This window comes from Eucalyptus grandis, chromosome 4 (assembly GCF_016545825.1).
Source record: "Eucalyptus grandis isolate ANBG69807.140 chromosome 4, ASM1654582v1, whole genome shotgun sequence".
Lineage (NCBI taxonomy): Eukaryota > Viridiplantae > Streptophyta > Magnoliopsida > Myrtales > Myrtaceae > Eucalyptus > Eucalyptus grandis.
The window spans coordinates 34,170,418-34,231,365 of NC_052615.1; the positions used below are offsets into that span (position 1 = coordinate 34,170,418).

The window sequence follows — 60,948 nt, forward strand, 5'->3', positions numbered from 1 at the left end:
TGACTCGCCGAATTGTTCAATTGAACCAAGACACTCAAAAATCAAGAGTAGAAAAGTAAAAAATCAAAAGAGTTCAATCGAAAAGTGTAAAATCAAAAGAGTAGAAAAGTGTATCTTTTTTGGAATCGAGTCGGAAAAACTAAAAACCATAAGACTTTATAAAGTTCTATACTTTCATCTATTTATAGAGATTTTTAGTTCATGTATAGAAGAGATACATGAATTAAATAGACGCATGTATCCACGAAATTCATGAATCAAGAGATACATGACATGAATTTAAGAGATTCATGAATCCAGAGATACATGAATTCAAAGAGATTCAAACTCAATAAATACATGAACTAAAAGATATATGAATCTAAGAAATTCATGAATTCAATAAAATATGAACATAAAATTTTAGGAAATTTATGAATCCAAAAAAGATACGTGAATAGAAAATACGTATCTTAATTTATTGGCATTCGTTGATCCATTAACCATAATTATAACCATAATTACAACAAACATTTCGATATCCCATCCTCGCCCTTACCGGAAGATGAAGAAGAGGTGCGCAGGGAGAACCCGTGGGCATTCGAATGAAGAAGCCTCAGAGAATTCCTGGCTCTCGTCTTATGCTGATAATAAAGAAAAAAGGAGTTTCTGTTTCTTTCGCTGCTACTCCGGGTCGGATATTGGCTTGTCACATGGTCACTTCTCGCTCGGTAACTCTCGTGAAATCGGTTGAATGTCCAAGTGAAAGTTTCATGGATTCAAATAATTAAACGAAGGTTTGATCTTCCAACGTATTCTTTGCATCTTAGTGAAAATTTCGTGGATCTGCTGATGCCCAAGGATGATGTCCTTTGCCTTCAACGAGGAGCCATGTCGTGATTAGGATAGGGAACAAGTAGTTTTGAGATCTACCGATTCTATTGTGAGAAGTCGAAAGACTCAAAACTCAAGACCTAAGTATTCCATGATCAATGGCAACTGCGTACCCCGTCCACCGAGTGGCGCCTCTTACCTCGAGCGTGTGAATAATAAAAGTAGTGCATTCCAAGTTTATAAAATAAGTCTTATCAAATATATTTCTTCGATCAGTCTCAGATGCGAGGCCACCGGAGATTAATGATTGTTCAATGTATTTCTTTCATTGATTGCGCAGTCCCGCACGAGGAGAAGCATGCCCTTGTGAAAATTGAATTGCAAAATGAAGTATAAATGGTTCGTTTTATTTTACTAAAATGTATTATTTATGAGAAATTAATTTTTAGGAGGAAATTGACTTGATTTTTTTATATTTGGCTGAAATTCGAAAAATATTGAGGAATCATTTTATGTCGCTTTGGTATAAAAAATTTGATGGGAAAAGTATAAGGAAGAAATTCATTTTTTAATTTTAATTTTTTTCTTTTTTGCCGATGACTAGTCACAAGTAAATTTGAGCCTTGCCACAGGTTGGCTAGGTTGACCTTGTTGCGACTCGGGGCCTTTAGGTTGCTAGATCTGGCGAGCTCACTCGCCACGACTCATTGACTCCTCCTTGAGCTTGCCGCAACTCGCCGAACATTGGTGATGTCTCAAAGAGCTCGACCTCGCTATATCTAGGGAGATGGAGCTTTGCTCGAGGTCGGCGATGCTTGAGTTCATCTAGGGTTGGTCATTAGTTGTCATCATGGTTGTCGACTAGCCGAGGAAGAAGCAAAAAGAGAAGAGAAGAAAAGAAAAGAAAATTAAAATGATAAAAAAATTTGACTTAAAAAGTAAAAAATAATTAAAAAATAGTTTTTAAAAACATTTTTGTAAGAACAAATATTTCATTAACAAATGACTCGGGCCCAAGTGTCGAAGAGTTGAGAACTCACATACAGCTTTTGTGGAGACCTAGGTTGGGACTAGAGCTTGAGTGTCAAGAATCTGAGCATGATCTTTATGGACTTGAACTCGGATGCCAAAACATTAAATATCGAAAAATGAGAAAAGTATATTTCGCAAAATATATGGATCATAGGATATGCCACTTCCCAAACAGTGAATATGCGAAATTGATGCACCAATGATCTTTATCGCAATACAGGTTTAATGTTCCAACGGATGATTTTGTCCCCAAAGGTCGCATCGCACCTGTCGGCTTCGTCCACCGTCCTGTCAAAGTCAACGCTCCCTTTGCCTCAAGACAACAAGACAAGGAGAGATTCGACCTGACCTAGGGGAGCCTAGGAGCGCGCGTGGACCCCACTCCATCCCTCATTGGCCCAACTGGTGGGTGGGCCCCTGACGCCACGTCACCCATCCGCCGGCAGCTCGCGAGCGAGACAACAGCTCGACATCATCGGGCGCGTGCTGTCTTTTTCTCTCCCCCGCACGCACGCACGCACGCACGCTTCTCCCGGCGGAAAAGAGCTCCCGTCCCCGCACCCCCTTCCGCCGCGCCTCCGATCGCGTGGCAGCCGCTGCCGCCGCCCGTTCGGCCGTCCGATGGCCGATCGCGTCCCTCTTCTGAACCATGACGACGAGGAGCCACCCGCCGGCCGGCGCAGCCCGCGCGTCGCTTCGCTCGACGTGTTCCGCGGTCTCAGCGTTTTCGTGAGTTCCCCCATCTCTCTCTCTCTCTCTCTCTTCTGGTCTGCCTTACAACACTAGCAGCAGCAGTCGCGTCAATGTCTACTGTCTCGCCGCTTCGTCGCGAATGCTTGCTTCCTTTCGTCGTCGCGTTCTCCTTTTCAGCTGATGAAATGAAGGTCCATTTTTAGCAAGCGTTTGTCGATTGCTCGGGGACTTTAGCTTGACTCTGCTGATTTTCGTTGTTTCGATGACCGAGGGGCGTTTCTGTTTACTCCTAGCATTCGTCTATGAGAAATGGCGGTAGCGCTGATTGTGTCCATCGTCTTTCGTTTCCAGCTAATGATGCTCGTTGACTATGGTGGATCGATTTTCCCGATCGTTGCTCATTCTCCGTGGAACGGCCTTCACTTGGCCGACTTTGTGATGCCTTTCTTCCTTTTCATTGTCGGAGTGTCTCTTGCTCTTGTCTATAAGGTACGAACCCCCTGACTTCTCCCGCAAATGTGATTGATTCTCGCGAGCAAATTACTGAGCTTCTGTGCTGAATTTACTGAGAAACTGAGTAATTCTGGACCTAGTGGTCTGTGGTTGCATTTATGGATTTAACATTGCTCAATACACAAGTCGGTTGATGCTATTGGTGTTGAGAGTGTGCCACTTTTGTGATTCCAGAAAGTAACGAACCGGGTAGAAGCTACATGGAAGGCAGTTGCGAGAGTGTTGAAACTTTTTCTTCTTGGCGTTCTTCTTCAAGGTAACATGTTATAGCTTCCCATCGCACATGGGAAATACCTTAGCTTGTTGACAGCCTCTAGGGATACTCATGATTTAAGCTAGTATGCATTGAGATTTTCCAGGTGGTGATAACATTAAACTTCTTGTAGGAGTGCTAATGGAATTGCGGCAAAATTATGTTGATTCACATGCCAAAGCATTGAAATCATGTGATTAATTTTCAGGTGGTTATTTGCACGGGATATCTTCTTTAACATACGGAGTCGACATTGAAAGAATACGGTGGTTTGGGATTTTGCAGGTCCGTCTGTTGGATGCTCTTTATGTTGGATAATTCTATTGGGTTAGAAAGTAATGAACATAATATAGATCTAATCATTGGACGGTTGAACTTATCAGGAACTTTGCAACTTGTCTAATGCAGTTGACATTCTTCTAAAAATGCTTTCATTGCCTTTTCTCTCTGGCTCTGCCATATTGGGCCAGTTTTACTGATCACTGTTTGTTTAGGAAAACTGCTTCCAAAACAAATGAAGCTGGCTGGAAAAATCTGGCTTGATATTTGTAGCAAGTGTGTTTTTTTTTTTTTTTTATTCGAACTTTTTTTTTTCAATAGGTCTTCCAATTGTCCCTATGAAAAATTGAAGCCATTTATATTCGATGATCACAATGGTTGTAGTAAGATAAGTCTTAAGTACAGAGCCTCTGTAAAGCATGTATGTGAGGGATATGCTAATGAACCGGCATTATCTTCAATTACCATCAATATCAGAGAATCGCCATTGGCTACATTGTCACGGCTCTATGCGAGATTTGGCTTTCACAAAGGACGTCGCGACAATGGCATTTTGTTCAGAGTTATTATTGGCATTGGTAAGGTCCATTCTTTTGTTTTTAAGGCTGTGCCCTTTTACCAGCTGACAACTCTTTCACAAAGGATAATTAACTTCATAATATCTATTCGTTAAATTCATATTTCAAGATATGCAGAATAGAGTGGCCTAAATGGACTGTAGAAAACAAGCCTTTAACAGCGGAAAAATAGATTTTCGGCCCCACTTTGACTTTGCTTCTGCTAATTTGGAAGTTATGTAATCGGTTAGCATAATTTTACAAGAAATAGATTTCCACAAGTGTCATTTCTCTTACAAATGGAAGTTGCCTAGTTTGGTACTTTGGAGACAAATGCATCTGCCTGAACATTGAATATACTCATCCCTGCATTAGTTAGTATAGCAAGTTCATAAATGGTGTGCCCTCAACTAGCATGTGGATTATACAACTTGGTCAAACTGTTTAACTGAGAGCAATCGATTGGCAGATGTAGCCTATTAGCCAGACAAATAGTTCACAATCTTTGTAGAATAAGAGCGGACAGTCAGATTTAAATAGCCAATGTAAGTGTCCTATAGTGATGTGGATTTATTGGGCCTCGGAAAATTTTAGTCTGTCAACTTTCTCTCTATATCTTCCTTCCCTTCTTTTTTGAATAAGAAAGCATGGTTTAATATCTTACATGTGAAGTAACTTTGCCATTTGTCTTGCAGGTCTCTTGCAATTTTTCTGTCAGTAATATACGTGGCTCTATCCTATGGTCTATATGTTCCTGATTGGCAGTTTGAGGTGACATCCTCATCGGGTAGCACTTTTTACTCGGTGAGAGCATGCTTTGCCCCTTTTCTGCTTTCTTCTCTTTCCCTTCCCTGCAGTGAGACTGCTTCCAGCTTATCGCTTGATCATTTCTTTTTCTTATTCAGCATCAGCAAGTCATTAACATTAAACCAAAGTTCATAGAAACCTTTTCATCATTAAGGCCATTTCTTGTAAGCACATTCGGTAGTTCAAGGTCTCTGCATATCCATATAGGTGAAGTAACTAATCCGGATGAAGAGTTCTACTACTTATAATGTGCATTTAGCCCCCTAGTGAGCCCTGGATTAAAGAATTTCATGTTTTTGCCTCACAGAGTCACGCAGACTCATTCTCACACTCAAAAACAGCTTTCTTGGGTCGCGGGGAATCTGTTAGCTTGTTAAAATGGTAATCGAAACCCACTTTTGGAAACACGTACACTGGGGGGCCCTTTGATGCGTGAAAACATTTTCAGTTCTTGTTTTCAATGAACATTGTTTTCCTTTTTCTGTGTTTATGAACCCATGTAGTGCATAAAATTGAAACTTTCCAAAAGGAAAGAGAATTTTGAAACATGTTTGTCGGTGTTTTTTTCAACATCAAAGAATTTTGATAGATGTAAATATATATCTATGCTATATGTAAAGCGTACATATCCACCCTTCAAATTACCAAAATTCTTTTTATCAAATAACCTAATTAAATATTAGATTTTACTTATGAAAAATTGATGTTAGAGTTACCCAACAACTAATAAGACTTTCACTTTCATATAGCTCATACTGCAGACTTTTGAAATTCACATCTCTCTTCTCCATCTTAAAAATAATTGACATACAGTTGAACTAAGACACTCGTGGCATGTCCAACCAAACCAAGACTAATGAACCCACATAAAAATTTGCAAAAAAAGAAAATTACAAATCAGTCATTTATTTTCTCATGCACCGTCTTTTAGTTCAACCTCACCATTTCAGAAAATCTTTGTTGAAGATTCTTGAAGCTCCAACCAAGCTACAGCTTCTTCAAAGCTTTATGAAGCCTCAAAATTGGACCAGACTAAAGAGAAACCTCAGCGAAGCTTTTAAACTTTGTCAAAGCTTGAAACTTCATTGGTTGAAGGAGATCTACAATTTTATTGAAGCTTGAAGCTCCTGTACTTCAAGTGAAGCTTTATCATTAAACAAACAGTTTTTGGAGTCTGAATAAAGAGATCAATTATTGAAGAGGACAGAGATCAGGGAGAAAAGCTGTGGTTTCATTTGAGTTGAGAAAAGTGAAAACAGCTTTCTAATTGTAAAATGGCAAACACCTCTTCCATGTTTTCATTTCAAATATGAAAACAAAATGCACCAAACGCATTTTCATGAGGTTTTCCTTCATTGAAATTGAAAATGGAAATTAGAAGACTCCTCCGGACAAACAGCCCCTTGATGTGCCTTTTGTTTCTGGACATTGTTTTCCAGCTTTTGTCAACAGTAAAGGTCCATAACTTGTCTAGACCAGTTTTAGTTTGACTAGCCGATTGTCTATGGAAGTTTTTCTTTCCAGCCTGTATACAATAGCTAGTTAGAGTTCTTTATGCGACTTGGGTGGAAAAATCCATCTTTACGAGCAGCATAGCTCTCTACTCCGGTTGTTTACTTGACTCTTGCACTCTAGGGGCACACTGAGAGTAGCCAATTACTCAACAAAAGTCAAAACATGGTCTGTTGCAGAATCAACCTTTCAAGATAGTAGTGATTCGCTAGATTTTCTGCTATTACCGTTTCTTGCTTGACTCTGGCTATGTCTTGCACAGGTTAAATGTTCAGTGAGAGGTGATCTTGGCCCTGCTTGCAATGCAGCTGGAATGATTGACCGATATGTTATTGGCAATAATCACCTTTATGCAAAACCTGTTTACCGGAATTTGAAGGTAGAATGCATGCTGATGCTGTTTTGTAGACTAAATTGTACCGTGTATTATAGCCTTGTTCTAATTTTTAAAAACAGGACTGTAACATGTCTACCAGTGGCCAAGTTTCTGATAACTCACCATCATGGTGCCATGCTTCTTTTGACCCTGAAGGTATTCTAAGGTGCCCAACTTTCCTTTCTGGTGTATCCTGTTATAGTGGTCTTGTATACAGTGTTCTCATGTTATGTCTTAGCATTTACCTCAATGTGGGCCTTTTGTTATGATGGGCGATTCCATTTCCCTTTTGCAACCATATATCTTAGAAATACTCAACATGTGGCAAAAAGCTGGTCTATCTTTTGAAAAGCTATCAACGAGTGTGAATGCAAGGTTTGTGGAGGAGCAATCTGCACTTGAAAAATCAAAACTGCATCCCAAGTTGGCAAATGCCATTTTTCCCTTCCAGTGATGGTAGGTGCTAGGTCGAATACTTAGTAGTTTGACTACTGGGAGAAATAATAAGGCACTTTAGAGAGGGTTTGTGCATTACAGTAACCAATAACACGGCTAACTAATGAAGCTATAAAAGAAAATTCACAAAGTCAGCTCAACAATCTTTAGGTGTACTAGATGTAGTTTAGAATATAAAATTTGAACTTTTTAGGTTACCCTAGTATCTTCTTCAGTTTCTCTTCCGTACAGTTACACAATTAGTTGCTTACACCGAGGTAAACAATACTCGGTAGATCTTGCATCTGATCCATTTTAGAAATGTCCTTATGTATATTGTTTCTTCATCAAAGTTCCGCAACATCCTATTTACATTAGCATCTCTTACTGACAGCTCCCTAACAGCTGCCGTAACTTGCATTATTGGACTCCAATATGGTCATGTCCTAGCAAACCTACAGGTAAGCTTCAGGCACACATGTGTCGCTTAGTGTACTTTCCGTTCCCCATCACATCTCTTGTATTTCTTCAATACACCAGACACTACTGTTTTATATCTCATGAATTCCTTTGGGTAAGCATGTTGAGGGCTTGAAAAGGGTCTGAAATCCTGTTGATGATGATAGTTTCTTGGTCGACTCTAGAGCTTGTAATCCCTTAAGTGTGTATTTTATAAGCAATTTTTGTTTGTGTATGACAGGATTCTAAAAGGAGATTAGACAACTGGTTCCTGTTTTCAGCTTCGTTGTCTGTCCCAGGGATTTTCCTTGCTTTAGTAGGTATGAATTTTAAATGGCGCATGCTTCTCCGAACTAACTAGATAGAAAAGATTTGAACTTATATTTAAGTGAACTGTAGATAAAATTAGGACCCTTCAGTAAGTTCTGATGCACAGGGACTCTCGCCGAAACAATTTTTTTCCTTTATGAATGAGATGGCACTAAATAACCGTGCTTTTCTAATTGGGAAAATCTGTCAATACAGGTGTTGCGGTGAACAAATCACTGTATACGGTCAGCTACATGTTGATTACTTCTTCAGCTGCGGGAGTCACATTTTGTGCTTTGTATCTGCTGGTGAGTGTTTTTTTTTTTTTTTTTTTTTGGGTGGGGAGAGGGGCATGGAGGGACGAAATGTGGTTATATGTGATTTCTATACTTCAAACTTTGTTAATAGGTCATCTGTGACGCAACAAGTGTTGCCATGTCTTACTACTCATCATGACTCTTATAAGACACATTTCTGATGAATTTTATGCTAACTCGAAATATACTTTGTTCAGAGGGCTCTTTTTACCTTTTCAAACTTAATGCCGCATCTGTTTGGACAGGTGGATGTTTATGGTTACAGGCAGTTGACTTCTTTGTTAGAGTGGATGGGAAAGCATTCTCTGAGCATCTTTATTCTTGTAACTTCAAATGTTGCAGTTATAGCCCTTCAGGGATTCTATTGGAAGGTCCCTGAGAATAACATTGTGAGTGCTCATAATTATTTTTTGCTACATTCAGGGCACATCATATACATTGTTTTGAGTTGCATTCTCACACATGGAGAAGTTAAATTCACAATAACAGATCAAGTTAAATTCACAATAACAGATCAAGTTTATTCATATAACTAGAAGAAAAGAGCCTTTTCCTGTGAACTTATACAATCTTGTACGACAGATTCACTGGATTGTGACGCTTGTAGTGCGTTCATGATGTTTTCGGGGAGCTCGTCTCCATGGTAAGCTCTTTTTTATTTCGTGTGACTTGCTTCCCAAGTAAATCTAGGCAACTAGTCTCTCCACTGATTTTATATGTTAATTTGCAACAGTATTGTATCAATCAAGCGATGGATTGCCTTCATTGCAGCCAACAGTTGAAGTAGGTGCAATTTTGTCAGTGATATTGTAGTCTAGTTAGTCTTTCATATGGGGAACTATTATTTTTTCGTGAAATCCCTTGACATGAACAACAGATGCTACGAGGCTGCTCTCATTTCCTGTACTATCTTGACTCCATATTGTACTTGCTGAGATTAGTGTACCTATAATTTCTTCCACTTCTCACTTATCTCTGTTTGTATCACCATTAACTATTAAAGCAAGCATTTAAAGGTGTTTATTGTATTTGCAATTTCACTTTAATGGCACTAGCAAGAAAAATCTACTAAAAATACATAGGACCACTGGCATTTTCACAGTGTAATGTCTTTCCACCGCTAGGAAATCACAATGCAGTGGCGAATGGCGATAACTCGTGTCTCTGCTCTTGCTTTATACCAAGCAAAACAAATCGTTCAGTAGTGCGGTCCTACTGGTGAGTACTGGAGTCTCTGCTATTTCAGCTGTGCTGTGTCCTTTCTTTCTTTCTTTGATCTTTTTCCTGGCTGTTTTGTTTTAGAAGTGAGAGGCTTTGCGATGCTTGTTCCTTCTTTGGGAGGCCAATTGTCATGGCCGTACTTGGCCAAAGAATTTAAAAAAAAAAAATTGCGATGCTTTTGTACTTTGTCTTCGTTTATTAACGCTGGATAATCCACCTCGCGAACTGTGGGTATCGTACCCTCAAGACTTTGTCTTGCTCTTCAAAAAAATTTGGCAGTAAGCCTGCATGAGCTTTGCTCTAAGGTTCCAAAGGTTCATTTGGTTCTTTCGTGTCCTTTGACACAGTAGAAAGTGCATCTAGGGATTCGACATTGTTTTCGAAATTGATGCAACAGATTTGAACTCGCATGCGCCTCCCGAAAGCTAAGTGGGCAATCCGTTGGTGCAATGAGCAAAAAGAGCCGAGACGATAATCAAATGAAATTAGCGAAATCCCGGTCCGATACTACAAACCTCCATGCTTGAAACCATGCCGTGGATGAACGTGTTCTAATGTTCGTGACATTGTCTGCGGGTCACCGCCGATGAAGACCATGCCCATGACCCGGATGACATATCGTGTGGGACTTCATTTATGTGAGTTGAGCACATATTGACCCGACATAGACAGCAGCCCCGTAAGTCCCCTATGCACATCACTTAACACATCACTTAAGCGTACAAATATAACTTCTCGGTCGGTGCATTACATATATCTCTCGACAAGAATCGAATTTGCAACCCCACTTTCTCCTCTTCCATTTTTGTCGCACTTACAAGCATATGCCAACATCTCTCGACTCTTCAAGCAAGCACAAGAAGGGGCACACAACGGGCTCCTTTCGCTTGTGACCAAAGAACTCTCCCCTCAAGTTTCTCACAAAGCTACAAACAGACTTGAAGAAGCAAAACGGCGAGTAGGTAAACGAAAATGGCCTGTCCACTGTCCATCTCGTTGTCCTCTCGACATGCTTGGGAATTCGGAATGGAGGAGGAGCAAGTCATCCTAATCCAAAAAGCATTGTCTTAGAAGGAAAGAAGACAAAGGATTCACGCATTGGGACTAAGGATAACGATAGCGTCAGTATCGTCACCTTCAAAAATTCGGCACAGGACCACTTTCCTCGAGAAACGGGGAGTCGTCTGTCCCATCTCAAAGGCAAAAGAGCTATAATTGAGCAAGGCGGTCGTCCTCGGAATTCTTTCGAGAAATCGTAATTAAAAAATCGAACAAAAGGAAGAGATAGACTATTCGGGAAAACGGGGGGTTGCTTTCGAAAAGGTTGGCGAGGGGGTGGTGGGCCACCGCAGCTAAAGTTGGCACCTTTAAGCCATGGCCACATTCATGACCGTTGGTCACGGATAATGAAGCTTTTTAGAACAGAAGAGAGAGAGAGAGAGAGAGAGAGAGAGAGAGAGATAGAGAGAGAAAGAGGGAGGGAGGTGACATGAAACGAGGCCCACGAGGGGCAACAAGAACAATGGAAAAGAGCCGTCGCCAATTCCAATTCCAACGGTTGAATAATATATGCACGAACAGTCTGGAAACATCTTGTGTGGGGGGAGAAGATGGTCCTGGAGCGAGAGAAACCCTAATTGCAGAATTTAAATTTTGGGTCATTTACAATCATTTCCTTTCCCTTGGCTTTCGTAGGGATTAGTTTATTCGCCTCTCCGGTTTGTCGTAGTACGATGCGATTCATTCCTCCGGAAGATAAAAGACAAAAAGGCAGGTCATTCCTTATTAATTATAAAAGAACGGGATCGGACGACTTTACTTTTTTGAAACGAGCAACTAAGCTAAGATAACAGGGAATCGCGACCCTCAAATTGGCATCCGATTGCTCGCGATTTACCTCGCCGTCTTGTAAAATTTCAAAACTTTTAGATGGAGGGCAGAGACTTCGTGATTACATCCTTTAATTGGCATGAAATTCAGAGGCGTTGATAGGGTGTTAGCGTTCCGAGGTGGACTTGCAGGAAGGGCGTGAGCATAAAGGTAGGACCCCGCGGGCGATGGTTTGACAACTGGCGCCACGTGATTGCTGACAAAACCCCTTCGCCCCGCATGCATTTTTTGTCATATTTTCTTCATCCAAACACACAGTAACTTTATAATACTAAATTATAAACAGTAATGACAAATCATTATACTAATTGAAAGATCAGAAGACTGGTTGTAAAATCCCCGTTGCAGAGAATGTCCATTGCGTCCCCGGTGATACTATAAAAAGCAAGATGAGTTCTCTTTAAGGGCACGAAAGTGAACTGCATTATCGAACTGCTGTTTTTTCTTCTTTTCTTTTGCATTTCATGGAATGATAGACAGAAAGAGAGAAAGGATCCTTGATGGATGAGAATTGGGGGACTAAAAAAAACTATCTTTACATTCACATTTCAAAATCTACAAGTTGCATTTCTCACCCACATGTGTTTTCTAAAACTGCTATTAATTTCCCAAATCACTTCCTACACCTCCTCATCATGTGCGCCGTTGTTGCTCTTTTTTGGAGGCCGTCCTAGTGCCAGCTCAAGATCGGATGGAGGTCCTGACAATTATAGTTGAGCTTTGCCATGGAGCTTACACGGCGTGCAAGCCTGCTGTAGAGGCTTACATCTAGTTGACGGCCCTCTCGAGCTTAGGGTTTGCCCTAGCGATCGCGAGCCATGAGCTCGGGGCGAGCTTGTGTGGCCTCTTTGTCGCGAGTTGTGAACAATGTCGTCACAAACAGAGAAAAGGGTGTGGGGAGAGGGGTACGAGTGGCGGGGGAGGGTGTCATTGTCGATGTTGAGGTCGTGCTATGGCATCGATTGATGGCTCAATGTTGTGGGATGGCTGTCGATAGTCGCCATGCTGTGTTACTATGCCTGAGGGGAAAAGGTGGGAGATGGATTTTCGAATTGGAGAGATGCAAAACACAGGTTTCGAAATGTAAACAAGAAAAAAGTGTTTGCCATGAAGAGTAAAAGTCGACAATGATTTTTCACAATTTGTCCCTGAAAACAAGTAACCCAAGAAAGGTCCAGACATGTTTGGCGATGATTTGATTCTTCTCAACAACTCGAAAGGACCTCCCATGTCCCCACCCACCCAAAAGCGTAAATGCTTTAATTAATCACACGATACGCGCAGGACGAATGTCTTGGGCATTTAATTTCGTCAATAATGAAAAGATATTATGCACGTTGTTTCTACTATTACTACTTCAAATTATTTCCACGGTCTCCTAACGTAATTATTCCAATAACGTCATTTCATTAAAGTCGACACATCGAATTCACTCCATTCACAACGTTACTGCTTCAGCCTTGGCGTCCACGCATTACCAAGAAATTATGTTCCTTTATCACCACTCAAATTTCCTAAATATAGGTGGAAACATTCTGTTCAACAAAGTAACTGATTATTCCAAATTTGGCAATGATTTAATATTCAGAGATGTAGAAATCTTATGATTATGAATGATACGTGAAATTTTGATGAACGGAGAGGATACTCATGCGAAATAAACTAAGACAAACCCTAATTTTGATACTATATGTAAGTAAAGAGCATACGAACCTATCCCATAATTAAGCGATGCAAGGCGTTTCAATACCACATCTCAAGTGCAAATCCGGATTAGACATGACACGTGGAATATGGTGAAAATTGGGATAGAGCCTGACTTGAATAACATATTAGAAAGTTTAATCCAAAAGCTTATATCTTTAGATGAAAGTGTGATTTGGTATTTAAATGTCACAACACAGCGCATTGCCTAAATCTCCCGGCATATCATTTCAAACGAAAATATTTTATTTGGAAATCTCTGGAATTTGGTAGACGCAGCACCCCAAATCTCCCGAACGTTGCTGAAGAAAACGAGCAAAAATCCCCTACCAAAACGAAAGGAAACGAAACGAAAGGGGACAACACATAACCGTTGGGAGTCGTGGGGGGGGCTTGTGGGTGATAGTGCCAGGCTGACCAATCCATCCGCTCATTTCTCATCATCCAGGGGCCCCCCCGATGATTGGATCCTTCACATGGCCGCGCTGTACCCTTTTGCCCCCTTTTCCTTCTCATCCACTGATTCCACAGTACCAAGTAAAGTAAAGACTCCACATCCTCATATATAACTATATATGTATATATATATATTGTGTGTATATGACATAATGCATGGGGAAAAAATAGTAATTAAATAAATAGTAATCGGTGGAGTTCGAGGTGACGAATGAATATGTCTAGAAATGAAATGAGAATTCTTTTCGTTAGTGGAAGAGAGGGAAATTGTAATCGAGCATTAATCTTGCTTTTTGTCGTGATTCTTCCCATTATTGGTAAACTGCATTTACCCTCTTGTTCTTCTTTTCTTAAACAATGATACAAAGGCTTTGTTGATATAATAATTTTGAAGTATTATTAGAATTTATAATTATATAGCATGACGTGCTGAAAAAAATGAGAAAACATCAAATTCCCAAACTACTCCCCAAGTAATCCGCCACCTCTCCTCCACCACCACCTTCCTCTTCTTCTTCTTCTTCCTCCTCCTCCTCGCCCTTTAAAAGGGACTCCGCCTCAGAGATACCTCGCAGAGCTGCAGAGAAGGCAAGAGAGCAGAGCTTGTTGTTGTTGCTTTTGCTGTTAGCCGGGCGCCCTTTGCAGAACGAAGAAGATGACGAAGGAAGTGAGCGAGGAAGCACAGACCCACCACCATGGCAAAGACTACGTCGACCCCCCGCCGGCTCCTCTCCTCGACATGGGCGAGCTCAAGCTCTGGTCCTTCTACAGGGCCCTCATTGCGGAGTTCATCGCCACCCTCCTCTTCCTCTACGTCACCGTCGCCACCGTCATCGGCCACAAGAAGCAGACCGGGCCGTGCGACGGCGTCGGCCTCCTCGGCATCGCCTGGGCCTTCGGTGGCATGATCTTCATCCTCGTTTACTGCACTGCTGGCATATCCGGTATGTTTAACGACTCTCGCACGTTCGGTCTCTCTGGTATTTTCATGCTCTGGTGCTCACAGGTGCAAGAACTCTTCAAAGTTTGCATCTTTTGTTGATGGGCTTCGAGGTGTTCTTTGTGCTTCATTTGTATGGCTCTCGTGTTCACAACCCTTCGTTCATTTTCATGCTCGAGTTTTTAAAGTTCGTTAAGTTCGTTTTTTCAAGTGATAGCTTAAGAACTCATGAAAGTTTTGTATTTTATGTGGATGGGTCTTCAGCGGTTTACGTGTTTTCTCTAATGTTTCCGTTGTTTCAAACGCAGGTGGACACATCAACCCGGCTGTGACATTCGGACTATTTTTGGCAAGGAAGGTGAGCTTGATCAGGGCACTGTCGTACATGATCGCTCAGTGCTTGGGCGCGATCTGTGGTGTGGGGTTGGTGAAGGCATTCATGAAGCCCTTCTACAACTCGCTCGGAGGTGGTGCCAACTCGGTGGCTACGGGCTACAGCACGGGCACGGCTCTGGGTGCTGAGATCATCGGCACTTTCGTGCTGGTTTACACCGTGTTCTCGGCCACTGACCCAAAGAGGAGCGCTCGTGACTCTCATGTGCCGGTAAGTACAACTTACTAGCTACTGCTCCTGCTTATAACCAGGTTCTTTCCTCCGAACGGGAGTAGCTGTTCATTTCATAAAGGAGGTAACTTTTCTGATGAGATGGGGTTTGTATTTGGGTGTGCAGGTTTTGGCTCCATTGCCAATTGGTTTTGCGGTGTTCATGGTTCACTTGGCCACCATCCCCATCACTGGCACTGGCATCAACCCGGCTAGGAGCTTTGGTGCTGCAGTTATCTACAACAACGGCAAAGTGTGGGATGACCAAGTAAAGCCTCTTTCTCTGTAAACCAAGCTTTAACTACACGACCAACACAAATTAAGAACTAGCTAAAAAACGTGCGAATCATTTGCATTTATGGCACTTTGGTTCCTCTGGTTTGATGCCTTTTTATTCAAAAATATTGGGGCGCATTTGGATTTTGATATTATTGCCAAGAGATAAATGATTTCGGGCTAGTATTAATTGATGTTTGGCATGTTCATGAGCAGTGGATCTTCTGGGTTGGACCATTTGTGGGGGCACTCGCAGCAGCAGCATACCACCAATACATCCTCAGAGCAGCTGCCATCAAGGCCCTCGGATCCTTCCGCAGCAACCCAACCAACTAAGATCTTTGCGATTTTCCCCTTTTTTATTTCATTTGTTTGTTTGTGTGAATGAGAGAGGAGTATTATGATGAATGGATGGATGGAGATGGATGGTGATGATGGACCCTATCTTAATTTATTGATGCTTCGGTATCTAAGGGTGGGTAGAGTTTGGACCTTGTATCATTATTATTGCTGTTATTATGGTTCATGATTAGTGGTGGAATTGTTTCCTTTATCTTCTTTCGTACTCTTACCATCCCCTATGATTATCCGCGCACCTCCTGTGAAAACCAACCCGACAGATGAATCCCAAGAAATATAACGCGCATCCGCCAACCCTAATCAAGTCAAGTGTAGACCGTACGGAACTTCAATCCTTAAACGATGAGCAGACATTCGGTGTGACCAGAATTGGAGATGAACGTTCCATTTGTCTCTACAAAACACGCTTGGTACTGAACAGGACGAGCAAAAGATGCCCCAGACGATGCAATCAATTATAATGCCGATGAGGGTCTGAGTAGGTCTTTTCTATATTGGGACGAAACATTATCATTGCTTCTCGACTGAGAGGGGCTGAGAATCGCTATTTGATCTTGGAAAAAAAGCCAGGGTTGACGAGATAAGAGTGGGGGGCGGAGAGGCGACACGACAGGTGCGGTCGGTCTTTACTTCGGGACTGAAAACTCCGGCCAACAGGACGTCGAAGTAGACAAAACCCAGAAAAGAAAAAAGAGGGGAGAGGAGGAGAGAAGGGATCCGATGAGCCCCGCCAGCGACGCATGCGCCACGCGTACTCCACTCACGAGGGTCGCAGGCCGTCTCATCACATGGGGGGCGGTCCCCCCCTCTCTCCTTGGGGGTTGCCCTACAGGGTGTGCACTGCCCGAAGAGGAGGGGAGAGAAGAGGGCCAGAAGGAGAGAGAGAGTGTGTGACTTCACTTTCTCCACCTGCAAATCTTCTTTTCCTCTTTTTCTTTCTGTTGTTCAGGTCAGTGGGTTATGAAGAGGTTGGAGGGAATGGTGAAAGGGGGTCTTTCTCTTTTCCTTTCTTTTGCAAAGTTTTACCACCTGCCAGTCGTGACTACCACCACTACCATGTGAGTGAAGTGGCCCTTTTCTCTGATAAAAGTCAGGAGGGGGCTCTCTCAAGGGGCCAATTCATCCCAAGCCCAAAAGCAAAAAGCTTGACTCAAATTTGTGACCTCTCGCGAGAAAAAAAGTGTTGCCGTACCTAAATGACTGTTCGGAAAGCGTTCGTTCGTTCGAGTCTCTGGTGCAGTGGGGCCGTCCCGTGACAAGGGAGAGGCAGCGTTATCTTGCGTCGAGCAACCACACCAGCTCATTCGGTTGTCTATGATTGGTTTCAGTTCCACACCCACCCCGCGCACACACGTTGGTAAAGGAAGAAGAGAGAAGATCCAAAGAGCTGGCACCAAACCTTTGCCAATAATTCCCTAACTACCGTGCGAATCCCATTCCTACAGCATAAAAGAACTCTGTTCATTTTCCCCCCGATTTGGTAACTCTTGGACCACCTCTGCACGATGACTCCTTCGCAATTTGCGGACTTTCGACAAAAGTCATTTCAAAGATCAATACCTGGACATCACCTCGAGTTGGCTCCACTTTAAAAATCCCAGACCCAATTAATCGACCGAGCCAAAATGCATTCACTGCACAACTTTCCCACGCGATTACTTCATGAAATCTGGACTCCAAGCGTTTCATTTACATACCATTGCAAAGGCAAATATCAGCGACCTATTCACCATGCTGACACGTGGGACTTGCGCCTATACAAGTCACATTAGAGATTTTGAGATTGATTCGCAAAAATGATTTGTGACAGAATACAGATTCTAGTTGGATACTTGATTACGGTCTTCTCGCTCAACTAGCCCATTATAATTTGCCGAAGTACTTACTAGACCACTTTCGAAAACCAGTCAAGACATGTAACTCTATTTCATACCCACCACAAGGCATGTGGATTTTCATTCACCAAGGTTCCAAATAACTCTGCTTATGCTCTAATATCACATTTCAAAAGATGGGCCTTAACTCAAAATCCAACATCAGGCGCACTACATAAGGGATTGTTCCATTCAGATGCAAAATCACCTTGCCAGTCAAGTTGCTGCGAAAATAAATTTCTAGAATGGATCTCGGCCCCCACGAACAACTTTTTTGTATCATACGAACAGAACCTAAGTGCCATTCATGTCAAGCTGCAGTCGAAGTCATCTACAAATGAATCTCTTACACCAGATAATTCTACAATTTATGACTCTGCAAAAACAGAGAAAAGCAGCAAAAGTTCTTTGCTTCAATTCAGTGCACTTACACCACTAGGAATCAGATCCAGGAGAAATTCCAAGGCAACAACCATCAAGTACCTCAGTCAGGCAAAGCAGTTCCTCGCTCAAGGTTGTTTTTAATCTCAAGGGTGTATTTCCCAAAGGCACGTTCGATCTTCTTGTTGAAGTGCTCATTCCGGTCATTGATAGAGTCAATGTCTTTCTCATCACGGAATCTCCTCCTCCTACTAAAGGACATGCGCTTTTCATCCCGATCTTTGAGTTCCTGTACCATTTTGTCGATCTTATCCTCTGAAACCTTAGGTGCCTGCACAATAAGGTAACATGAGCTAGTTAAACTTCAAATGAACATATAAGCAGCAGCAGGAAAAAAAAGGCGATGATCATCCTCGATGAAACTTTACCTTGCCATATTGAAGACTTGAAGCTTCACGATAGAACTCGGGATCAGCTTCTTTCATTTTGTTATATTCGTCTAAGTCAATATTTATATTCTTTGTGCGCTTCTTGTATGCATCATACAGAGTCTTCTGGTTGAAAACTGTTAAAGAAACAGGATTAGTCCTTTAAGAACGAATACATCATATATACCTAGGACACATGACTCTCTACAATAAAAATGCTCCATCTAGCATTTTGTTTATTAGTGATGATCCCTTGTATCAGGACAAATGACCAAGCCTAAATGCTCAAGGTGAGGGAAACAACTCTGATGATATTTCATGCAAATGCAGGTAAAACAAGGTTATGTGCTTCAACTAAAACTCATAGGGAAAAAGGAAATACAGCACATCACCCACTCTTATTAGTATCCACACATCAAATTTCATGAAGCAACCAGCCCATGGCTTGATAACAACAACAAAAACAAAAGAAAAGAAGCTACTAGAATGCGTAGGATAGAAACTAGTGTGTTACAAAGACATGCATGCGATAAACAAAGAGAAGCACGAACATAACAGGTTCATCAGCAAATTGAATACCTACCGTCCCAACCGTAAGGAGCAGGATCCTTTTCCCATTTCTTATATTTAGTCTCAGCTGTCTCCTGTGTATCTAACATATATGCCTTTGACATATCAAGGCCATTAGCATCAAGAAGTTTCCCAATCTTTTTCTTCCTATCCTCGAGCCAGTTTTGCTTAGAGATACCCCTCGACTCTGTTGGCGCTTCCATTTTTTTATTTTCAGCCACCATTGCAGTTTGATTAGCCTTCCTCGCCTCATTCTACCAAATAAAAGAAAGACATAAGAGAGGCTATTGATTTCCTTAAAGCACAATACCGGAAAATAAAACGAAACGAAACTTAAATCATTTATGTTGCAAAAGAGATTGGCTCTTGTTTAAGTTAATTACACACCATCTTAAGCCTTAGCTCAAACAATTTCTTCTTCCTTCCTGTAAGTTTAGTGATGTCCCCCTCGGCCACATTTTCCTCAACCGGCAGTTTGTTATCATCGTCGGCAGGCTCTTCAGCATAATCAGTCTCATCACGTGAAGCTACAACCTCATGATGAGGAAGCTTGGAATGGCTGCCCTCCGCTCTAGCTTCTGATGCTTCTGCAATCAAATACATACAGTTTGATACCAATGAAGAAAATCGAAATGACCCTCGAAGTTGCAGGGACTCAAAACCCGGAATTACTAGAACGAAAGTATGATCATTCATCGTGCAATCCCTAGAACAATTCGCAATTCAAGAAATTGAAGACGCGGGAACTTTCTAACGCTCAATTGATCACAAAACATGATGACACCTCCGAAATTCTCCAAAAAGACAAAAACCCTATATTATACCCGCACAACCCCATCATCAAAAACCCTACAAACAATGATGACACCTCCTTGATGGATTTTAATTTGATACAAGCTCAAAAGAAGAGCGATTGACGGTGAGCTACTGGATGTGGCGGAAAGCTCGTAAGCACATACGGAGAACACCTACCCGAATCTCTCCTGTCGCGAGCTTTGGCCTCGGCGATGATCCCGAAGCAATATTCGCTGCATTCGTGGTATGGATTCGGCGCGTTCCGGCAGTCCGGGTGGACCCTTCTCTCTTCAGACATGCTGCCGGGCTCCTGTCGAACTCCGTCTCCAAAGCAAGACCCGCGGGGCAAAACCAAACTAGCTCGTCTGCCGGCGATCGCCGGCGATCTGGATCGCCGAGTGCGGCGTTGCGCCGGCGATTCCGACGTTGAAAGCGAGAGAAGAAGGGATGGAACGAACGCGATTCGAGCCCTAGCTGAAGGAAGAGGAGACCGCCTTACGGGTTTGGGCTCTTTTTCGTTTAGAGTTTTAAGATAAGAATTGCAAATTATTGCATTTTTTTCAGTGAAAAGGAAAAAAAGAAGGGGAAAAATTGGGCCTTATCATTCTGCGATTAACATGAGGATTAACACAGGAAAAACCTTACATCAATATGTCTATAATAAATTCATTATCCGTTAATTTTTCTTAAATTTTATCATTAGGTTATTAAGTTGGATGATATATAATAGTTGATGAATGTATCAATTTAGGATTTTACCTTCTATTTGTTATGTGTACCGATTTATGATTTTTATAATATTAATCCAATTTAATGGAAATTATTTACAAACATACCAATTTATCATTTTTGATAATTAAAAAATTAATTTATGATAAGTTTATTACAAATATACTTATTTAAGATTTTTCGTGATATTAATCATATTATACAGTTATATCAACAAAATAAAACCACCGCCCGCAGCGGCGTAGCTGCTTGGGGCTCTCTCCCCATCACGTAGGGGAGGAGTTCGAATCCCAAACCCGGTGGGTGATCCCTGAAGATCTCGAGCGTTTCCTTGGTAAAAAAAAAAAAAAAAAAAAAATTAACGAAAATATTAATTATGTGAATAATGTTGATTGTCGAATTATCCCATCATTTTTATTCATATCTTTTTTTCTTAATTTTCTTATTATAGTTTGGGGTTTGAGGACCGAAAGGAAGATGGGCAGGTTGGCTTGTGCAACACATCAAACTCACCTTCCACCGGACGGCCGCCCGCCCGCCCGATGACTATGTCTAGTAACAATTTCGAAGTATCGCGTTTCAATCATAATCAAGAGTGTTTCAGAAAAAATCATCATGGGGAGAAATTTTCCATTATCAATCGGTTCACCAATTCTAGAAGCGCCAACGAGATTCAGCTCCTGAATGTGTTAGCACCTGATGCTTTGTGGACCTGTCATGCAGATTATCACTGTGAATTTGACCTAATGCATTTTGCTTTTGCATTCTGATGCTCCATAACCGTGAGCGAATCATCATTAAGTTTTGTGAGAATCCTGCATAGTTCGTGCTGGCATCTTCATTTTGCAGATTGAGAACCGCATGAAAGAAAAGGAAGGCGATCGGAATGAACCAAAGAGAGAGAGGGAGTGTAGAAGAAGAAAGATATAAATGAAAACACTTATGCATACAGCAGCAACTGGATGAACGAAACAGTACATAACCAGAAAGGAAACGTTGATTTAAGTACAATGATGTTGTATATTTTGCGGCATAAGTATGAAGAAAAAGAATCAGAAGATTGAAGGTTTAACCTATATCCCAAGTAGTTCTATGCGGCCAATAGTACATAACATTCCAGGAAGTCAGCTAGTAGCAGAATCTGCAGGCTCATAGGAGTTCCTCCAACAATGACTTGAAATGGTAGCTGTCGATTTGGGAGTTCACGGATGAAACCGATTTGCTCAAATTGAAGGACTCAATCTCGAGCTCACGCAAGCGGTTTCTAGTTTCAGCTAGTTTTGAATTTGCTTCAGCAAGCTCGGCTTCTTTCTTGGCCAGATCGGCAGTCTGGAACTCCAGTAATTTCTTCATAGACTCGAGGCCTTGATCACACCTGGTCTTCGCTGCCGTGACTGTCTGATGCTGAGAAATCACCTCAATGACATCTGAGATTTCATCGAGTATCTTACGCAGCCAACCAACATCAATATGCGAAGTCTCCAAGTCCTTGAGAATAGCCAGCATCTCTTTGACCTTGGACTTGGTCAGGTGCAAGAATGAAGTGGATTGCAGCTCCTGAACAATGAAGCAGACGGACTCCAAATAATAGGACCGCATCGAGATTGACTCCAACACACAATTTTCTGCTATATCTCCATATTTCTTGAGAATTGCTTGCAGAATGGAGGAGACGCTGGACTTCACATGGTATTTACCAACTGGGACACGGGTTTCGGACTTCACGGACTGGACATCTTCTTCATCGCTGTCTTCAAAGGAGTGACCCACATCTGAGATGCTAGAGCTCATTGAACCACCATTGGAGTGTGGAGCGCCTTCTGCTGGGTTATCAATGACAACACTTGGAACAATTTCATGCGTGAGTGAACCATGAGAGTTTTCCTCCTCTATCTCTTTGGAGGATGTAGAATTGGCAGCATATTCTAAACTTTTCGTAGGAGGTTCCTTGGCATGATCAGGCTGCTCAGGAAGGAAAAAGAAAAACAAATTTATAGGATCAGAAAGAATCACCTGTACAAGTACTTATGCATAGAGAGAGAGAGAGAGAGAGAGAAATGAGAGAGAGAGAGAGAGAGGGCGGACCGAGAGTTGAAGCACTGGGGTGACATTTCCAGAAGTTGGCATTGAATGAGAAGACCTGACTTGTCCCTTAAGGAAAGAGAAATCTTCAGGGTGAATTTCTCCGGAATATGGAATAGGAGAAATTGTGTTGTTGTCCTCCAAGTCCCTCTTTTCAGAATGATAGTGTAGAGGAGATGATGGAGCAATAGTCGGTGTTGTAGAAACAACAGGGCCAGTGACTTTGTCCTGCATGTGGGAAGAGTTGGGCTGAGGATCCGGAGCCTTTTTTGTTCTCCTGCTCAAAGTCTGGGAAGCATCAACCCCATTAGATCCTGCAACTGAGGAAAATATCTCCAGATTCAGCCATGCAGCAGTAGAATTGGACACTCAGAATTTGGACCATATTCAAATATTCAAATATTGCAGATATGTGCACCATAATTTCAACAAGGTGTGACCGCATGAGCATGTGTCCTAAATAACGGGAGATACAAAGAGAGGATTCTCATCTGATGCTGTCTCTCTTTTTGGGGCCAACAACAGTCATCTGTTAAGTAACTTCCTCCGGTACTAACAATCATTTCTAGCTTTAATCATCAAAAGCGTAGTAGAATTCTGCTAACCAGATTAAGAATGATAAAACAAACTGCTCTGTTGTGCAAGGGAAGAAAGGCACGTTTCCTCTAGATTTCCTACATTTTACTGGAGCGCTAGTTGTTTATACTGAGAATAACCTGCTTCTTTCTTGTACCGCCTGGCCTCTGTGTGAACTCCCTTTTTTGAGCAGGATTCACTGCAATCATGGTAAGGATTTGATGCCTTAGGACAAGCACCATTCACTCTTCTCTCTTTCTGCACAATTTTGCTACGCTGCTCTCCAGCACCACGATAGTCTGAAAAGCAAGTTTCAGAGAAGAGAAAAAATGATAGTGATTCAGACATATAGACATATCCACCATGTAATGAATTTGACTGAAACAATCGGAGGTCATAATCAATGACTTTTGAAGTTCACTGAGATGAAGCGACAGCTTTTGTTGCCAAACATAAATGTTACTAGTAGCAAATTAACGCGTAAAAATTGCTTTACTTGAATTGCTTGGTCAGATTATGCCTGCCTATTTGGAAAATGATGCATCTTACGGAATGCACAGACAGTGTGGTCAAAGTCCCATCAAAGTGGTATATCTTCTCAAGACAACGTTAACACCAGTTCAAAGTTCAAAATATTTAGCATGAGTATCACTCTGTATACTGCAAGTTAGTACAGACGAATCAGCTAAACATGATCTCTTTCCAGAGAACTATATTGAAAGGTGTCGGACTAACTTTCTAGACATTTTCCATCCTCAAATGCAGCAAGGAAGAAAGAAAAAGACTGGATTGCAATCTTTTGGCCAAATATGCAAAATTACTTCCATCTAAAGTTCCTCGACTCTCACCAGAGTAGACAAGTCTCTTATAGACACAATATGACTGATTTTCCAACTTTATCACGTGACAGAGTCACAGTTTTGTCTCCATTGTTATTTGTTGCTTAATCATGAAATGGAGTATGTTCACTTAAGGAATCATCAGGCAACGAGCCAAGGTTCTCTATCATTGTGGCCAAGAATGAATAACCTTACAAGTATCCACTAAATATAAATTCCCACGGGGTTTTAAATAACCATGAAGAGGTTTCCCTTCCACATTTCACATATAACAATCACATGTTTATCTGGCATCACTTTCCTGTCACTTTCCTGATCTACCATGCACAGTGATAACTCAGAGACAATTAGCCCAATGAGAAAAAAGGATGAAACATACAAATTTTGAAGTTTACATGCTCTACCTAGAAAAACCAATGAAACCAAGAAAAATAAAGAAAATAAGTCACCTGATTGATTTGTACTCTTGTGAGGCTTGCCTTTGCCAACCTTCTGATAACACTCTTCAACACATTGGTGATAAGGATTTGATGAATTTTTGCAATCCGGGTGTACTCTTCCCCTCTCGGACATCTTGCCAGAGATCACTAAGGCGACTGCAGAATAGGAACTAGATCAATAAATATCCCATCAAGCTAAGAATTGCAGTCAGATGTTTTCAAGTTTGCAGTATTTTCAATGTACATAACTATGTCTTCCAGCTATTACAAACAAAGGCTCACATTTCGTCCTATCAATGGTTATCCCGAATGAATTTAAACTTTACTGAAATTGAAGAGAAAGGCCTATTCTGAAGTTTCACAGCAGTGAAAAAATCACTTTTTTTCTTTCAGAGTCAAGTCAAATAGTCCGTTCGGTCAATCAGGATTGCGTGCAGATTATGCTCAATCGGATGAAAACAATTAACCAGTGAACCCTTTCCTTCACCGACAACACGGTTAAGGCTCACCGACATCTTCATTATCAACAGAAGAAATCTCATTTCCATCTCATGACCTGCAGGTAACTCTCATCAAGTCGAAAGCCGAATCTTTTCACACGCAGAAGAATCACTAACATGACCAGTCACCCCCGACAGAGCCACCAACCAAATCAAACACTTCTCCTTCACCGTCCACCCAAAATGAAAATCGCTCGATCAAACTCAACAGTCAATCCAACTGATCAGAAACAAGCAAGCACCACGGCCCAAATTCACAAAAAACAAAACCATCTTCGCCCCCGTAAACAAACCCAGAACCAAAAACCGCGACTTTCGCCGGAAACACGATGGTGATGAGAGAAGCCAGACACCAACTTCGGTCAAATCAAAGAACCCACATGGATGCAGAAACAGAGAGACGAAACGGGCGTGTACGCTGCAAGAGAAACGACGAGAGCTCCAAGCAAAGCGAAGACGAGGAGATTACCAGAGGGAGGGAAGGTAGAGAGAGGGAGCTACGAGCGAAACAGAGGAGGGTCTTAATTTCGATTAGTTGGTGCCGGAAAGGTTGCTGCTTTTTATATAATTTATCGGGGGCTTGCAAAATTTGACTGACGTCCGTTGAAATGTGTGTAATTCAACGTCAACCTTTTTCATCACGAAATTTAATATTTTACTCGCGAAATACAATTAAAAAGGGGGAAATTTTCTTCTTTGAACAGCCAAGGAAAATCTTCAAAAGAAAAAAAAAAATCGGAGAAAATTCTTGTTCCTTCGATGTAAAAGTCGCCTCAGAAGCTTCTGACAAGATTTAGACGCGTGGCCAAAAAGGGTGTGCTGTGTAGTGTGGACCCCGCATGTGCCGAATTTGTTTTTGGTTGACTTTTTTTGGTTGTTCTGGTTTGCGTTTTTGGACGCATCGGGTTGGCGCACACTCCCATTTTTGATCCGCCCCTCAAGCGGTCGTTCCTATTAGGCCAGTTCATGCTCCATTTTCAGAGCACCAACCGCATTGCCACACGTGAATATCATTCTTGTTTTGGCAAGAAATAGGCTAATTCCTTTTTAAAAAAAAGTTCCGACTTTATGTCTTATCTCACGAACTTCTTCTTTTCTTTTTTTTTTTAATTTAAAAAAGATATCAAATTTTTACTTTAATCTCAACTCTACTCGCTAGTCTAACAATGCGAAGGCGAATGAATTACTGATAATAACCCTTTTACTCACCCTAAAGTCGATAGTCTTGAAGAAATCAATGACGATTTTTGAACATTTGGGTACATTTCGGACTGAATTGAAAGCTCGGGATTTTTTTTTTTCAAAGAAATAAAAGCTATATGGTAGAGTTAAGATTGGATTTAAAATTGGAGGTCTTTAAGGAAGGCTATATGAAGGTTTAAAAATGGCATGTGTTGTTAGGTGCCTTGTTAAGCCTATCTAAACCTGGTATTGTTTCTCTCATCTCTTTGAGTTAAAACGAAGTAATAAAATAAAAACATTGTTGTTAACTAATAATTTTATATATGAAAAATTTATCGAATCTATCCTCCGAAATGAATAGGGTGTATGTAGGTAGATAGACGTGCTCATAAATGAATCTCTCCTATATGTCTACACACTATTCCAATTTGAGTTCTATATTTACCATCACGTGGCACCTATCAATCTAAAATAACCAAAATGAGAATGCTTGACATCTTTGGAGTTTATGGTGGCAAACAGCCCACGTTGGACTTCTAGTTTGGAACTGTCGACCGAATCGTTTCACCTCCTCCTTATTTGGATCCGTTCACCTAACTCTTCTTGCCCATCAATTAAAAATCTAGGGCTTCTGACAGCATATTGATTTTGGTCAATATTGAAAGAATATGTGCCACAAAACTGTACCTTATTTTCGGTCTATTAAAAGAAGAATTACCAAAGCTTCTTTTCTCACGGGCAAAGTGTCATCACGCTCTAATTTCACCAATTTGAATTATCATATTTCATCCTCCCATCTACTCTAACCACTTAAATTTGAATAGCCAAATTGTATAAAGTATCGTTCGATATCGATTTTTCGCACCGATTCACTCCTGTAAGATGTTGATCAAACATCTCACAATTACAGCACCTTTATAGTCATAACAATTCTTAGCAAATTATATCTGACTTAGTTTTGAGATACCGTGGCTTTAAAGCAAGCATCACCACATTCCAAACACGGAATATATATATATATATATATATAGCTAGACCGGAAATGATGGGTCAATCGGGCAAAGTACCGGAGCCGAAAATTGTGGCCCACGCTGGCCCATAATTGGATATATATCACGTCTTATATGAAAAATCCAAAGGATTTAGGCAGGTTTGGGACAGCCAAACTCAAGAAAGGACTAACTTGCCCAACCCGGCACATTTATGTCCCCGGGCCAATTAGGCCGGGGTGGGGACGTCGAGCCCGCTTAATGATCAAAGTGTACTCACCCCCAACAACCACAAAAGCAAGACATGGCAAGCCAAACCTGTGCTAAAGGAAAAACCATCAAAGGCAGAGTCACTGAAATCGTTTGAATTGTTGGTCATGGGTTTGCTTTCAGTCTTTGGTATGAGCTCTGTTTCGAGCGGTTGACGATGGTGGTCGACAAGGACAGGAAACCCTAGCTACTTAACTTTTCTGCAAAGTATGGATTATAATAACGGGCCGAGGCAGCTGCTCTTTCTTGACCCGGAAACGGAAAAGAGATGTATCCGCTTCCATGAAAGCTACCTCACAAAGCCTTCTGTTATTGCGCGATCTGTTTGGACCACCTCGAACAGGTTCCTAGTGGATGCTGGCCAGGGAAAAAAAAAAAAAAAAACAAGAATATGCTCCCAGGAAAAATAATATGCTCCTTATTTTTTTTCTTTTTTCTTTTTCCTTCCCAGATTTTCATGGTTCACGTTCTGTGAAAATCACAGGTATGATTCTAGAACGATATGACAATTGAAATTTAGCAGTGCGCTTGGTCACGAAACACTCGAGTAATTTTCGGTTGACTAGGAATTCAGAAGAGAACTTTACGTACGAAGCACCCTATGCAAGCGCTAAGCAAAGACTTTTTTGGTACATAGATTCACCCATTTCCAAGTTCAGCAGCTGGGAGGAACCTGGGAAATTCACCTAGAGACTATATGACTCAAATGTCAACATTTACAGTAAGTAAATGCTTCAACAACTAGCAAATTGGACACACCTAAGGTACATGAAGATGCCCTCAAAGCAGTTCCCAGTAACTAACTTACAAGATTTGGGCTACCGACGATTTGTAGTCGTGCTCGGCCTTAGACTGGATGGAAAGCATTGTTTCCTGCAATTTAGATGATTCTTGCTCGAACTCGCTCAGCCGGGCTCTGGTTTCGGCGACTTGTGCCTTGGCAGCTTCCAGTGCCTTCTCCTTCTCAGCCAAATCTTCCAATTGAAGTTCCAGCTCTTGCCTGGTTGATCCTATGTCTAAGTCACGGTTTCTCTTCACGATCTCGATTTCACGGCACTGCTTTTTGAGCTCGAGCATTTCGGTAATCTCATCGAGCACGCTGCGGAGCCAGCCCACATCGATCCCCGCAGCTTCCACATCCCTCAAGATGGCCTGCATCTCTTTGATTCTCGACTTGCTTAGCTTCGAGATCTCGGTGCGCTGCAGCTCTTGAATCACGGAGCAGATGGTCTCTAAAAAGTAAGAGCGCATCGCAGCCGACTTGAGGTGGCAGTTGGCTGCTATATCTCCATACTTGTCGATAACCGGCTTCAGGACCGAGGAGGAGCTTTCTTGCACACGGTAATTCCCGAGGATGTTGGAATCAGAAACAACGGGTTCATGGTCTTGCTCATTCACCTCATCGCTCACTTCAGAAGGATGGTCGACAACCGTGATCGTAGAAGCCATGGACCCAAATGCAGCATCCCTTCCATGTTCTGCAGAGTTGTCAATTGTAACGGAATTCACCTTGTCTTCATCGAGCTCTGTAGTGGTCTTGGTTTGTCTAACAGATTTTTCATGCTTTGAGGGCTTTTGCGGAGGCTCAGGAGGAGGAGATTGGAGTTCTCCTGCATCTCGAAGCTGATTTGCTTTGACACGAGCCTTTGGAAACACGAGTTCGGCATCCCACGACTCCACCTTCTTGAAAGACAGATCTTTCGCGGATAGGTTATCGGAGACGTCGAAATTCTTCAGGACGGGTTCGTCAGAGGGCTTTCGATCCGACTGCTTCTTGGTCATGCTGAGTTTTCTGGGAAGAAAGAGGATGAAGGATCCTGGCATGACAAGTAAGAACCATGTATGTTTTCTTCAAAGCGTCGTATGAACAAGAGAGCAGATAATTGAATGAATCGATGCAAAGATGGCCACTCCTCAGATCGACTTAATGAAAGATCAGTGAATCTCCATGTAAAAACTGAAGACGAAATCAGAGAGCATGGAAATACCGCTGTACTGACTTAACCAATTAAAACAGCAATCGAACATCGAATTTCGGAGATGATACTAACCGGAATTCTTCTTATTCAACTTCTTTGTCGTCTGTCCTTCAGATATCTTTTTCAAGCAAGCGTCGACGCACTCGTGATACGGATTGGTGGCGTTTACGCAATTTGGATTCACTTTCCTCTCGGCCATGCCGTCGCAGCGGTCAGATGCGAATTCGCTACTTCAGCAAGTAGCAAGATTAGGAAAGCCACCCTGTAATTCAAGAAAAAGCCTATAACTGAATACTGATCAGAAAGATTTCAACTGCTCCAAATTATTCTTTTCTCGATATTATTTAGAACCGCAAAACACATAAAGAGATCAGCAACTTGTTTTTCTTTGGATGAAATTTTTATCTGGTCATGCTCTGCTGGGCAGCTCTGAGTTAAAAACTTATAATCTCGAACCTATAATCATCAGAAAAGGATTGCCCAAAACAGAAAGATAAACGATCTTTTACAGTTTCTACTGACCCACTTCGACGCTTAATGACATGAAATCGTGCACCCGAATCGATACGTCCCAAAAGGATCTCCTAGTACTCGCGACACGCGAGGACATCGCGTTTTTCCAGCAAGAAACCGGAAAACATGCATGGCACGCGCGAGAAAGAATACAAGATTTGGCAACACAGAGAAAGCCGGCGGGATCAAAGCCAGGGCAAGAAGCGCGAAGGATTCAACAGGAACAAGAAGAGGAAACGGAAACCCAGAAGCAAAAAGTCGACGAAAGAAGAAGAAAAAAGAAGGACGGAGCCAAACCAGACCTGTTGAAAAAGAAGCAAAGTCCGTATCAACCGCCGCTCTCTCTCTCTCGCTCTCGCTCTCTCTCTCGTGCCCCCTCTAGTCCCGAGGCTTTTTTATAGGTCAAACTTCAACTTGTCATCCGGGGGGATCGGAGAGTACGGCGACGAAACCCAAGCGCAGTTTCCTGCTCGGACGCGTGCTTTTTGTACTGCGCAAATGGCGACGGCAAGGAGGAGGAGGAGGAGGAGGAGGAGCCGTCCGGAACCTTTGAAAATTGCGTTAAATGGAAATAATACGCACGGCCAAGGAGGGGAGCGAGAAATCATTTTTTTAAAAGAGAAATAAAAATAGGGGCGGGTCGCTGTTCGCTGACACGTGGCGCACGGGTCGTTCTTGTGGATGACAGCCGGGATGCGCGGCTTCACCAGCGCGCCCCCCCTTGCCACACAGAGTTTATCGTCCCCAGGTCTTCTCGCCGTGGCCGAGTCGGGGGGCGGGACTGTGACGAATGGGTACAACTTTCGGATGCTCTCGGAATACGATGTACCACGAAAAGATTCCGTTGGTCTGTCGAAAAAAACAAAACAAAAAAAAAATTATAAATAATTGTTTATATTACTTATTAGTTAAAAAAATTCACCATCTGTGAAAATATTTAGATATTGTGAATTATATGAAGAAATACAGATGATCATTTTTTAGAAAGAAAATATTTTTCAACTCATTTGTTTATCTTGATCTAAATGGAATCTAATCGTAAATTTATCGTTGATTAATAATTGTTACCATTTTTAATTTATTGAGTTAATTTGTGCTATACATAATCAGTATTTTAAGAATAAAATATTTAAATAGATATCTCGAATCGCTTGTTGACAAGTTTTGATAAATCTTTAAGTACTTGTAGATCTCTATTCAGTAATTTAAGAGTTAAATATTTAGATAGATGTCTTGTCACTAGTTAACAAGATTCGATGAATCTTTTGGTTCTTGTAGAGAATAATGTCACTCATTAATAATACTATGTCTAATCAATATTTTAAAAGTTAAATATATTAAATAAATATCTCGAGTCACTTGTTAACAAGGCTTAATGGATTTTTCGATTCCTATAGAGAATGATATTTATCTTATTTCGTTCTTTGTAGCTAGAATAAAAATCCTTCTCTCTGTAAAGTTAGTGAACTGTGCATTTTTTCCAAATTATGCTAGTAAGTACTTTTGAACGTCTGTAAGTATGCTTGACAAGAAAATGTTGAGAATTGGGTAACCAACTAATTAGGAAAATTTTACAGTATCTTGTGCATAAAGATGTTATTCACAATTAGTCTTTTCAAAATCGATCATTTCAAAGTAAACATACCTAACGGATTTATCGAGAGGGAACTCGTTATCATAGACTCTTTGGAACTAATTGACTTACAATTGTGGCATAATTAACAACTCTTTAACTTCATCTTGCCATTTTATATTGTTGTGTTATCAAATTCTAAGTTAATTCTTCACTATTTTGATTAATGAATCTCGTGCTATTGATATTTGGACGAGATTTTTAAAGAAATATTCTATTGAAACTATATGTTAACGGGTATCTATGGAGCACGTTTGGAGTGATTAATTTAAAAAACCTATTACGATTTTTAAAACATTAATCGTTTTAGTGAAGTGTGTAATTAATGTATTAAAATTAATATGTGGTGTTTATTTGATTTCCTTGTCGGTCCGCGTCGACAATAAATGCGCAATGACTGATTTGAACGGACGGGATTATTTCACGCGGAACTATTATTAGTCTCTTTAAAGATAGGGCGTGTATGGACGATTGAGCGTCTGAAGGCCACGGTGAAATTATGGCCAAGGAAAAGGTCAACCTGTGATTATGGAAGATCGAGAGCATACTTTAGAGCCGTATCTTTAGATACCCGTGATAATAACGTGAACATTTTGACATCCAAGGTTTTCAAAGTTCTCAAGCAAAAAAATAATTGATCTTTCACGAAGTTTCCAGCTTTTTCGTACATATTCATCAAATAAGATGACAAGATCGCAAAATGTACCGAGCCAATCGCAATAATAGGAAAATAAATGAAATTTAAAATAGATCACATGGTTTTTTCGGTATGTAGATATATTCATGAAAATGACTTTAGACAAGATAGTTTCATAAAGTTCTTAATTTTCCGCCCCCCCCTACTGTCAAATTATTTCCTTGAGCTAATGTCTGCTATTTCTTCTTCTAATTGGCCCCGGGTTTAGATAATTTGTAATCATGAAGATTTATGATACAAAGAGAAACTCAATATCTATTTACCTTTATCATAAAATCGTCAATTTTCATTTATTTGATAATTTAGGAAAAGTAATTTCTTTTTATTAGAAAAGGAAGTGATTTCCCCTCCAATCTAAACTTATTGTTTTCCATCTACGGAAAGCGTTTTTATGGACCGATTAGTTTTCATCATCCAATTATTAGAAAGTCGGAAAACAATTTTTCGAAAACAAATGGACCCTAAAACGTACATCAATCTCTTTTAGGTTCCGTTTGTTTTGCGGAAAGTGAATAATTTAGAAAATATTTTCTTAAAAATGATTGTTTATATCGTTTGAAATAATTAGTTAATGAAAAATATTTTCATTATTAATAAATAATTTATATTTGAACATTTCATGGACGATGAAATTATCTGTTGTTCAAGATAATGGTTTCTTTCAATTGGATACCCGTTGCTTGGATGCATTTGAAAGCCTCGATATAAGTGGTCGTTTTCGAGAAATGTTCGCCAAAAATTAAAAAGTACACTGAAAGAGAAATTGCCAGCCCAATTTATTAAGTTTCAGGACCGCGTGCCTAGGTCCTCTCTTTCAGCTGTCGTAGCCCAGGTATATTTCGTTACTACAAGTAGAAAGGCTTGTGCTGCGCAAAATTAGATTCCTACGGCTACCTCGCTATAGATCTAGCCACCACTGGAACCCTCCACCAGTTGTTCTCAGCACGGTAGAACCCATTAATCAAATTACGGACCACGCATCTAGCGTTTCCAATTTGTCTCTCTCACCTAGACGAATGCCTTTTCCCTAAGCACAGCCACTCTCTTGTTTGTTTACAAATGAGTTTGTCATTCTTGCTAACTATGATAACAACACTCAAGCCGACAAAATTGCACAAATACAAAGACAGACTCGCACAATTTTCTAAACATTCTTCAATTTCTCTTGGTTTCAAACATTTGGCTGCAGACTCAGGTGCGCTTGCGATTTGCTTTGGGAAGGGACTTTGAGTGTCCAAAGTCCATTTAACCAAATATTGGGTGTTCGGTAAAATTTTTGAAACCCGCATTAAGGGAATGTTAGCTTTTAAAATGTTGAAAGCCCAAGGTAGGTCCTAAGTTGCCTTGTGGGCTTTTAACATTTTTCAGAAGCCCCCCCGGGTTACTGTTCATCTTCTTCTTCGGTGGCGTGGTTGCATGTGGCTGGTCAATCACAGGCTAGAGAGAGGTCAGCGAGGTCGTGGCTACCCTAGCGACTGTCATCGACTAGTCGTGGGAAACTCGCAAGTCACAACGATCACCTGCAAGCTATGTAGCACCGACACGGACATGTGACACGACACACCGACACGTCATTTCTTAAAAATAAAAAATTTCGACACGTTTCGACACGTTATATATTAAATATATTTTTATATATAAATACATTTTTATAATAATAGCCTATAATTAATTTACACGAAAAATATTAAATAATATCATTCATTATTTAATTTGTTACAATAATACACAAAGCTTAGAGGAAAAAAACATTGTTTAAAGAAAAATACTGAAATGATATTTTTAAATTTATTTATTTATCATATATAGGATTTTTTTTTTACTTCTTTCATAGTAAAAGACTTTTTTAAAAAATACATCAATTCTAAAAAAAAAAAAAACTGAAAAAAAAAAAAAATTGACCCCGTGCATGTATATTTATAGCAATTTTATTATTTCTTTTATTACTTATTTTGTGTATATTTATATTTTGACCCCTCAAGTATTAGAAATTTTTAAAATTGACCCCGTGCGTGTCGGAATTGCGTGTCGGAATTCTGGACTCGCGTGTCGGAGAGAGTTGACCACGTGTCGAATTTTTCGACACTCGTTGATCGCGTGTCGGGACGTGTCGGAGCGTGTCGGACACGTGTCGGAGTGTCGGACACGACACGAAGGCTTTTGGAGAGTGTCCGTGCTACATAGCCTGCAAGTCGCGTCACTGCGACTTAGCTTTGGGTCATGCGACCTCGTGAAGGGCTACCCGAGGTTGTGCAACCAGGCGGCCCTTGCCGAGGTCGCATGACCTCCATGGCCGCCGAGGGTTGCCCGATCCCAGGCGATCTTCTCCGATTGTCTCTGAGGGCTACTTGAGGTCGGCGGTGGTCACTTGCCCTCGTTGGCCAACTTTTTTATTTTTCTTTTGACAATATGATCTCTCTAAATACTATTTTGTTCAAAGGTACTTCATAATGGATTTTCAAATTACAATTTAACAAACACATCAAAAAACCTTTTTAACTTGAAATCTTTTGCATTTTCTCAAAGGCTTTCCCTAAAAGTCCAACAAAAGGCACCCTCAGTTGCACTTGTCGCTTGATTTTTCTTATAGGCCTCTAAGTTTAAACGTTAAACTTGCCTCTACTAGCCATTATTTTGTTCATCTGCCTATTGGTAACAAATCTCCTGCAAAGTCCCTGGAAATTATGTTTAAAGCCTTCAAGCAATTGGCCACTTAAATATATCTTCTATAAAATTACCAAAAAATTCTAAACCTATTATGCAGATGCCAATTTAGTCATAATCCCTATAATTTGATCAATTTAGTCCTCAATCGTTTAACAATTTGTTAATGTAGCCATTTTGGTTAATTTTTGTCATAATTATAGACGTGGACAGCGGTTGTTTGATGTGGCACAATTGGTGTTGATGTTGACAAAATTTTAAAAATGTTTCTAAATTTATATTTCATTGTGGTTGTCTTCCCTTGCCGGCTGTTGGTGAGGTCTATGTCCCTCACCTAGGGCCACGACTCTCGCTGAGGTCGTTGGCCACGATTAAAAAAAAGAAGAAGAAGAAAATATATAAAAATTTAGATTTTTTTTTTGCAAATTGCAAAAATTATCAAAATCAACATCAATCATATCATGTAGGATGACTAACTTCCATGTCAATATCAGCCAAAATTGACAAAAAAGACTATGTTACAAATCGTCAAAAGATTTAAGACTAATTTTTTTGCATTCATATAATAGGTTTATGACTTCTTTTTTTTGATAATTATCCTGATTATGAGCACCTCTGGTTTATCAATCTCCAAACAAATTACTCCATTTTCGCTGCAATATACTTGGATATCCATATTTCATAGGTACAAGCTGGTTCTTCTATTTTGACAATCCAACGGTCATGAAAAGTACAAACGAAAATTCTGGATTTCAGAAAGCTCTACCCAGAATTTTCCTTTAAAGGGAGGCTCAAGCTTTGGTCTATTACATCTATTTGCGTTCAAGTCACTACGCGAAGCTAGAACCGTCTTTCGAAAGAGGCTCAAGCTTCGGCCTATATTTATTAATCTCGTGACCCCATGCAAGCATGCAAAGCGACGTCACAGAAGTGAAGCGTCGATATCCTATTGAACATCAGACAGCTCGAGTCGCAAGCCATGGAGATTCTCTTGAATTCATTCCTCCGCCGTTGATCAGCAAGCAGGCGCCGCGGCATTATTTCGTACCTCCACGACAGATCATCTTCGACCGCACATGCGAGGCTGTCCTATCAGTTGCTTGCGCAACGTGGGGCCGGAAGACGGATACCGGTTTGTCCTTTGGGTGTTCTGTTTCGACAGAAACGTGGACTGTCGTGGGGCAGCTGAACCTAGTCTGTTGCTGAAGCTCTCGTGGAATGCGTGTTGGAAGTCACGTTTGGAGCAAATGCCTTCGTGATTCTTTCAATCATAGTAAATGCTGATTTGATTGAACAGTGGATTCAGACAGCTGTTACTGTTAGGGGGAGGTTGCATTATTATTGTCTTAGAGGCTAGGATGAAGGTAGGGTAAACGTTGATTGCCAGAGAACTCTTTGTCACGACTGGGATCTAGTGGTTAGCTTCACGACGCTGGCTGCTCACCTGCTCTTGTTACTTTGCAGAGAAACTCCCAACTTATTGGGAAGCGAAAAATCCGGTTAAAAGGAATTAGCTTTTGCTAGAAAGTCCAGTTAAAAAACAATAATGTGGATGACATGTATATTTCGTTACGTAGAAAAGAGTATATGAACCTTTATTAGATGGCTGTTCAAGAAATATATGATAATCACGTAAGGTTGAGAGAATACAGAAAAAAAAAAAAAAAAAATATCTTTAACATAAAAAACTTTTTTCTAGAGAAATATTTAATTATCTCTAACATCCTCTCAAACTTACTAGTTAAGTAAGCTTGAGTGTGGAATTTTTTTATTTATTATTTTCTAATTCTATTATTCTTTTATATCGATTTGTTAGCTTCATAAATCAAATAAAATGATAATTTATTTGGTAAAAACGATCCAAGAATTTTATTATATCATTTCTAAGATCATTTTCTATTTCATTTGGTATTTTGCAGGTATAAAGGATACGTAGACAAAGTAGGGAATATACATTTCTTTTTATTTTTTCTGAAAGGGACGGCATGATGATGCATGTAATGACGTTGTCAGCTTCTTGAAAAGAAGTTGAGAATAGAGGCTCCAATAACACTTGTCATTTTGTGAGACAATATGAACATAAAGAACGTATACCATCCGTTGTCAAATGTTGGACACTATCGGGGACAAATATTTCAAACGGTTCTGAAGGAGGCGAAGAGTGCCTTGCACGCGTAATCCTTTTCGTCTGATAGTTCTCACCAATGCCGTATTGTCATCATTTAATTCCTCCAATTCGTTCCCGTTAGAAAGCGAAAACGTCGGACCAGGTCACGACCCTCTGGATTGAAGTTTGGCGTCTTGTTCGGGGATCCTCTGCGCTAGTTTTCAAGGAAGACGAAAAGACAATTTAGGATGGACTGTCGAATCCGAAACCGTCACATGGGTTACCGCCAACGTCAAGGTAGGACACGGCATAGGAATTCGCCGACCGTTCTAGAAGAGAGAGTCCATGAAGAGATCTGAAAATGGTTTAGGATCTGCAGACTTGAGATGGAAGATTCCTCCGGCATCTTTGGACAGTTTCCAACTCCCACCACTTATACCCAAATGATACTTGACAAAAATGGCTCCCGCAACTTTGGCGATTCCCCTGGAAAAGCATAGCGAATGCAACCACCAGTTAAATTTATCTACGCCAACTTGCTATCGGCTGAACATTTACGCCAAAAAACGCCGTCGTCGTCTTCGTTAGGGTACAAGAGTGTAATCGTTAGGATTTGCAGGCCTGGAGAGTCACGATTCGTCCTGAAATTGTACGAGAATCGATTCTAAAATATGGTCTTTCCTCGAGATACGGACATTGCGTTTGAACAGGGATTTTTTATTTTGTTTCGATCGTCGTCAGTGCGCTGTCAGTTGCAGAAAGACGTTATAATCGTTGACAAAATGTTTAAAAAAGAGCATCAGTGGAGTGCTTTAGAAATTGGAATGTCTACGACAACGCACTAATTACTGGTAGGAGGAGAAAAGGACTTGTTGCTTCATTTGTTATCTCTCTCCTCTCTCCCTCTGCATTAGGCTTCCAATTGGTTAGAGGACAACGACTTCGTTTTCTTCGAAAAACCAAACTTTCAGGCTCATTCTTGACCGAGATAGAGGACCACACCGGCCGTATGAAAAAAACTCTAAGTTCGGTCCCCATAGCATATCGAACTTTTTTGTTCGGAAAAAAAAATCTTCAAACTTTAGATCCACTTCTAAATCTACCGGAATCATATTTTTTTTGTCTAAAACAAAATCACCAACTTTCAATTTTCTCAAAAATGTCTCCATTAACCCTCTTATCAAAAATCGCCATTAGTTCTTTGACTTGGCATTTTCACGTTGGTAACAATTCCATATTTACAAGTTTACCCTCTTTCCAAAAATTTACCTTCATTGGGGTCTCACTTGGGCAAAGGGCAAGTCTTGTCGAGGCTCACCCTCGCCCAGCCGCACCTTGCCTGTAGCAGGCGAGGCTAGTTTGCTCGACACATTTTGTGGCTGGCGTCCGGTGGTTGGCCACTGGCAAAAGGAAGAAGAAGAAGCAAAAAAAGAAAAGAAAGAGAAAACATAAAAAAAAAAAAAAAATTCTAAAATTAAAATATCATTAAAAATTATCCCCAAGCACTAAGACTAATAGTCCTACATGGCATCATTGGCATCCACGTCAGCAATTTCGAGCCAAAATTAGCAGGATGAACTTAATTGGTAAGAAGTGAAAAGAATGAAGACTCAATTGGCAAAATTTAAAGATTTAAAGCTAAATTGGCAAAAAGTGTAATAAGTTTAGGATTTTTTTGACAATTTTCTCATTGCATTAGACTTCCAATTGATTAAAGGACAACGGCATTGTTTTCTTGGAAAGACAAAACTTTCAGGCCCATTCGTGACTGAGATAGAGGACCACACTTGGCCGTATAGAAAAAACTCTAAGTTCGGTCCCTATAATATATAGAGCTTTTTTTGTACGAAAAAAGAATTCAAACTTCAAATCCACTTCAAAATCTACCAAAAACTTTTTTTGACTAGAAAAAAATCACCAACTTTCAATCTTCTCAAAACTGTCTTTGTTAACCCTCTTTCCAAAAATTGCCATTATTTGTTTGACGTGGCATTTCCACGTCGGTGACAATTCCATATCAACAAGATGACCCTCCTTTTAAAAATTTTGCCTTCGCTCAATCGATGCTCGGCTAGGCTGCCTAGCCTAGGCAAGGGGTGGCCTTGCTAGATCTGGCTTGGGTGAGGTTGACTTTTGCCATGTCTCGCCTAAGTGAGGGTGAGCCTCAGTGGGGCTCACCCTCATCCGACCATGCGTCCCCTATAGTAGGTGAGGCTAGTTGACCTGGCATGGCCAGTGGCTACCACTAGAAAAAGGAAGAAGAAGAAGCAAAAAATAAAAGAAAGAAAAAAAAAGAGAAAAAGAGAAAAAAGTATTGAAATATTATTGAAAATTGTCAACGTTAGCATTATCAATCTTATGCATCGTCAACATCCATGTTAGTGATTTTTGACTAAAATTAGCCGGATGGATTCAATAGATAAGAAATGAAAATGTTCATGACTCAATTAGTAAAATTGAAAAGTTTATGACTGAATTGGCAAATGTGCAATAGGTTTAGGACTTTTTAGACAAATTTCCCTTTGCATTAGACTTCCAATTGGTTAGAGGATAGTGACATTGTTTTCATCGAAAGAAAAACTTTCAGGCCCATTCTTGATCGAGATAGAGGACCACATCGGGTTGTATAGAAAAAAACCCTAAGTTTGATCCCCATAGTATATCGGACTTTTTTTGTTAAAAAAAAATTGAATTTTAGATCCACTTCCAAATCTACCAAAAACTCGTTTTTGTTTAAAAAAAAATCACAAATTTTCAATCTTCTCAAAATTGTCTTTGTTAATCATTTTTTTTTTCAAAAATAACCATTAGTTGTTTGACGTGGCATTTCACGTCGGTAACAATTCCACATCAACAAAATGACGTGAGAAATTATCTTAAGAACAAAACCCATTCCTTGATATGAAAATTAGGAATGGCTTAAGGTGATTTTTGGGTAATCGGCATACAAGGCAGATTTGAGACTAAAGTTCAAGTTTGTAATATTTTGGAGATTGAACCTAAAGTTGGGATTATATTTTAGATAAAAAAGAAGTTCTGGACAAGTTCGAACTGTACTTAAATATGAGTTTTTTATAGATAAAAAAGAGTTCAAGATAGAATAAGTATTCAATCTAAAGTCGGAGGTTTCTTAAGGGATTGGCTTTCAATTATGGGCTTTCAATTCGCAATTAGAGGTCGTTTCGGTAGTTTGGTTGTCGCTGTCTTTGAGTACTCTTTTTCTGAACTGATTCGACAAACGCGGTCCTTCAGATGGACATGTTGGATTTGATCAATCCTTAGACGATGACAAATTTGACGTGATTTGTAGAAACCCAGGCAAGAAGAAGGGCCCTGTTCATGGGCAGACAGGGGTCCGAAATACATGAGCAAGAGCGAACAGGCCCAGCAGAACAACTGAACAAGAACAAAACTATGGAGGCCCATTCCTACAGCAACACAACCAGAAACGCAAGTCATGGACACTCAATGCAAGAACAAAAACCCAGTGAGAAAACTCTTGACATCCTGAGAATGCCAATTTTGATGTCAAATTGAGCAATTGATGCTATCAACCATACATCAACTATATTCATCAGTTCGGGCTAGTGTCGATGAGAAAGTGTTAGGACCATCGAGACAGAGAGGAGTCTTTTAGGTCGGGGCGGCGGCGGCAATGAAGTAGGGTCGTCGAGTAAACAAAGTCTAGGCAGCCAGTGAGTATTGATTGCGTAATAAATCGTGTTGGACATCAACAGGGGAAGGAACTTGTGGAGTTGGTGTAACATGCGTGTTCGGCAGGTTGAAAAGGCTTAGCTGGTGAGCTTCTGGCGGGTTGCTTCATGTTCTTGTTAAATGAAATCATTGACTTTGTCAAAAGAGAAGAAAAGAAAAAGAAAGAGTCACCCATAAGCTCAAGAAAACATCATACAGGAACAACCACCGTTCGGTCCCAAAATCTCGATTACCATACCAAACACGACGGAATCGAAACACCAAACAGGATCAGATAATCCCATCTGCTCAATCCCCTAGTGGCTTGAGCTCCGTTGTCATTGATTTGTGGAGGCGCCGGAGACCCCGATTGCGGAGCCAGAGGTGGGCTCTCTGTGGTGTTCGATTCTTTCACGGTGATGCCGAACCTCATTCCGCCGAGGCAATGACCTAACACGCTGCAGACGAACCAGTACTTCTTGGCTTCGGTGAGGGTGACCTGGTCGTTGCCGCTCGTGTGCTTGGCCAGCACGCCGGTGCTCGTGTCGCATGAGCGGAACGTCGACTCGGTCACTTCATATGTGTTGTGTTGGCCTTTTATGTACTTGAAGGCTACACTGACAAAGGGAAGGAAACAAGCGCAGATTAAATCACTGTTTGTCGAATACATCACCCCATCACGCAAAAATGCGTACAGAATTCGAAGGCACGCATCAAAAAACTTCTTCAGGATTTTAATGATAGCAGTTTAACAGATGCCTGCTATCCCGATACATTCAGGTAAGAAGAGAGATGAGTCCGGGACGTACCAAGCACATCGCCGACGCTGAAATTGTATTTCTGAGACCACACGCCGTAATTTACGCCGCTGTTCCATTCGTCGCTGTCGCCTACCGTGTAAACTTCCGATGCGGCACCATTCACGAGCAAACCGAGGACCGTGAGGATCATGCAGAAGCTTAAGTACCTGCACAGCTTCGAATCCTCCATATTTGCTCTGGAAAAAAAATGGAAAGAGACGAGGGAATCTAGGGTCTCCTGCAGATTATTGCTCTGTATTGGGTGCTTGCTAATGAGTTGGATGCGACTTATACAGAATTAGCTTGGACTCAGTCCAGTCTTCAGAACTGCCCAGGCAAGTGGAATGTTAAATAAAAGCGTGATGGGCAAGGACTACTGTGCAAGCAAAGGAGGAGGATCGCTTTCTCTTTGCAAGTTGTGCATAGATTGTGTGCCTATTAAAATCATTTGAGTACTCATTACAGGCAAAAGTCTACCCCAAGTAGGAGTAAAGTACACCCCAAGATCCTGCGGTCTCTTTTTGTTCATACACCGAAGTCCACGTATATCCAAATCTATATGAGAGTAGATACTTGCAGGCATGTCGCGGTGAAAACGGGTCGAGGTGGACCGCAAAAGTCACTCTTGAGGAGGCCTTCACTGCATTACCTCATGGCCTGGTTCTTGGGAGATTTTCCATCCGGAATCACCCTTTTTTTTTTTTTTTTTTTTTGCTTGCTTGCTTTTAGCAGTCAATAGCCAATTTGTCTATAATAGTTAGGAGTGAGCATAACTCCAAGGTAAAACCTAGAATCGGATAATCAGATCGATGGGAACATGTGCAGTTCAAGTTCCAAAGTAAGCGGGGTGGATTCCAAGTTCCAAAACTTAAGGATCCTATTTCAATGGTATATGTAATTTTTTTTTTTTTGGGTCAAATGATGGTATATGTTAAATTGGTGAAATCTAGAACTTAAAAGTTAGAACAATTTTTTGTTTTTCGCGATTTATGTTTTTACGATATCATGTGGTATTCTATTGTGTCTGATAATGAGTGTATAATTTTCAATCATTAATATGAACTTTCATTCTGATAATGACTTTTGCTTTATTAATATTTTATATTTTGTGTATAAATATAAATTGTGGTCAATAGATTGTAAAAGCAAGTGATCATTATTAAAGATGATTTTCTATAATCGTTTAATTAATTATACAAATGGAATCTAAATAAATCTTGAAACCTGTAACAGGATATGTTCAAAATTTTAGGATATCCATGGTAAATTCCAATTTAAAAAAATGAGAGACCTATAGGTTCCAAATAGAACGGTACGGAACTTGAAGCTGCTCATCCCTAATAATGGTAACACTGTACCAGATTTGCTCATCAGCTTGTTTGGGGTTCCATTTCGCTGATGAGCAATCACATGAAAAGTGTAATAGCCTTCGTGGGCGGCCATGAAAGCCAAATTAACACTATTATTAGCCTATTAGGCCTTGACTGGCAAACAGCAAGTGATCAATGTATATTCAAATACCAACTATTGTAATTAGTACAGTACGATATCAAATGTACACTTTTAACACTTGATAATGAATAAGATGAATGATATGTTCCAACATCCAGAACTTTTCCTATAAAAAAAAATAAATCGAAGTTGGTACACATGGAGGCCAAATTCTGCGGAAAAAATAAATGATATGGCCAACCCATAATATACATTTGTCACTAGTGTCGGATAAATCACAAGGAAAAGCGCATTTTTTGCTCAAAAGGAACCAAGCTTCTAAAACAAAGTCATTTGCCAATCAGCAAAGAATGTTGCTGTGCAAATCGTCTGTTCTTTTGCACATGAATGTAAGTCTTTACATTAAGAAAGATCTGATGGAGAACAAAATCGTAGTGAATCGCAAAGCTAACCTCTTTGACTAGAAAGAGGCAGAGGCTTAGACTTAAGAATCTGCTATGGTTCTCCCAAATGTCTGAATTCATGGCAATCAGCTCCAGCTTCATCCAATGCCAAGAGAAGCTTTGGTACGATCTTGGCTAACATAAGTTTGAAGCCAACTGAAGTTGAATTTGCATTGTTTTCACTGCTTACAGAGGCGTCTTTAGCGAGAGATCCGATTAAATATCCCTTCATATATGCGTCACATGCCTTGAGGATGTAATAACCACGCTTCTGAAAATGCTCCTTGACAAGGTCTTCGAAGTCCTAGTTTTGTTCCAGGAAAAAGTTCAAAAAAATTCCGGTTATGACATTTCTAGCAGCGAATGCAACTGTGATTAGAGAACAAAGAAGCCTAGCTTGATATAAGAGTTGCCTGAGTTGTTTTGAGATGCAACTTCTCTAATTTAACAATAATTAGATAATTGAAAATATTCAAAGCATCGACCTAGCAGCCCAAACGAACATCAACCAGTTAAACACGAAATTTCTCAGAATACAAAAATGTGGACGAACTTCTGGAGAATTTTAACGAGTAATGATATCCCTAAAACACGGAGCATGCATTTCTTACATCTTAAGTGATAATCTGTAATGCACAATTTGAAAGTTAATCCTCAATGTATCCATAACCCCACAGCATCAAAGCTGATGAGGAGGATTGCAGAGAGAGCAGTGAGGTATCATCAATCTCATAAATTTTCTTTCTCTTGGATAAAGCATCAATCTCCTAAGTCAATTATGCTTTAGCCATTGAATCTGTAAAGTTCGCAATGACTAAACTGATCATAGTTGGTTCCATGCCCTCCCTCTTAAGGCAGAAAAAGACGGTAGGACCATGCAAGTGTGAAGTGAATATCAGTGGACCACAGATTCAATACGAACAAGAAAATAGAATCACAGGGTGTGTTGAATGTGATACTTTACCTTGGGGGGCTTTCGCATTAGATTCAGCATTGTCTTACAATTCAACAAGAAAGTGTTCTCATTATAGGCCAATGAGTTTTTCTCTCCTTCAGCTGTCCCAATTTGCTTATCATACCCTGCCTCATTGAAGTATGGTTTGGAATTGAGCACCAATCCTTGGAGTGAAACCAACACTTGAAGAATGCTAGAAGATGATGAATCCCACACTTCATTCCCTCTGCCAGTCCAGGTGTTCAAGAGGCTAAGGCAGACTTTCCCCTCCTCATACAAGTTAGGATTAATTCGCCATCCGCCAGAATGATAATATGCTGACTGCAGGTTTGAGGTACAATCAGCAAGCACATGTTACAGAAAAACCCTCTTCAAAGGAAAAGAGAATTAAACCTAAATATAACTAGATAAGAGACATAATTTCAGAAACTAGAAATGCACTGTGAAAAAAATTTCAGAATTTCTTACTGGTGGAACATCGGGATACTCTGGGGGAAGGTGAAAGTCAAAGAAAAAAAGACCATCTTGGTAGGGTGTTGCATATGCCCCGACAATTACTGCCCTCACAAGATCCATTCGGTCTTCATAGACTCGTACGTAAATCCCATCTGTTGAATTCATTTACAATGAGATCCAAGTCCATTTGATTTGAGATAATAACTAGAAATTCCAGAGAGTCTACACATCTAACGCAATTATGATTACCAGGGAGGTTATTCTGAAGGATATTCCAGTCTTGCTGTACCTTCTTGAACCACTTTCTTCCACCATTGACCTATAGATAACATTATAACAAAGTTCAGATTTCAACTCTATCCATGATGGGATTAAAATCAGAAAATAAAAGTCCAAATGTCCTCCCCTCACCACCCCAAAAAAAAAAAAAAAAGAAAAGAAAAACTGCCTCCATTTATTCTCACTGGATGAGAAAAAAGGGAGCACTGGGTTCTACACTTGGGCTGCCTTTTTAAGCACTGAGTATCGGCATTTCATTTATCCCCTCGATATCATATATTCTTTTAATGGAGCCACAAATTTTTTCAAATGACACTCGCAGCATTACCTGTCCATTCGTGCCAATGAAATAGTGATCTATAGGATCTCTAGCTGTATCAAAACGTTTAAAAGTGCAAGCAGTTTCTTCATAGGAGGCTGGAGCATCTACTTCCTGAGACCTCGTATAGCATAGACTTTCAGCTGCACCCACTGGATCAGGAGCTACCCCAGAAATATCTTGATCCCCACTAGGATAAGTCATGTCTGTACCCGTACAGTCCATGATATTAGATTTCTCCGAGCTACACTCGTCACTAGAATATAATTTCTCGGAACTTTTCATCAACATCTGGGAATGACTTTCATTTTCCCCTTCCGAATCCAAACCAGAGTCCAGATTTTTCCGGCCTCGTGAAAATATTCCAGTCGCCAATCTGGTTACAAATCCAATTGCTGCCAAAGGAAAAGAAAGTGCTGAATTCATTCCAGCATGGTTTTCGACACTCTCTTCTCCAGAATCATTGTCAGCATCATCATTTGCAAGTCCAACCTCCTAGAAATAATTTTTGGCATCATTATTCAGAGAAGGGGCAATTAAAATACACCAAATAAAGGAAAAATTCCTGAAGATAATGTTTACATCCAGAGTACAAATTAAGCTCACTGGCAGTTTATTTACAAGATCATTTCATCAGAGTTACCACTGATCCTGCTTCAAAGTCCAACAGAGGTCTCTCAATTCAATCAATCGTGGAAGTTCTAAATATATTGAACACAGTTGTAATGCAGTCTGCCTCAAGATATGTTCAAGGTAGACATCCCAAACATTAACTTCCATGCAAACCACCTATCAAATCTATAAAAACAAAATAGTTGATTTCTAAGTACACCGTCTTATTTAGTGATAAATTGATTGTTATTTCAGCATGACAAGCTTTTTATGTCCTGGTGACTTCACTTCAGTGCTAGAAATATTTATGAAGTCTAAACAGGAAATTGTTAGTGGATCATTAAACAAGTAGGCCACATTTAAACGCCTGACAGGGTTCTGCTACATGACTTTATAAACCAGTTTTATAAACCAACCTTTCTATTTCTTCTCTTCAATATCCACTCCACTCATTGCGAATATCATCAATTACACCAGACAATTCTAATAGCATGTTAACTTGTGTTATTGTTGAATTAAATGTGTCCAAATCGTTCATGATAAAATCTCCTCCTTGTCGCATGTGCCTGACATCGCCAGGCAGGAAGGTCATCTCCTGCAGTTAAATTTTTATCGCATTTTGAGTTCTAGGCATAAGGAGAAACAAACCTCTTTGTCATTCTCTACAGCGTCCATTTCATCATCATCTACAGTTTCCCAACTTGCAGCATCACTAACCCCGCTGCCAGAAGCAATTGACCCATCGTCATCATCTCGACCGACAACATATATGGCCTGTGGTCCAACCTAGAAACCAAAAAGAGACAATAAAAGGCCAGATATTAAATCTAGTCTATAAATGGAGAAAGCAGTTGAGAACGAGTCACAATATTGTAACAAAACTGAATAAATGAGCGGAATTGGTTGAAGGTTGTCTCATGTCCAGAGGGAGGAACAGAGCAATAAAGATTCAAGTCTGGCCTGTGTCCAACTTAGTAACATGTGGAACTTCAGACATGACGAATTTTTTAAATTATATCTTTTCTAGCTCATTATTCAATGATTCACATGTAATTTCTCACTTGTTGAAACCAGCATTTGTTATAGCTCAAGTTGAGTTTCTAGCTGTTGATCACTATATTTACACCCACATTGTTCATGCCAGAAGATAGAAGGGCTCCAAACGCCTGTTATCAAGTGCTTTTGTGGTAGAAAGCAAGAAGAACAAAAACAAAAGAGGTGCTAATGTTGACAATGGTAAGCATGCCAACTGCGCACAGACCGTCGTCAGACCGGTGCTAAAAGAGTACTTAAGAGGAACAATAAACAAAGAAAGATATAAATAGCTGTAGGCTGTCATGCATACCGTTGAAACCATCCCGTCAGCCCATGTAACTTCAATGTTACCATCTTCAAGCCCAGTTATATTACCAACCCATGAAAGATCTGTAAAGGTAGAGGCAGCTTCATTGTCAGTGACTTCCTCAACATTTTGAGTCCCTGAGCTGTCTTCTTCATTATCTGTTGTATAATCCTCTCGCATGCTTTGTTGTGTTCCTGTCTCCATAGATTTCATACCAGAATCCATTTGCAGAGAAGCAGAAACAGGAGACAAACGTACAACAACATCACCATAACAATAGTCATAATCTGGATGTCCCTCCAGCTCATAGACACTAACAACTTCCTCTTTCTCAAACTCACGGGGATCTTCTGGCCTGGCAACTGGTTTTAACCAGTTGACACGAGCTGTTCGCTCTTTGGCATTTACACTTTTCACTACCCCAACACGCCGAACTTCACCAACATAATCGTCATCATCAGCAGCCTTTTCGATCACGTACTGTTCAGCAACAAATTCATGATCACCAGGTGTCTCAATTGGAATCAATTTCGTTGAGTCCAGACAGCGTTCAATCTGACCATCCTGCCACACCACATCAACTTTTGTTCTGGTATTGACAATTTGAAGAGCCTTTTCAAAATTCTCCTCTTTCCTTCGAATCTTCTTGTCCCTCTTCAGAACAACTTTACGAATCTTTTTCCGATGAAGAGGCCAAGGTTCATGAAGAGTTTCCTTGGCAACTGACAATGAACTACTACATGAGCTAGACTCAGATGAAGCTGTGCACCGTGTAACTGATTCCAGTGGAGCCTTTGGGTCCAATACAGTGTCTGCATCAGTATTAATGAACTCTCCATGATCAATTGACTCCTCCAATGCAACCTCCTTTTCTGGTTGAGAGCTCTCTAACTCATTGTTGAGCGAATCATCAAGTTCTAGTTTTGACAAACCTGTGTATAATAAATTAGACGAAGCTGGTGTTGAAGATGGAAGAAGGCACCAGTCACCTAGCTGCCAATTTGCATGGGAAAAGCAAGACAGTAATTTCAGTTTCTTCGGGCTCTGTTCTTCTGCTGGAGCAGTAGAAGAATCAGGCCCATGTCCAGCAGAAGCTATCCAATATATAAACACTGAGCCTATGGTGACTTTGGTCACAGTACCCTCCAACTTATTAGCTCTCCACAACCCATATAGCCATCTCGAATTCTTGAAAATCGAAGAAGAGCTAGCCTTGACACGTTGACCAGGAAAATAAGTACAATGTTCATCTTCCAGCAGATTCTTGGTAATAGGTTTGAGGCGATGTGGCTCAGCCTTCATTACTTTACAGACAGAACCATCATCAAACTGCACAGTCACATTATCTAGAACACCATCCACTCTACCCAGCCATGGACCGAGGACAGCATAATCTCCAATAGAAAATTCTGTCACGCGCTTTAGTTCTTTGGATGGGATATCTTCTATAATAGATCCACTAGAATTTAAAACATCCACATTTATACTAACATCCACCACGACACCAATTTGACCTGTAGGGTCTGTGGCTGAAGCCACATAATCCCCATGTAAGAATCCCCGATCAATGACTGTTACTTCACCAAAACTTTGAGTACTCTCAATGTCATTCATATAAAGCACTCGAACTTGGTCGGCAGATAGAGGACCTGGTTTATCACCACCTTGGCTTCTGGCACAATTCTCCTGAGACATTTTGATTCTATCACCATCAGTCTCCTCGTTCGCACTGTCTTCAGCATCATCTTCATCGTCTTCATCTTCATCTTCCTCATCAGTAATACTGCCATCTGAATCAGAGTCCCCAGCAACTTCAGTCACTATACCGATCGTTCCATTTTTCTTGCTCCTCACCACATCTTGTCTGTATATGCCAGGGAAACTCTGAGTTTCCTTGATGTCTCTAACTGCTTCTGCCATTCCATCACCATCACCATTGTTATTCACATCAGAAAGACCACCACTAATAGCAGAATCAGCTTCCTCCAAAGTCGTGTCATGCCCACTTATGGTTGGTTCCTCAGCAGCAATATTCTTCTGTTGCAATGCCATCTGAACATTCATAAAATCCAAATTTAACATCACCTTCGAACAAATTGTAACCCATCTCACAAATCCATCATAATATCTGATAAACACCGCCAAAAGAACATATAAAACTGCATCACGAAGGATTTGCAGAAAGACTGAATCCAGGAAAATGAGATCATATACCCTTTCAAACCAAAAATAGTACACACCATATGTTCTCCTAGGATCAAACTCCCAGAAAATGTCATTCATTCACAACAAGATCACAAACATAAGCTCTTTCTATTGTTGCAATGGAACAATAAGTCCTACATAAGCTCTTTCTATTGTTGCAATGGAGCAATAAGTCCTACAAATCTACAGGCCATGTCTTCCAAACCTCTGAGATACAGGAGCGACTATAAAAATGGAATACCGTCACCTTAGCGTTTCGCAAATGAGAAGATAAAATCCGTAAGAATTTAAAAGAGCAAAAAAAAAAAAAAAAAAGAAAAAACAAATCTTTTAGCAACAAGAAGCTATTAAGCGGATTAAACCCTCGAAAGATTCAAATAGATTAAATCTCATCAGCCACCAGAACAGCTGTTGAATCAGGCATTAGGTGCAAAGAAGCACGCCTTCAATGAACAACGAACGATCACCCGTTTTAAACAGAACCCACCAAATGACCCATCGGCAGACCAACAAATAAATGCAGATATCGACAAAACGAGCTACCCATCTTCATCCCACGAACTCATCCCAGCTATTAAAACCCTAAAGCAGCTGAAGAACAAGCCGCGGATTAGACCCAGGAGAGCAAAATGACAAAAACCCAAAAAAAAAAAAAAAAAAAAACCGTGAACGAGCTCCAATCAAGCTACCCATCGAATCGATCGTCAAGAAAATCCAATCCAATACATACCCACCACACGCTCGATCCAAAGTAAGCTACAGATGAATCCACCGCCCCCTCCTAAGATCACGTCGCGAGACAGGCAAAGAAAAGAGGAAAAAAAATCAAAGAAGAACAAGAAAACAAGGAACAGTCACCTCGTTAAAGAAAGATTGAATTCGGACAAGGAAGGAGGTGGCTAGAAGGATATCCTAGACCCCGGTTCTTGCTCAAATATATAGCGCTCGAACGAACGCCTCCTCTCCGCTTTCTTTAGCGATGGTGGAGAAATCGGAATATTATTGAACTCGACAGAGGGAGCTTCGATGGCCCGATTCTGGATTCGGAGCCGAGGGCACAATCGTAATTCCGCGCTGGCGACCTTGCTTGTCCCGGGGACGGAGAGGTTACCGGGGGAGCAGAATTGCTGGCGAAAGGCCCAGATTGCCCCTTCGTTTCTCTTTTTCCATTTGTCTCTTTCCAACCAAAGATAATCTAGAGAAATACGTTTAGGAAAGTATTTTAAATTAAGATCCGAAGTGAATTTTTTTGTCCACGGAAGACTTAGAGAAAGATTGAAAATTCAAAAATGACCCTGCTCCCGACCCTTATTAGGTTAGGTCCTTTATCAAGAAATTAGCTTTATTTCATGCCCTCATTTGAAAGTCTTGCCTGTATTTTATTTATCCTTTACGTGATCCATTTTGATGGATGGGAGTGATTGAGATTACCAAGCAATGAATAGGAACGTCTAGGAAGTCAAGAAAGAGGATGCTTCTTTCTCGGGTTAGGGAAGAAAGGAGCCTGCAGGCTGCAGGGACAAGGCAAAGGGCAACCCCGAATGGCTGCGCAACAATCAGTCGGGTCAAAAACCGTGGGCCGGCCGGTTGGGCCCAGGTGCGATTTATCGGGCCGGGATACACCTAAACGGGCCTCACCGGGCCGGCCGCCCATCCCGGTCCGTTCGTGACCCGAACAAAACCCGAGCCCGACTCGTTCGCCTGGGATGAAGGACTCGACTCGGCGTCGGCTTCAGCGGTTGAAGAAGAAGCAACGAAGCCGGAGAAGATGATCGTCTGCATCGCCGTCGTCGGCCATCAGGTAACGCCTTCTCCCCGCGGCGCGCCGGCGAAATGCGTCCTCTCGGCGTGATCCGTCTTCGATTATTCCGGATCGCCTGAGTCTCACGGGGCTGTTCGTTTTTTTTTGATCTCCGATCGGGATGGAACAGAACAACCCGCTGTACATACAGAGCTTCACGGAGGCGGACGACGCGCTCAAGCTCCACCACATAGTCCACTGCTCCCTCGACGTCGTCGACGAGCGAGGTTGTTCGCAGTCCCTCTTTACATGTATCTGCACGCGTACTTCGTTGCCTGAACTTTGATCTGATTCGCTTCAATTGGATAATGTCGAGACTGGTTTCTTCCTTCTACTGCAATAGCAAGTTTACTACCGTCCGGTTGATTTTAGCAGAAATCGCATCTGTTCTTTTGCTTGTGGTGGGGAGTGCGGAAATTTCTCATTAGCAAGTTTAGATCTTGGCGCATGGTATGATTTTTAGGGTAGTGTCGCGTTGCGGTTTCCTATTTGAGAATCTTATGGTACTGTGGTTGCTCTTTTTGCGTATGTTCAGTGAACAATCCGAAAAAATCCGGGCCACTGCTGAACGAGACTTTCCTGGGTCTTCTTTATCCGACCGAAAACTACAAAGTGTAAGTCCTCTTTTGCTTGCTTGATCGGTCGAAAGTATTGCCGACCAGTCATGTTTAGTGGTCTGTGATTTTGGTTGATGCGGTTCGTTCTGCTTGCAGGTATGGCTATCTGACTAATACAAAGGTGAAATTTATCCTAGTCACAACAGATTTAGATGTCAAAGATGCCGATGTGAGAAATGTGAGTAAACCTGAGTGAATACAATTGTTTCTGGTGTAACTTTGTGAAACCTTCAATGACACTCCTGCATCAGTATCCTTAAACAGTTGCATGTCGGCTGTTAATTGCCATAAACTCGCCCTTTTCGTCAAGTAGAAAATGTATTCTGGAGGTAAATGTTGTTAATAGAGGTTTGAGTTTGCTGATACTGAATCGGTGATCGTCTGAATATGGTGGTAACTTGTAAACTTCAGAGTAAAGATTCTATCCCAGGATACAGACTGGGGCAGGCATATTGGTGGAGCCTAAGGGACTAGGCCAATATCGTGAATTTCATGCTCATTCTTGTTAGTAACTTACAATTTTCTTAAGGGTAGTTGGATGTTTGTGGACCATCTATCCACCCAGCTTTAGCTCATGGTTAACTTGGTTTATGGCTCATGAGGATAGTGAGGGTATTTGATAAAGCAGAGTTTACTCACTTGAGTGGAGATCTGTGTCATTTAAACAAGAAAATTGCAAGTCGTTGAAGTAGCATAAAGCACAAGAAGCATCTTTGAACTTTGATTATAGAGAAAACGGAATATTTTGACATGTGATGAATAAGATAGCAACCCTTGTGGTTCGTCTTCCTTTCTGTTTCTTCTCCTGCTCCCTTGCAATATTTTGTACAATAATCTACTTCCTTTGGGGGAGTGTACGTATCATCTAAGGCTATAAAAATGAGAGTATCTAGCGATACTTGGATATAGACGCACTTTGAATGATACGAAGTTTTTGCTTGCTTATGCATCACTGGCGCATAGCTGGTGTTTTAAGTTAGGAATGATGATCTCTTCTGGCATGTAATATGGAGAGAAGCAATATGCAGATTATATCTTTAGGATGCTTGAGCAGTTACATTCTGCTCCTGATGGCAATTGTGTCGTCTTTGGCTGTGATTGAAATCTGTCTCGCTGCTTTGTTTATGCACAGTTCTTCCGGAGGTTTCATGCAGCATACGTGGATGCAGTTTCAAATCCATTTCATGTACCGGGTAAAAAGATAACCTCCAGAACATTCGCGGAGAGAGTCAGTACCATTGTGAAGGCATTCGGCTTAAGTTCAGCTGGCTGAAGCAACTCATCACGGAACTATACACTTCTTGTCCTCTTCCCTCTTGTTGCTGGAACTGCAATGGTTTTGCTTACTCAGAAAGGGGTTGAGCTTCTGTGAATTCTATGCTTTAATGATCATATTTGTTTCATGAGTGGATAATACCATTAGTTTTACTTTTAATTTTTGAGCTACATCAAAATGGACAGTGGGGTACCGTTTATTCATATAAGTCTCATGGCCCGTTCTATGGTCGAGCAAGAAACGAATTTTTCAATCATAGTACATAACAAATTTAATCTCGTAGGATGTGAAGAAAAAAAAATTATGATCATATCGACATAGAGAAAAATAAATAGAAATTATTTTGGAGATAGATAAATTAAGTGAGGTTAGCGCAAGAATTGTTCGTCCTATCACTTCATGAAATTAATGAGAATGCAATTAGAGCACGAGAATGCCCAAAAGTTTTCATGTCAGTAGATTATAGGATCGAACATCATTACATTAACAATATATCAAAATTACCTGGTTATTGATTTATAATCTTTTTAATAAGACCGGATAGTATATTCGAATGTGGAAAATTTTCATAAATGTGGAATAAGGGTTAATAACATTAAAAACTCCAAATCACAAAAAATCTCAAACTGGAACATTTATGGTATATTTATCTTCTGTTAATATTTGTTAAATTGGATAAATATCATGAAAAATTACAAACTATAAATGGATGATATAATTCTGAACTGGTACACCTATCAAATGTCACATATTATCTTATTTAGTAATTTGACAGTGAAATTTGATAGAAATTAATGGTGGGAAAATATGTTACAGGCATATCAATTTGGTATTTTTGTTCTTCAAAATATTAGCTTAGTTAAATTAGTCACATATGTACTTGAGTTTTTCATGATATTAACTCTTTGAATAATGCTAATTACTTTTTACGCTTTTTTTTTTCTCTTCGAAAAAATCAAAATCCACTTGCATCGATTTTACATTCTCGCTACTCTTCCTCCTGTACACCCATAACATCCTCCCCTCATCTTATTTTATGGATAGATTTGCATCTCCATTGAAAATGAAGACAAAGGCCTAATGCTTTTTCCATCTCCATCTGCAACATTCACCATGCTCTCTCTCCCCATGAATGGACTCCATCAAGTTGGGTCGGAGGCATTCATACATCTACCAAAGTGCTTACAATGATCTTTCGATTAATACATCAAGACACAGCATCATCAGTAACACATTCAAGCTAGACACTACTGGACAAAAAAGTAGAGGGTAGGGAGGAAGAGTAAGAAACTTCCTAGCGAACTGCTCTCAATTGCTTCAAGTACAATACCTATGGAAGTCCAAAAGCTGTGGCAGCTCCTGCTATGCCAGCTCCAATGATCACTATGTCCTCAATTACTACCATGATAGACACGGTATGACTTGATGCTCTGTCTTGTGCCTAAAAAGTGCTTGTGACTGTGAGGTTTAGATGGTAAGTGAGGCTTCAGTTTCAGACAGCAAGATAAGTAACGGAAAGTTTGCTTGAGACCGTAATGCAAGTGCAACGTTGAGTAAATGGCGATGTGTTTGCTTGACAATCCCATTTTGTTGCGGAGTGTCGGTGAATGAGTGCTCATGAGTTTTGCCAAGATAGCTAAAAAATCTCTGCATACTTGTTTTATGATATCATTAAAATTGGTCTTAACCATAGCAATTTTTTTTTTTTGCAAATAAGTGAAAGCTTGAGACTTGAACTGTAACAAATATATCTAAGTGCTGGGAGAAAAGTCATCAACTATTATGAAACCATAATGTGCAATAGAAGGTTCACTTGGACGATCTAAACTTCAGCGTTACAAATCAACAATATAAGGATATATTGTTGGTGAGATGGATCGAAAATTGGTTTGAGTCAATCCATCCATCAACCTTGAAAGACTTATTTGGATGTTGCGCATCGTCTCTTGCAATAGCTCAAGAAGACCCCTAAACTTATTTAACTCTTCTTCCTTATTCTTATTTCGTCCTTATGATGTGAATCTGGACAATAGAATTCTCTGACAAGGCAACCAAAGAAATCCAGCAATTCAACTTACATCTCCAACGAAGCAAATTCAGTCACTCACAATTCAAAAGTGACATTATTGTAGCTACACGCATTCATCATCCTTACTTTACTAGCACAAACACAAACATTCCCTTATTTTCCTTTACATAGGAAGAAGAGAAATGAGAAAATGAGAAAAACACTCCCTATGTAACCTGCAAAGGCAAACAGCAACATATGGGACTAAGCTCTGAATTCAAGAAGTTCTTAGCATCCCGCAATTGTAGCTCGCTATCCTTGGCAGCCGCCCAGCCAAGAACCCGGCCAGCACTGTATTACTCAAGAAGTTCAATATCTTGCCATCGCTTTGTGCCATGTATCCCACCATATAAGCTGTAGTTATGAGCTGAAATGCTCTCCATCTTCGCTCTTTGGCATAGTTCTGCAGACCCCTCTCAATCCTCTTGTGCTCGTCCTCCTCTTCTATACCCTTCCCTTCACTTCTCATGACTTGCCTGTCTCTCAAGGCTTCACCCAGGCATCTTGCTAAGACGATGCCATCTTCTAGGGCCGCACAGCCTCCTTGGGCAATGTCTGGTGTCATGGGGTGGAATGCATCTCCAGCTACACAAACATTGCTTTTGCTTATGTTTCCCCATATAATCTCCCATGGGTGTCTAAATCTCAGTGGAGATAACATCATGTTATCCAATTCCGTGTCATCTATAACAGCTTTTATGTTGTCTGCGACTTTTCCGAGCTTGCCTAGCACTAATTGCTTGATCTCAGCCGGGTTATCTATAATTTCTTCATCTACATCAAGGAAAGCACAAGTGCTTGAACAAAATATGCATGCAAGTCGAAAAGGATTTAATATATGTCGAGGCCAGTTCATATCAGAGAGGAAAAAAAAAAGATGAAGACTTTATCTTCTTTTTGAGTCGATTATGAAGATTTTATCTTCAAAAGGAGAAAAAAGGCATATTAAAACTCACCCTGGCTGGAAGGAGAAAAACTGAAGAACCAGTATATTGTCTTATCATCGCAAGGAAGGACACCATATCTTACTCCTTTACCCATGAACAGGGAAATTTTGGGCTCAAGATCATGGCCATTCTCGTAATATACACAGGCCCTGATGCCGAATCGGCCAACAGAAGCAGGCTTCTTGAAGCCTAGCCATTTGGCCAGTGCAGAGTTCACTCCATCACACCCAATCAACAACTAGCATGTACAAACAGAGTATAAGCATAAAGATCAGTTAAACCATAGACAACCTCCAGTTTTGGAAAGCGAGGGAAAATTTCTCAGTAGATAAAAGGGGCTCGTCTCAAGCTCTAATTCTAACTGTCCTTCTAAGCAAATTTTCCCAATCAATGGTAGATTACAATATGATACCTTCGCCTTGAGAAAAGAACCATCAGAAAGATGAATAAGCTTGAGGCAGCCCGATTCTTCGATTGAAACTACCTTGGAAGAAAATTTAATAGTGCCACTTGGAAGTTCTTTCTCAAGAGTCTCCAACAAGATCTTCCTCTGCACACAACGAAATTCATGGTCTCTCCTGCAATACACAGACCAGCACGTTCTTTCCATTAAAAAACAAGGAGCACATCTGGAAAATTGACTAATTTCAAATATAAATGACTTAACTGCGGCCCCATGGCATTTAACGCTATCTCTGCTGTACGAAGTCCAGAAATTGCGGAAGAAGTCATTACCCTGCAACCAAAACCTCTAACATGTCAATTAAAATAGCAGGTGCAGAGATATGAGAAGAAGCACTTCACGGTACCCATGTCCCACATTAGGTATCACTTCACGATCACTGTCTTCTTTTTTGCAGGTGCAGGGTATGTCTTGATATTCATTCGGATTGTAATTTGTTTGAATCTATTAGGATTGACCGCAAAACGTCTTCCCCATTCTACAGCTAGAGAAGGGAGTTTCTTAGTTACCTGAGAAGTCGGTTGTGCTGCTGACGGAGCGATTCACCAACCCCGACCGCGTCCAAGGCTTTCCAACCATTTGTCCATATTCCTAACGCAAACCCTGTGGTCCTCAAATGGTCGTGCGACTCCAAAACCAAGCTTCTTATGCCTAGCCTGCAACACACAGCATCATCAGTAATAGAGACAAACGAACAAAGACGAAGAGGGTGGGAAAGATATGTAAGAAACTTCCGAGCGAACTACTCGTAATTGCTTCAAGTACAAAACCTATGAAGTCCTAAAGCTGTGGTAAGCCCTGCTATGCCAGCTCCAACAATGACTATCTCCTCAACTGCTTCCATGACAAGAGTCTTGACTGGAGACTAGTGTCTTGTGCTTTAAAAGTATCTGCGACTGAGGTTTCAAATGGGTAGTGGAGTTCCAATTCAGACAGCAACATAAAGCGTAAAAAACGTATTAGGGACAAAGATGATGATCAGGGGTCACCAGTAAATTATGCAAGATATGATGCCCAGGAAATGCATTGCGTGCAAAGACAAATGAAAAGCAAACTCCGACAGGATTACAGAAGCCGTCAGCTATAAAATACAAATTTTGACGCGACGAGGTACGATGGGTTCAATTACGTGTGCGCGTGCGTGTCTGTCTGATTTTGGATATGTTATTGTATTGCATCAACTCCCAACCAAGTGGATGTGGACTACTCCCGCAACAAGCCCAACATAGCAATCGAGCAAGACACTACTACTTCAAACTCCTAACTCTGCGAAATGCTGCAACGTTAATTGAAGACTTGCAGAACGCATAAAGGCAAGTCTTGGACATTTAGACAAAAATTCTAATTAGAACACAGAAGCCTATGGAAATCTTACGTAACATTTCTCTTCATGCTGACACAGCCCTCAAAACGATGCTTTACAGCAAATCTAATCAAATGGAGGGTCTCCATCACTGTGACATTCATGGATTAATTTACTGTAGATATTGTCCACTTTGGCCTGTCCATATCAGGTCTCACCGTTTTGTCCTTTGGGTACCAGCAGCCACTTTCTTAGGAGGTGAGCCATCTTGATAGTGTTCTGTGTTGGACTCACTTAACTTTGGAGTTTCAAAAGCAAAACTTGTTGTCAACAAGTCAATTCTATTTTTCACATATATATCTCTGAATCGTTCTCTCCCTATTCGGTGCATGGTTTGGTTCATTCGTGCCCTTTTGGCCCTAGTGACCACTCCCGCCCTTGTCAAATCAGTTCGTTACAGCCACAGATGCAGCATCACGAAGCAAAGCAGTCCTTGCTTTCTAAATGAAATAAATGCAAGCATTCGAAAGGAACTTCACCAAAGCTTTCTGCAGCCCCCATGGCCTTCCGTACTTGCGGAAGACAAGTAAATTCAGCTTGGACTTTGCACCACACTTGAGCAGAAAAGTGACTTTCAAAAACAAATAAGATCAGAAAAGTGACATTCAAAAACAAATAAGATCCAGCCTCATTATACTTCTGACAGAATAAACACAACAGAGACCTGCCAGGCGCAGACCATCGACCAATTCTTTCTAAGAATGGCTGCCTATCAAGAATCTAGCCAGGAAATAAAACGAAATCTGGGCATGTTACTTGAAAACCAGACCAGCCTATGCCACACAACTTTGGTGCCTTTTCTTCTTAACTGCATTCCAAGCACCTGCAGTTGAGAAAAAACCAGAGGATGAAACAATGCAGATAACTCTGTCCCTAATAGCAGAATAGCGAAAGAGAATTCCACAAATTGCTGATGAAATAGAGACAAGTTCATCAAATCTAGCTCCTTGCCACCCATTCAAGAGCACTAATATCAGCTGAGACTTCGGCATACAAACAGAATATGGAATCATAAACTTCAATTTACTAGTTTCAGTAATTTCATTTCCTGTAGTCAAATTTGTACATTTTCTTCTGTCTTTTTCTTATTTTGGCGTTTTCATGCGGTGGTGTCGACTTCTAATGCGTCATCCTTTTATCAGACTAACACTTTATAACCTTTAGATATTATTTCTTTCATCTCGTGGTCTCGTTCCTATTTTCAGCCTTTTTCAAATACTTTTGTCAAGCTTTGATTGGGATAAATTGTACTATCTTTTCATTCAACTGAAATTCTACATTTTCTATTGCTTAGTTACGGGTTGAAAAGACATGTTGATGCGCAAGTTCTACAACCTGCCTCGGGCTGCCTCCAACATTCCGTGCACCAGCCAGCTTACACGCCACAGGCAAAGGTAGCCTCCTAGACCTTTCGAAAGATCTTGCGACGATTAATAAGCCTGTAAACGATGAATCAGGAGAGAAAGGAGAAAATTTCGGGAGAGAATCCACACGTAGAGAGTGTTGGAGAAATCTTTCCAGAATATTTTGAAGCTGACAAAACGTTTCTATCAGTCTAGTCTGGATAAGTACAGACCTTCTGTTTAGAGTCTGAAGACTTTCAGATCACCAGATTCAAGACTCAAGACTCAAGACTCAAGACTATTCTCATTGACAGTTTTTCTAATCCAGTGACGAAGGCAATCTAGAGCCAAAGTATTTGGTTGAGGATTTGGTCTTATCCTCTAGAGAAGATCTCTTGGCTGGATAAATATAATGGATTCTTTTATTCGTAATCAAGATCGTTTGAAGATCCGATGGTCGACGAAATATTCTTGGAAGGTTTTATTCTTGGAAACCAAGATCCTGATTGTATGGGCGAACATGATTGATGGGCTATCGTCAGGTTCCTTTAATAGCTCGAATGATCTTCTTGATTGATTCCGTCCAACAGGTAGATTGGAGGAATTCCTTTGGTAAGTGCCAATGGATATGATGGCATAAAGGAGTATAAAAGGAAGACATTCTAGTTGCTTTAGTGCATGATCGATAGAGAAATTCCAGAGTCTGAAGTACCTTGATTATCAGTCGATACATTTTGAGCAAAATTGTACACACAAAGAGTGTCTATACTTAGTGATACCTTGAGCGAGTGTGGTAGATCATCTACACCGAGAAAGCAAGGGAGAACAACACTGTAACATCTCTTTGTTCATAGTGGAATCTAGCCAATAGGCTGTCAGTGCAGAAGAGTGGACGTAGGCTTGACATAAGCCGAACCACTATAAACCGCGTGTTCAATTTTCTCTTCTCTCAGTCTTACTTTAATTATTGTTTGTCTCAAATCTATCAACTGTCTAGTATTGTGCAATTATCGAGAAAAATCCTTTATATACCTATTCACCCCCCTCTAGGTACTTATACTAGCTATATCAATTGGTATCGAGCTCGTGTACTCACTTTATTTGAAGTGTTTTACTTGAGTAAAAGATCCATGGCTAGTATGCTAGCACTAGGGCTGATGGAAGGGCAAAGCAATACCAGACCACCCTACTTTGATGGAAAGGATTACAACATCTGGAAGAACAAGATGAAAGCTTTCCTACGATCAAAGGATCCTCTGGAATGGGACGTAGAAAAAAGGAATTACTCCTACAGCTGCATCAGTCTCTGAAAGAGGGAAAGAAACTGTTGAGACTAGCGGAATGACTCAGGAAGAGATAATCAAGAGACAAGCACTCGATGCAAAAGCAATTTACTCTTTATATTGTGCTTTGTCACCAACTGAATATAACATAATATCTTCTTGTGTTACAGCAAAAGA

General features: G+C 40.6%; 8 protein-coding genes and 1 long non-coding RNA gene across 14 annotated transcripts; 2 read left to right on the forward strand and 7 right to left on the reverse strand.

Moving 5' to 3' along the window:
• The first annotated feature begins 2,451 nt into the window (after nt 1-2,451).
• LOC104418957 (heparan-alpha-glucosaminide N-acetyltransferase) lies at nt 2,452-16,002 on the forward strand. The gene is made up of 17 exons (XM_010030439.3): nt 2,452-2,574; nt 2,890-3,027; nt 3,226-3,307; nt 3,513-3,589; nt 4,061-4,161; nt 4,836-4,944; nt 6,722-6,838; nt 6,916-7,001; nt 7,665-7,731; nt 7,971-8,049; nt 8,255-8,346; nt 8,601-8,744; nt 8,938-8,969; nt 14,275-14,570; nt 14,875-15,170; nt 15,298-15,438; nt 15,663-16,002. Exons 1-17 carry the CDS (start codon nt 2,467-2,469, stop codon nt 15,780-15,782), a joined length of 2,085 nt encoding a protein of 694 aa, XP_010028741.2. The 5' UTR covers nt 2,452-2,466; the 3' UTR covers nt 15,783-16,002.
• LOC120292861 lies at nt 10,352-10,942 on the reverse strand. The gene is made up of 2 exons (XR_005550477.1): nt 10,712-10,942; nt 10,352-10,623 (listed from the first exon to the last, which is right to left on the reverse strand). It is a non-coding gene; the product is annotated as an uncharacterized LOC120292861 (long non-coding RNA).
• A 1,772-nt stretch (nt 16,003-17,774) lies between the features above and the next one.
• Nucleotides 17,775-20,367, reverse strand: LOC104418958 (pre-mRNA-splicing factor syf2). Its single transcript, XM_039311703.1, has 6 exons — nt 20,032-20,367; nt 19,447-19,646; nt 19,073-19,313; nt 18,490-18,626; nt 18,164-18,392; nt 17,775-18,056 (listed from the first exon to the last, which is right to left on the reverse strand). Exons 1-5 carry the CDS (start codon nt 20,150-20,152, stop codon nt 18,165-18,167), a joined length of 927 nt encoding a protein of 308 aa, XP_039167637.1. The 5' UTR covers nt 20,153-20,367; the 3' UTR covers nt 17,775-18,056; nt 18,164.
• A 1,143-nt stretch (nt 20,368-21,510) lies between these two features.
• On the reverse strand, nt 21,511-25,614 carry LOC104418960. Of its 4 annotated transcripts, none has more exons than XM_010030442.3 (5): nt 25,438-25,541; nt 24,530-24,676; nt 23,382-23,540; nt 22,669-22,985; nt 21,511-22,545 (listed from the first exon to the last, which is right to left on the reverse strand). In XM_010030442.3, the coding sequence occupies exons 2-5, from the start codon at nt 24,651-24,653 to the stop codon at nt 21,733-21,735; spliced, it is 1,413 nt and encodes a 470-aa protein (XP_010028744.2). In that variant the 5' UTR covers nt 24,654-24,676; nt 25,438-25,541; the 3' UTR covers nt 21,511-21,732. The 4 variants fall into 4 exon arrangements, with proteins under 4 accessions (XP_010028744.2, XP_018718742.2, XP_039167666.1 ...); XM_018863197.2 differs by having other exon boundaries at nt 25,401-25,530; XM_039311732.1 differs by lacking the exon at nt 25,438-25,541 and adding an exon at nt 25,030-25,368.
• A 2,337-nt stretch (nt 25,615-27,951) lies between these two features.
• Nucleotides 27,952-30,530, reverse strand: LOC104418961. 2 transcript variants are annotated; one of them, XM_010030443.3, is made up of 3 exons: nt 30,256-30,530; nt 29,513-29,702; nt 27,952-29,278 (listed from the first exon to the last, which is right to left on the reverse strand). In XM_010030443.3, the coding sequence occupies exons 2-3, from the start codon at nt 29,637-29,639 to the stop codon at nt 28,266-28,268; spliced, it is 1,140 nt and encodes a 379-aa protein (XP_010028745.2). In that variant the 5' UTR covers nt 29,640-29,702; nt 30,256-30,530; the 3' UTR covers nt 27,952-28,265. The 2 variants fall into 2 exon arrangements, with proteins under 2 accessions (XP_010028745.2, XP_039167680.1); XM_039311746.1 differs by lacking the exon at nt 30,256-30,530 and having other exon boundaries at nt 27,952-29,253; nt 29,513-29,663.
• Nucleotides 30,531-40,878: 10,348 nt separating this feature from the next.
• On the reverse strand, nt 40,879-42,136 carry LOC104418962 (basic blue protein). Its single transcript, XM_010030448.3, has 2 exons — nt 41,557-42,136; nt 40,879-41,359 (listed from the first exon to the last, which is right to left on the reverse strand). The coding sequence occupies exons 1-2, from the start codon at nt 41,735-41,737 to the stop codon at nt 40,998-41,000; spliced, it is 543 nt and encodes a 180-aa protein (XP_010028750.2). The 5' UTR covers nt 41,738-42,136; the 3' UTR covers nt 40,879-40,997.
• Nucleotides 42,137-43,094: 958 nt separating this feature from the next.
• On the reverse strand, nt 43,095-50,629 carry LOC104418963 (probable ubiquitin-conjugating enzyme E2 23). Of its 2 annotated transcripts, none has more exons than XM_010030450.3 (8): nt 50,469-50,629; nt 47,409-49,457; nt 46,712-46,849; nt 45,461-45,946; nt 45,103-45,172; nt 44,866-45,005; nt 44,407-44,718; nt 43,095-43,746 (listed from the first exon to the last, which is right to left on the reverse strand). In XM_010030450.3, exons 2-8 carry the CDS (start codon nt 49,455-49,457, stop codon nt 43,495-43,497), a joined length of 3,447 nt encoding a protein of 1,148 aa, XP_010028752.2. In that variant the 5' UTR covers nt 50,469-50,629; the 3' UTR covers nt 43,095-43,494. The 2 variants fall into 2 exon arrangements, with proteins under 2 accessions (XP_010028752.2, XP_010028753.2); XM_010030451.3 differs by lacking the exon at nt 50,469-50,629 and adding an exon at nt 50,341-50,461.
• A 676-nt stretch (nt 50,630-51,305) lies between these two features.
• Nucleotides 51,306-53,463, forward strand: LOC104418972 (trafficking protein particle complex subunit 2-like protein). The gene is made up of 5 exons (XM_010030459.3): nt 51,306-51,411; nt 51,542-51,638; nt 51,947-52,025; nt 52,125-52,206; nt 53,161-53,463. Exons 1-5 carry the CDS (start codon nt 51,379-51,381, stop codon nt 53,299-53,301), a joined length of 432 nt encoding a protein of 143 aa, XP_010028761.1. The 5' UTR covers nt 51,306-51,378; the 3' UTR covers nt 53,302-53,463.
• Nucleotides 53,464-55,362: 1,899 nt separating this feature from the next.
• Nucleotides 55,363-57,803, reverse strand: LOC104418971 (monooxygenase 2). The gene is made up of 6 exons (XM_010030458.3): nt 57,553-57,803; nt 57,292-57,438; nt 56,987-57,055; nt 56,732-56,897; nt 56,329-56,557; nt 55,363-56,146 (listed from the first exon to the last, which is right to left on the reverse strand). Exons 1-6 carry the CDS (start codon nt 57,624-57,626, stop codon nt 55,590-55,592), a joined length of 1,242 nt encoding a protein of 413 aa, XP_010028760.2. The 5' UTR covers nt 57,627-57,803; the 3' UTR covers nt 55,363-55,589.
• Between the last annotated feature and the right edge of the window lie 3,145 nt (nt 57,804-60,948).

Coding starts and splice junctions, on each gene's coding strand:
- LOC104418971 (XM_010030458.3), bottom strand. CDS start 57,626: ATGGAAGCAGTTGAGGAGATAGTCATTGTTGGAGCTGGCATAGCAGGG. Junction 57,439..57,552: donor ACAGCTTTAGGACTTCATAG/GTTTTGTACTTG, acceptor TGTGTGTTGCAG/GCTAGGCATAAGAAGCTTGG. Junction 56,147..56,328: donor TTTTTCTCCTTCCAGCCAGG/GTGAGTTTTAAT, acceptor TCCTTGATGTAG/ATGAAGAAATTATAGATAAC.
- LOC104418957 (XM_010030439.3), top strand. CDS start 2,467: ATGGCCGATCGCGTCCCTCTTCTGAACCATGACGACGAGGAGCCACCC. Junction 4,162..4,835: donor CAGAGTTATTATTGGCATTG/GTAAGGTCCATT, acceptor TTTGTCTTGCAG/GTCTCTTGCAATTTTTCTGT. Junction 15,171..15,297: donor CTCGTGACTCTCATGTGCCG/GTAAGTACAACT, acceptor TTGGGTGTGCAG/GTTTTGGCTCCATTGCCAAT.
- LOC104418961 (XM_010030443.3), bottom strand. CDS start 29,639: ATGGCCGAGAGGAAAGTGAATCCAAATTGCGTAAACGCCACCAATCCG. Junction 29,279..29,512: donor GTTGAATAAGAAGAATTCCG/GTTAGTATCATC, acceptor TTGTCATGCCAG/GATCCTTCATCCTCTTTCTT.
- LOC104418958 (XM_039311703.1), bottom strand. CDS start 20,152: ATGTCTGAAGAGAGAAGGGTCCACCCGGACTGCCGGAACGCGCCGAAT. Junction 19,314..19,446: donor TTGAGCTAAGGCTTAAGATG/GTGTGTAATTAA, acceptor TTTATTTGGTAG/AATGAGGCGAGGAAGGCTAA. Junction 18,393..18,489: donor CAAGTCTTCAATATGGCAAG/GTAAAGTTTCAT, acceptor CTTATTGTGCAG/GCACCTAAGGTTTCAGAGGA.
- LOC104418962 (XM_010030448.3), bottom strand. CDS start 41,737: ATGGAGGATTCGAAGCTGTGCAGGTACTTAAGCTTCTGCATGATCCTC. Junction 41,360..41,556: donor CAGCGTCGGCGATGTGCTTG/GTACGTCCCGGA, acceptor TTGTCAGTGTAG/CCTTCAAGTACATAAAAGGC.
- LOC104418972 (XM_010030459.3), top strand. CDS start 51,379: ATGATCGTCTGCATCGCCGTCGTCGGCCATCAG. Junction 51,412..51,541: donor TCGCCGTCGTCGGCCATCAG/GTAACGCCTTCT, acceptor GGGATGGAACAG/AACAACCCGCTGTACATACA. Junction 52,207..53,160: donor AAGATGCCGATGTGAGAAAT/GTGAGTAAACCT, acceptor GTTTATGCACAG/TTCTTCCGGAGGTTTCATGC.
- LOC104418963 (XM_010030450.3), bottom strand. CDS start 49,457: ATGGCATTGCAACAGAAGAATATTGCTGCTGAGGAACCAACCATAAGT. Junction 45,173..45,460: donor TCATTGGCACGAATGGACAG/GTAATGCTGCGA, acceptor TGTTATCTATAG/GTCAATGGTGGAAGAAAGTG. Junction 43,747..44,406: donor TAATGCGAAAGCCCCCCAAG/GTAAAGTATCAC, acceptor GAACAAAACTAG/GACTTCGAAGACCTTGTCAA.
- LOC104418960 (XM_010030442.3), bottom strand. CDS start 24,653: ATGTCCGAGAGGGGAAGAGTACACCCGGATTGCAAAAATTCATCAAAT. Junction 23,541..24,529: donor CAAGAGTACAAATCAATCAG/GTGACTTATTTT, acceptor CTTGCTTTTCAG/ACTATCGTGGTGCTGGAGAG. Junction 22,546..22,668: donor CCCCAGTGCTTCAACTCTCG/GTCCGCCCTCTC, acceptor CTTCCTGAGCAG/CCTGATCATGCCAAGGAACC.